At 49.9% G+C, this 71,615-nt stretch overlaps 1 long non-coding RNA gene across 1 annotated transcript; it reads left to right on the top strand.

Moving 5' to 3' along the window:
* Positions 1–29,587: 29,587 nt before the first annotated feature.
* LOC311593413 lies at positions 29,588–49,271 on the top strand. Its single transcript, XR_014777697.1, has 3 exons — positions 29,588–30,158; positions 37,057–37,170; positions 48,784–49,271. It is a non-coding gene; the product is annotated as an uncharacterized lncRNA (long non-coding RNA).
* The last annotated feature ends 22,344 nt before the right edge of the window (positions 49,272–71,615 follow it).

Raw genomic sequence — 71,615 nt, 5'->3', positions numbered from 1 at the left:
ACAGCAGCCCTACCAGCTGGGGACCAAGTGGTCAAAGGCATAATCTGTGGGGGACATTTAACATACGAACCACCTAACATTTGAGTTAGTGAGCCAAAATAAATCTAGCTTAAACTCTTTATTGCGAGTGTTTGTCATGCTATAAAAAAGCTGACTATACATCCCCATATATCTTCACACACACACACACACACACACACACACACACGCGCGCGCGCACACGCACATGCACACGCACACGCACACGCACACACATGCACACGCACACACATACACACACACACACACGCACACGTGCAAGCACAATCTGTAGGCTAAAGGTCATAAAACACTGCTTAAAATAATTTAAGAAGACAAATAAGTGGGGAGGACTATTTATTATACTGTAAACGAGGACACAATTTCTCTGACGGGAAAATTTTTAAGATGGCAAACACGCCAGCTCACTCCACTTAACCTTCCTATTTGATGCAGTTCCAGTTGAAATTCCTGTTAGACTTTTGCGTATATAGCTGACTCAAAAATGGTCAAAACTACTTTGAGAAGACTAAAATAATAATTTAAAAAATCATTCAATTTCAAAAGCCATGGTAATTAAAAATTCTGATACTGTCATAGGCGGCTACGTAAGTCAGTGGGACAGAACAGACAGCCCAGGACTGACCCAGCATTTCGCAGGCCCTTTGGTAAAAAATAAGAGATGTAGTTTTTAGAAATGCTTTTGGAGCAGTGAGCTATTCATTTGGAAAAAATAAAAACAGAGTGTTGATATAAACCTTGAGTTTATAAAATGCAATATTAAATGTAAACTGTAAAATGTTCATGAGGAAAACAGGAAGAAAAATCTTCGATATTATGTTAGCCGCAGAAGACTTAAAATGCAACCCGGGGGTGGGGGGGGGGAGGGGGAGAAACAGCAGCTCAAATGTCATTAGAATAAAAACCTTTTATTCTGTCACAAATACTACCTTAAAAAGGGAAATTCAAGTAGATTAGAAACTGGAAGAAAACACTTGCACATCACACACACCAAAGGGGTTGTATCCAAGACAGAAATAACAATTAAAAGGGAGTGGAAAGGGAAGAAGCAACTCGGAGGAAAATGGGCAGTGTAGTTGGGTAGACAGTGAGTGCCAGGCACAGGCTGACTCCTTACCTGTCATGTGGATAAAATAAGGTTGAATAGTCGAGACCTTGCCAGTTACACGCAAAGCCCTACGTACAATCCCAAGACCTGAACATCTAAAATAGTAAATATCCCAGATAACTGGGATATGCAAACATCAGTGGTGGGCACGTAAAATGGCCCAATGTTGTGGAAAACAGCTTGACAATTTCTTATCACTACTTAGATATCTATGGTTCTGCTCCCCAGGTTAGCCAAACCAGGTTAGCTCCATCCCATCCTGTTTATAAGCCACCAGGAGAGAGAAGTAAGGGGCAAACAACTGCCCTCAAGGCTGTGCAGAGAGATGGCAGAATGCCGGGGGACTCTGTCCCTAGCTCGCTGCAGTTACTTAGTAGACAGCTATTAAGATTTCAGACCTTCGGACCTAGAAAAGTCATTGCTCGTCAACACCACCAACCCATGTCTGCAGTTGTTTCTACTCTGCTGTCAAAGCAGGAAGCAACGAGGGGCTTGAAGGAGGCTTTGGCAGAACCAGGAAGCACTATAAAGGGTGTGTGCAGGGTCATCATGTTTAGCGACAGTGGTGGGCAAGGGCTGTGTGCGCTACCCTCCTTGCCCTGGGCTGGCTCTCAAGGCTCAAGGCACAGGGTCCTCTACCTCCCTGATGGAGATGAGGCCCCTGAAACCTATAGGAGGGCAGAAGGCCACTGGGCACTGCTTAGAAGCAAACACTTACCCCTGGCTTGTTGGCCTGTTCATTCCAGTATGGGTCTGGGCTCTGGAAAGCCCCAAGCTGGGGAGTTAGAACTCCCACAAGGGAGAAGGCAGTTCTCTATGGCTGTCACATGGAGGAAATAGTAAGTTAATTTGACAAAAACATGCTTTGAACGGGAGTGAGTTTGGAAAATACTTTAAACTTTTTAGTCAAATACAGGCTGTGGCCAACAAGAGAAACGTCTCTCTTTAACCCCCAGGTCCAGTCTTGCAGGGTCTCTGGAGAAGACAAGAGCCCTTTAGAGGCAGCGTGCTCCAAGCTGCCGTTCAGCAGGAACAGCACCTGGGTGGCTGAGCTGTGCACTCCTTCACCGTCACTTGTTAAAAGCCTGGCTGGAAATCCCCCCTTGCTGCTCTGGTTCCTTTGATTTCCTGTTCTCTTCTCTGTAACGCTGTCCCTGCTGCCTGGGTCCTGTGACCTGAGCGCAGGCCTGGAAGCCCTTCCTTAAAACATGGGAGTGGTCACTCCACCAACAATCCTGGTGTGCTTCCTAGGAAAAAGCAGTGCAGTAGGGCGTAGGAGAGAAACAGCCCGCTGCTGGCCACCTTCCCCACATGGCCTCAGTTTCCCCAGGTCTGTACAAATCAAATCGGAAAAGCAGTATGAAGCATTCGTTGCTTATCTAGGAGTGACTTTAAGAAAAGTGCACAGGTTTGTAGGGCTGCAGAACTCACAAGTTCATGAACGTCTTTACCCAGTTACACGGATGCTAAAAGGGATCCTGTGCTGTGAACGGGGCATCTTGTTAGTGCCTGAGTCACACTGGCTGCTGCTGCTTTGCATGTTCTTCCAGGATAACCCTGGTTCTTCCAGGTGGAGATCTTTGAAGAGAGTGTTAATTAAGAGCCACAGTAGCTCTGTAGCCTGGATGTCTTCACGTATTGCCTTGCCTCAGAAACGCAGGTCTGGTTCTGTCTCCTGGACGTGGGCAGAGGCGGCACTCTGCGCTCCTCAGAAAGACTGTGGTCTGGCATATGTTCCTTGGGTTGAATTCATCCTGCTTAAAACCAAGTGTTGTGTTTACAAAACAGAAGATTTTCTCCTCCATTTCCTGTTCCTACAGTTCACGGCCTCTTCAAGAGGCCCCCGAAGCTTGGGGCAGGCTGGCACACAGCCAGGGCCTAATAGCATCTGGGTGCTCTGATGCCCCGCTGGCTTGAGACCAGGGACACTGCCAGGTGGACATCCAGGATGCCAGCCACTCCCTGGGCAGGGACCTTGCTGGCTTTCCTCTCCCTCCCCTCCACCCCTTTTCTCCTCACCAGCACCCAAGGCCCGAAGTGCTGCAGACCTGGGAGAACCCTGGGCCAAGGTAGAGCTGGTAGCCACGGCCTTTGCTACGCCTGGCAATCCTGTCCTTGACATATTTTATCACAAATCAGATGCTGCAATGCAATTCTGAGTAAGGATTTTATCCCTCGGATCGTGACCCAGGGTGTGGAAAAATGTGCCCAAAGTCACTCAAGGAGTAAAGTCGGGGGCTGGAGAGATGGCTCAGAGGTTAAGAGCACTTGCTGTTCTTCCAGAGGTCCTGAGTTCAATTCCCAGCAACCACATGGTGGCTCACAGCCATGTAATATGATCAATGCCCTCTTCTGGTGTACATGAAGACAGTGTCCTCATATACATTCATGAAATAAATAAATCTTTTAAAAAAGGAATAAAGTGGGAACTGGAATAAACTGTGTTGGCCTCCAACACAAATGTCACTATGACTTATTTTTTCTGTCCTGGAAAACTATTTTTAGACAATTGGACAACACCTGGCTCCTCACTGCCCCGGTTATAGTCTCTGGGTCTGCAGTTCTGGAGCTCCCTGGGCCCTTGTCAGGAGGTCACGGCGTACACCTAGAGAGACGTAGCCCCACATAAGAACCTCTGCTGAGGAGAGCGGAGAGAGGACAGGCTGCGGGGAGGAATGCATGACTTGGAGAACGTGGGAGGATGGACAAGGAGCCTCCGAGCTTGGCCGTATGGAAGCCAGGAAGGACTTGGGGTGGGGGGAGGTCAGAGGCTGGCAGCTTGGAAAGAGCTAGGGCAAGGGCACACCTGGGCATCTGCGCTTCCCTCTGCACCTGTGTCGATGTCGCCAACTCTGTCACACCTGGGCATCTGCGCTTCCCTCAGCACCTGTGTCGATGTCTCCAACCCTGTCACACCTGGGCATCTGCGCTTCCCTCTGCACCTGTGTCGATGTCTCCAACTCTGTCACAGCTGTATGTGTGCCTGCGTCTCCAGCTGTGCCTTTTCCTTCACCTGCCCCTCTGTCTGTACCTGACCTTGCTCTCCCCGGGGGTTCTTGTCTGAGAACCCGATTTGATTCGGGCTGCTGACCCTGACTTAGAGCAGGCATTGGCACCTAGAGTCGCTGAGCCCTGCAGGTATCCTGGAGAAGTTAACCTTAACTGTGATAAAATAACTGACAGAAGACACTTGCAGGAAGATTCATTCCAGTGAGCTCAGTTTTAAAAGTGTTAGCCTGCCGGGCTAGGGAAGGTAGAGTTCACGGTGTTTCAGTCAGGCCCCTGCAGCATGGTCTGCTCATATCTTGGTGGGTCAGGAAGCTGAGAACTTGTTTAGAAACAGGGGAGAGGGGTGGGGGTGGAGTTAGGGTGGCTAACACCCCAAAGATGTGCAGTGGGGGCTATGGCTAGTATACCAAGATGTCTCTCATCCCACAGTTTTCACCACCTCCAAAAACAGTGCCATCAGCCCGGAAAGTGGGTGATAAGCACACGAGCCTGCAGTGAGTATTTCAAACCCAGATAGCAGCGCCTCTCATGAGCGAGCTGTGGTCACTCAGCATCAGACCTGAGGATCCTGCCAAGAATCATCTCCACGACTTTCGTCCACCGATATAAACCCGAAGAGCTTGTGCCGTCTGACAGTGTCTCAGCCGGCTCCCATTTAGTGCTCGGTGCTGAAGGGCAGGGCACAGGCCTGGTCTCGGGAAGTGACCCCTCCTCCATACAGGCTTCTTGAAATTATGCATGTGATGTTTGGTCTTCATCAATGACCTGACAGGGTCCAAAGCCACCCAGGAGGATATCTGTAAGGAAGTCTCAGGATCGATTAGAGGAGGCGGAAATGCTAGCACATCACCCTGCTGCTGGCTGGAGTTCCGTCCTGAGTAAAACAGAGAGGGTGAGCTTAGCACCAGCACACACCTTGTTTTCCTTTCTGACGGTGGATACAGATGCGGCCTCCAACGGTGGTGGATACAGTGTAACCAGACGCTGCCTTGGCTTTTGCTATGCTACCTCTCCTTCCCACCTGGCAGGCGACTGCATCCCTTTAAACTGTGAGTCAAAATAAGTCTTTCTTCCTTAAATTGCGCATATACGCATTTTGTCACAGTAAAGAGAAAAGCAGTTGTGCTGGGCCAGAAAGAACCCTCTGGTTTGAACTCTGAGCAGATTCTTCTACATGTCACCCACTGTACCCATAAGCCTGGAGGTTAAGATGACGGAAATGGGCCAAACTAAGTATGGCTTTTTGTTTGATGTGGAAAAGAAAAAATTTTTTTTGTCAGAGTTACATTTCATAAAATGATATTATTTTAGAAATGTCATTTACTGGTAATATTTAAACTGACCATTAGGCACGTGTGTTGTACTAGCAGCAAGCCCCATGGCACACCTTTGGAATGAGGCTCCCGGTCACTGGGCGTCCTACAGTGTCACTTCTTCCAAATCATCTCTCTGTGTTGCAAGGCGTTGCCCCAGCTCCCTGTAGGCCAGGTATCTGCTTGTTGCTCAGACAGCTGCCCATGTCTGCAGAGGCAGGAAGTGGCTCACTGGCCACCGGAATGTGTTGGTGTTTTCCAAATACCAAGGAGGGTAAAAATCTGCCTCTGAGTTAGCTTGGTTCATGATGCCCTTATAATGCACGCAACAAGGCCAGTTTTCGCTTCTAACACATCTGTAGACCTGAGGGGCTGCGCCTATCTCCAACCTCACCCTCTCCAGGGCCAGCACAGTAGTGCTCTTCTCTCCCATGTGTGGCTCAGAAATGTGGCTCCTGTAGAGGCTGGCTTGAAGGTCTAGCCTCGGGTGATAAGCAACTGTCATTACAACCGCCCTTTGCTGCGGCTGCGGAGCGTGTGGGGGTGTTCGAGTAAAACAGTTGAAGAGTTAAAGCCAAATCTTGCATACTCTCTAATTAGTAGTGACCTGGGAGCCTCGGAGGGTTCTTAGCATCAACAGTTTGCGTTGGCAAGGCCGTAAGAAGTCTGTTGTTGAAGAAAATAGTGCATGAAGTCTGCGGTGGCTGATCTGCGAATGTCTTCCGCCAAGACTCAGTTTAGATTACGGCTTTCACATCTGCGTGCTCATTGTTCGATCAAGCAGAGACGGCTGTTGGAACACTTGGCTGTCTCCCTTCCTTACAGCTTCCTACTGTTTCCAGGCCCTTCTGGAGACTTCAGCATGCTTGCACTCTGGCAGACCCCTCACCACTTCCCCTTGGAAGTTGCCTTTTGTTAGTAATTGGTAGTGTCATAGGAATGCTAGCCGGGCTTATTCCACATGCCCCACAGTGCAGGGAGCGTTCAGGTGACTTACGTGTGCTTGCTTCAGCATCCAGGTGGATTCGGGCTTTTGTGGCTCGGTGGCTCCCTGTGAACAAAATGTCTCAGTCATGTGTGATTGAAGTAAGTCTATTTTGTCATTTCTAATGAAGCCTAAGAAGAAAAAAAATCTGTTGGGCAGTTTGAATGCTTTATCTAATGAGCTAGTGAGAGGCAGGTGTAAGATTGAACCCTCGTTCTTAGGGGGGACACTAAAAGCACCTGATATGTTTTTATGTATGTCCAATATTTATTTCTTGAGTTCTAATGTGGGCTTGCAGCTTGCTATAAGTGACCTTGGGTTTTAAACTCACGGTTTCTAACAGGTAGGAGCATGAGACAGAACATTCGGCGGATTCTGTATCTGTTGGTTCTCCCGGGGCTGCTAACAAAAGAAAGAGAAGGCCTGTTTCCCACGTGGGCTGGGAACAGTCAGATGAGGTAGATGAATGCTCAGTTTACTGCTGGTTGTGGCACTGTAGTTTGACCAACACTAGGCAGAGGTCAAATTCAACCCATTTGGGCTCATGGCCTCAGAGTCCCGTATGCCTTAGAGCATAGAAAGGGGCATTTCGGACTTGTGCTGGAGGCAAAGAGGTGGCTTCTGGGCAGCTGCCATGTGACTTTAGGAAAATCATCCCAGGAATGCAGTTTCTGTGGTTGGAACTTCATGGTCGAACACTTGAGGAAATGGCCTCCAGATCCTCTCACGAGTACGGGAAATGCTGCTGTGAACCCGCAAACGCAGCAAAGGAGCGTGAGTTAGACCTGGTAAGGAGATGCCCCAGGCTTGATGGTACTGGGCTGCAGGTTATTGTCCCAGTTGTCCCAGTTGTGGCCCTGTCAGTTCAGATGCAGCAAGGATGTCAACCCACTCTGGAAATGTCCATACAGACAACCCAGAGGTGTGTTTTACACGGGTATGCACATGTATGCATCTCTTAAGCCAGTCAGATTGACAGCTTTGGCCAGTCAGGGCAGATAGACACTCTGAGAGAGAGATACGGGCTCCAGCACTGGCTGCAGATTCTGACTGGTCCTCTCTAGACAACCTTATACTTTATTTCCCTGGCCTGCTTTCAGGGCCCAGGGCTGAGAGGGCCACCATGAAGAGGCTCTGGGCCCTGTAGTCATCATGTGCAGATGTCCAGCAGGAGGGCCTGCGTCTGTGGGTGCCTCTCACTGGTGGCTTGGTGGCTCTGGCATTTTTCTTTCTTCTCACTGACCCTTTAGTTTGGACAGGTGCCACCTGCTCAAGAACAGTTTCAACTGCTGAAAATGCCAGTGATGTTTTTGAAAAAATATTTTTAAAGAAATTAAAAATTGGAAGCCAGGAATGGTAGTACACACCTTTAATTCCAGCACTTGGGAGGCAGAGGCAGGTGGATCTTTATAAGTTTGAGGCCAGCCTGGCCTATGAATAAGTTCCAGGACAGCCAGGGCTACGGAGAGAACCATGTCTTGAAACAAAACAAAACAAAACATGATCATGTGGTATAAAGCAATTAAAGAAATTAAAAACTAAAATTGTTATTAAAGAATAAAAATTTATTAAAAGCCATACCTAAATTTATTAAAAACAGAACCCATGATTAAGGCATGAAATAAGGAAATGTAAATTCCTTGGCATTATGGCATTTTCTCTTTTCTCAGTTTAAGATTATGACTCACTTTTTATCTATTCCTGTTTGTCTCCAGGGTCAGGATGTGCCTATGGGTCAGTGTTTACAGAGGACTTTCCCTTTTCTCTGGGGTCTAGGAAGTCCATTAACATATCCTTAGGGTAAAGAGAGAGTAAGGTTTTGGCTCTTGGTCTTTTTTCTACTTGGGGTGTGTGTGTGTGTGTGTGTGTGTGCGCGCCCGTGCATGTATGCATGTGTGTGAAAGGGGAGGCAGAGAGAGAGAGAGCCATTGTCCACTTATATGGAAAGTGAAAGGGGATCTTGGGCAAACAGCTAGATTATCATCTGAGCCAGAATTCCTGACTAAGTGGGAGACAAGAGGCAAGAGCCGCTGTCTGTTTACATGCCACATTTCTCTTTTTTTCTCTTCTTGATAGTTAGTTAGTTTATGTCCCTGTGACAAATGCCTCAGAAAACCTAAAAGAAGGAAAAATTTAAGCATTTATTTTGGGCCAGTGAAATGGGTAGCTGCCACCAAGCCTGATGGTCTGAGCTCAATCTCAGGGACCCATATGGTGGGAAGGAGAACCAACTTCTGTAAGTTGTTTTTTAATTACTGTATGTGGACTCGCTCTCTCTCTCTCTCTCTCTCTCTCTCTCTCTCTCTCTCTCTCTCTCACACACACACACACACCCCAAACAAACAAACAAACAAACAAATAAAAATTTAAAAATATTTCTTTTGGTTTCTGAAGGCTCAGTCCTTGATGGCCTGGCTTGGAGAGCCGCTTACTTCCTGACAGCTAGAAAGCAGAAAGAAGACGTCAAGAAGAGCAGGGGGCAAAGACACATCCTTCAGAGGCATGCCCCAGTGCCCGCCTCCTCTGCTTAGACACGTCCTTCAGAGGCATGCCCCAGTGCCCGCCTCCTCTGCTTAGACACATCCTTCAGAGGCATGCCCCAGTGCCCACCTCCTCTGCTTAGACACATCCTTCAGAGGCATGCCCCAGTGCCCACCTCCTCTGCTTAGACACATCCTTCAGAGGCATGCCCCAGTGCCCGCCTCCTCTGCTTAGACACATCCTTCAGAGGCATGCCCCAGTGCCCGCCTCCTCTGCTTAGACACATCCTTCAGAGGCATGCCCCAGTGCCCGCCTCCTCTGCTTAGACACATCCTTCAGAGGCATGCCCCAGTGCCCGCCTCCTCTGCTTAGACACATCCTTCAGAGGCATGCCCCAGTGCCCACCTCCTCTGCTTAGACACATCCTTCAGAGGCATGCCCCAGTGCCCACCTCCTCTGCTTAGACACATCCTTCAGAGGCATGCCCCAGTGCCCGCCTCCTCTGCTTAGACACATCCTTCAGAGGCATGCCCCAGTGCCCACCTCCTCTGCTTAGACACATCCTTCAGAGGCATGCCCCAGTGCCCGCCTCCTCTGCTTAGACACATCCTTCAGAGGCATGCCCCAGTGCCCGCCTCCTCTGCTTAGACACATCCTTCAGAGGCATGCCCCAGTGCCCACCTCCTCTGCTTAGACACATCCTTCAGAGGCATGCCCCAGTGCCCGCCTCCTCTGCTTAGACACATCCTTCAGAGGCATGCCCCAGTGCCCGCCTCCTCTGCTTAGACACATCCTTCAGAGGCATGCCCCAGTGCCCGCCTCCTCTGCTTAGACACATCCTTCAGAGGCATGCCCCAGTGCCCACCTCCTCTGCTTAGACACATCCTTCAGAGGCATGCCCCAGTGCCCGCCTCCTCTGCTTAGACCCCCACCTCTTTTCATCCCTCCCAGTACTGTCATTGGCTGGATTGTGAGCAGACCAGGCAGAGCATCCCTAATTCATTTGCCACCTCTGACCAATGGTGTTTGGGAACCAGACCTTGCACGTGAGATTTTTGGGGGTCACTTAATATCTAAGTCATACTAAAAATTGCCTCCTTAATTACTCAAAGCAAATTACAATGTGTGTTTCTGTGAATAAACCAGTCACAAAGCAGAAAGGGGAAACACTGTTCTTACCTCATACCCCTCTGTGGGTCAGACCCAGGCAGGCATTGATGCCACAGCCGGGTAAGTGGGACCCTGGAAACAACGCCTCGGACAAGAGTGAGCTGAAGAGCTGTCTCTGCTGCACAACCTTTGCAATGTGCACAGCATGTTTTCTAAGAGCACCAAACAACTGGCTCTATCACCACCAACACAACAGCCTGCAAAGAAAACATTAAAGAGTTAGCCATAAATAAGATATGCATTTGATAAAATGAGAGGGCATGGCTGAGGCTGAGGACCAGAACTCCGTCCTGAAGTGAACAGACCACCTCCTTCCATTCTTTAGACTCCTTCCTGGAGATTTGGTATGAGACTGGACACAGCTCTCCAACGAACAAGACAGTCCTGCAAGTTACAGATGGTTCCTTCGGGGAAACATGAGCCTGGGGCACAGAGTGAACCCAGATAAGCTCAGCCACCATAAAACTGCATCCAAACAATGAGGAAGCAATGTGGAAGCTTCTGAGATGGCCAGGCTGACTTAAGCAATGCTGGCTTCAGGGTAGGGGGAAGGCTTTTAGCATCTCCGTGAGGGAGGGGGATAGTAACAACAGACCGAGGTCCCCAAAATTATCAAAAAGAATAACTATCAGTAAAGCTGATAGTTAGGAAGGTGATGGTAATAAATGCAGGAACAGTACGTGGGTAGATTGAAGGAGGGCTGTTTGCCACCACAGCACAAATAGGTCAGACAAAAGAATGTGCATATGTGTACACATGAGATGTGTGTGTGTGTGTGTGTGTGTGTGTGTGTGTGTGTGTGTGTTGACTTTTAGTGGAATACAGCTAAAGCCATGTTTGGAAATATTTTTGAACATATTTTTCTGAAAATAAAAAATGGTAGAAAATATAGATTGAACTTTCAGGTCAAGAATTAAAAACAAACAAACAAACAAAAACCCAAAACCAAACCAATGGAGCAAGTCCCAAGGGCAAGAAGAAGTTATTAATAAAGATACAAGAGAGATCAATGAAACTGAGAACACAGTGCGGGGAGCCAACGAAACAATGGAAACGACCCACAAAATCAAGGCACGCTGTTTTGTAAGGCGTCTGGCAAGACTGACAAGGAACAAAACACTAGAAAACAATATAGAATCTAAACATGAGAAGGAGAAGGCAGAATAGCTTTAGTTACAGTTATAATAGTGATTTAGCTTCAATTAGCTACAATAGAAATAAGGAATTAATCAAAGACTATTATGAGCAACTGCACTAACAACTTTGTAAATGTAGACAAAGTGGATGCAGCTAATGAAAAAAACAAAAAACAAAAAGCTGAGCAGACAATGCGAGGACTGACAAACTATTCAAGAGGTTGCAATGGGAATTAAATATTATTGTTCTCACAAAACCCAACTCAGAGTTAATTCTAAGTTGTTCTGGAAAATACAACAACAACAACAACACCATCATCACCATCATCATCAAAAAGTCAGCCTTAGTTACCAAACCTATAATCTTTGTTCCAAAATGAATAAAGACAAAAATGTGAAAGGAAAACTATAGGTTCATTTCACTTGTGGATGTAGGTGCAAAAGTCGCTAAATAAAGTGTATCTCTGCTGAACCCAGCACCAAGTAATATGGCTCGGAAGGCTTTGGGAGGGCAAGGATGGCTCAATATCAGAGTTTGTAATTTACCATTAATGGACTTAGAAAAATTCACAATTCTCCTGACAGATGTACAAAACGGCAGTTTACAAAGACTTAAAAATATTCTTTACCTTTCTAAACATTAACGCGTAAGCCACTGCCAACCATACTTTGGAGAAAAAACTTCCTTCTAAGATTGGAAACAGTATTAGACTGTCTTTAAGGTGGTTTAAAGTAGTGCGAAGAAGGTGTCATGCAGACAGAGCAAAAAAAAAGTAGGAACTGGAAGTAAAGTGATGTGCAGGTTCATGAAATATGATGACTTAAGGGAAAAAAAGTAGAAAAATTAGATTGAACAAATTAGAATTATCAGAAACTCAATGAATTCCATAAATTTTTCCAGATTTACAGTAAGTGGGTGAACTCTGAAACCACCAGAAGAGTTAATGGAAGTCAGATGTAATTCACTATAGCAGCAGAGACTCTGCAACCACAGAGGGGCTCACGCTGTAGAATTCCATGAGAGATTATTAGAAAAGTTCTTTTTTTTTTTTGAGACAGAGTTTCTCTGTGTAGTCTTGGCTGTCCTGAAACTCCCTCTGTAGACCAGGCTGGCCTCGAACTCACAACAATCTGCTTGCCTCTGCCTCCCTGAAGGATTAAATGCATGCGCCATGCCACCACGCCAGCTATTAGAAAGTTTTGATGCAAAGTATTCTACGGAAAGATCTTACACAAGCTTAAGTTCTCACCAAAATACCTGTTAATTCATTCCAGGACCAAACTAAAAGTAAAATCCAAGTTGGGGCGCACGCCTATCTCTCCAGCTATGCTAAAGAGTAAAGTGTGAGTTCAAAGCCAAGCTGGTCGACACAGTGAGATCCTGTCTCAAAAGGAACAGAGGTGGACGTGTAGCTCAGTGATGGAGCCATGGCTCAATCTCCAGTCTTGTGAAAACCAAAAATATCTCAAGAATGTAATGGTTGGGTGGGATGCTCAATAGAAAACAAGAAAGAAAGAAAGAAAAAAAGAAAGAAAGAAAGAAAGAAAGAAAAGAAAGTAAAATAAAGAAAGATATGCAGACTGAGAATCTAGCATACAAACAAGTGTGTATTTTATGGACATGTTTAAGTTAAAGGTGGAGGAAGGGAAAAAAGAGAAAGAAAAATAAATAAATCACTAAGATAAGTGTCTTAAAAGTACTAAGTGGCTTCTGACCGCTGTCTGCTTTGTCTGAGGCCCAAACACCTCCGGGCTGTGAAGCCCAAGGTGGCCCTGAATTTACGACCCTTTTCCTGAATGCTGGGATTACAGGTGTGTGCTACCACACCTGGCCGAACATTTTTCTAAATGACATTTTTCGTACAAAAAATGTTGATTAAGTACAAGGCAACAACCTCACTCAGAGTTTAATCAAACAGCCTCGAACAGTGAATGAAAGGCCGGAAACACCTGCCGAACGGCATGTTGGTTCCCACAGACTGGTGTCACCCCACGATTCTAGAGAGAAAAATCTGACTTTACTTGGTTTTTACCTTGTCTGAAGGTGTCATATTTTAACTGCATTTATATATAACAGAAATAGACAAGAAAGGAAAAAATATGCAGCATACTTGTTGAATCACACTTGTTGAAAGAGAGGCAAGACCAAGACTCAGAACTAGGATAGGAGCTGTCTGCGTTTCTCAAGGAGCAAAGACAACGTTATTAAGAAACTCCCTAGCAGTTGGGAAGAGGCGGCACACACCTTGAATCCCAGCACTCTGGAGGCAGAGGCAGGTGGACCTCTGAGTTTGAGGCCAGCTTGATCTACAGAGTAAGTTCCAGGACAGCTAGGGTTACACAGACAAACTCTGTCTGGAAACCTCCCCCCCCCCAAAAAAAACCCCAAAAAACAAAAAACAAAAAAGAAGAGGAGGAGGAAGATGAAGGAGAAGTAGCAGCAGCAGCAGCAACAGCAGCAGCAGCAGCAGCAACAGCAACAGCAGCAGCAATAGCAGCAGCAGCAGCAGCTCCCTAGGGGCCTGACCTGCCCCAAAGAGCATCAACAACCAGAGAGTGACTCAGTGTTGGCTGCAAACACTGAAGAGGTGGACGGCATTGCTCTCTTCTCGCCTTCCTTCTGTTTATCCTCCTGTGTCCTCAGACATCCAGATTAACATGGTTGTGGTGGTAGGTACATTGTCAGGCATACCTCCTGGACTTTCCTGAGTAGAATTTCCAACTCATTATTTATAAAGTTCTTGTTTCCACGTTTTTAATTTCAGGACAGTTTCTTATGAGTCCTAATGTGATTCTGGGATCAACTAAAACTCTTATTGATCATGGATAAAGCAGACGGGGAGGGTGCCTTTTATGTTTCTGACCTGCTGAGCCTCCCCGGGCTCCCCCGGGCTCCCCGGGCTCCCCCAGTTTCCCCCAGAGTCGCCTAGTCTCTCCCAGGTCCCCCAGGCTCCCCCAGGCTCCTGCAGGCTCCCCCCAGGCATTGGTTTTACGTATAGGGTGTGTAGAGGCTCTGCCTCTTCCTTATGCTCTAGAACTTTCAGTTTGCTATGTCCCGATTCCAGTAAGGTGAAGGTCCCACCCGAGGACAGCGGAATCAAGTACGGGGGAGACACGGCAATCTCCTTGGGTATACCAAGAGATCGAGGCCACAAAGGTGCAGTGACCCCTGGAAGCCAGTCTGTCTGGTGTTGACTCCCAAGAGCAGCTTCCAAGCTTACAGACCTGTGGGCACAGGGCAGCCTTTGGGATGAAGATCGCTCATCCCTCTGGGTCTCTACACCAGGACAAACGAACCAACAGGCATAGCCAGGAAGGGGTGACAGATGCCCAGGCCCTGGGGAGGCCAGTGTTTTCTGTTCTAAATATGGACTGAGGGCGACAGTTATTTTTAGGAAGTAAATGGTAATGATTAGACTTTTAAGATTTAAGTATTCATTTAGTCATAAAAGCTGAAGTCACATGATATGAAAAAAAACCAGTCTTCCTCCCAGTGATGACAGGGTCCTTTCAAAAGTGCTGATTGTCCTTTATGAATGCCATCAGACCTCCACCCCAGGTCCCAGAGAGAAAGGGAGGCAGCTGACATCACTGGCCTGCTTGAAGGAGGCTACTGATGTGTGACTTAGGGCAGGGCGGCCACTCCCAAGGCTCTCCTCACTGTGACCCAGTGCCCCCCGGACTCCCTCTTACTTTGCTCCCCCTGACTGTGATAAAAAGATGAGGGTGCTGTGCAGAGAGCAGATCTGCGGTGTCAGGGAATCCCGTGTGCGGCAACGCCATGACATCAGCTGTGTGTCTATGGTTCTCAGAGACCCAAAGCCCTGCCGGGGCAACAGAATCATCTCAAGAGCATCACCAGTTCCAGTCGGCTGAAATAATTAGTCTAAAAAGGGAGCCACGATGTGGAGGATAAAAACAAAAACAAACAGTTTAATTTGAGGAATCTGCCTTGGGGTGTACAAAAGCCCCATAATTACATGTCGTCAGCCCTGTTTGGAAGCACTTCTAGGCGTGGGTGTGAGGACATGGCGTGATGGGGGCTCTGAGAGGAGGAGGTTTCTGCAGAGGTATGCAGGCACTGCGGACTTCCTGAGGAGAGGCGAGGTGGTCCAGCTCAGGCCTCTTGGCCCATCTCTCACTGGGTAAGATTCTCTTTGCACTTGGGCATCACTGCCCAGACTGGTTGGAAAACACGTTTCTCATCAATATGAGGCAAGATTGCTGTGATGACGTGCCAAGAGTCATAAATAATCCACAGGGAGCAGCATACAGCTTCATCCCAAGTGTAGACATCCAAAGTAAGACGTGAACCTGCAGAGAAAATATGTTTACGGGCATCTTGGGATCAGCAGATAGGTGGAGCCCTGAAGGCAAGTAGGCTACGGCAGAACCTATGTGGGCTAGAGATGTTTGGTGGTGTGGGGCCCTATGTGAGTGAAGACATGCATGCACCGTCAGAGGTGTCTGAGGGGAAGTGTGGGGCATTGTGGGGGAATATGCCTGCAGAAGGAAGCTGGCCATACTCGGTGAGCTTGCTAGTTTTTATTATCAGCTTGACACAGGCTGGAGTCACCGGGGAAGAAGAGGGAATGGCAACTGAAGAATTGCCTCAGTCAGCCTCGTCTGCGGCCATGTCTGAGAGAAGTCTGTTTCTTTTCCTTTTATTTATCTTAATGCATTTTGTAATCAATTCTTTGAGAATTATGAGAGTGACCGTGGTTGACGATTGACACGGGACTGGCCAGCCCACTGTTGGCAGCAGCGTTCCTGGGCATGTGTGCCTGGGTTGTGTAAGAGAGCCAGGTGACCGTGAGTCGGGGAGCTAGCCAGGACACAGCTCTCCTCCATGGACGCCTCCTCTGATCCTGCTTGAGGTCCCGTCCTGCCTACCTCAGGGATGAACTGCTGCCTGAAGCGTAAGCTGAAATAAACCCTTCCTCCTCAAGCTTCTTCTGGTCGTGGTATTTATCACAGCAAGAGGAAGAGAATTAGGACCTAAGACCGAACAGGGTTATGGAGGAAGACGTGTGGAGACAGGACAGGGAGTGAAGGAAGACAAGGGAAGGACAGAAGGAGGAAGTCACTTGGAGGGAACAGGACAAGGCCCAGAAAATGGCATAGGGGCCTTTCCCACTGGGCAGAGCCACCATCCTGGATATCTGAAAGGCCCTCCTCAGTGAGAAACACCTCACAATCCCTTAGCTCCACAGTAAGAAGTTATCTGAGTCTCTCCGCTGATCGAAACAGGAGAGGACATCTGAGAACTCCCAGAAGAGCCTCAGTGTGGCACATTTGGGCATTCCTCTGTAGTCAGAGTCACAGTAAAGGGACCACTCTAAGATACATCTGGACGTGACACATCAGCCACAGCCACAGCACCTCACTGAGGGACATTTGGACATTCCTCTCCAGTCACAGACATCCTGAGGGATGTCCGAGTGTCTGTGTGTCTGTCTGACCTCGGAATTCATCCAATAAGCAGGCAACCTGACACAGCTTTCTTTGTGTTTCCTGGTGGGTTGGTGACTCGGTGTATTTGTGTGTGGCTACTGGGCAGTGTCCAGCTTTTCGGGTATCGTCAGTGGAAATCTTCAGACCTTTGTAGGAATATTGAGAAAAACTGGGTACCCCAACTGGGGCGTTATTGTCTCCATTTGCCTTCCCTGCCACGGGGTTTTCTAATATCAGTATTTCCTGTTCACCTGGAGATGAGCTTAGGTGTACTTCTCAGTTTAGCGTCTGGAATTTTCTAGAATTATGCAGACCAGATGGCAGATGTGAACCACCAGTGAGCCTCCAGGAGGCCACACACTTTCCAGAGGGTAGTATGGCCGGACAGGAAGTGAGAAAAGGCGACATTCCCCTACAACTAGTCTCCCAAAGCCAATCTGGCCAAGGCTGAGCGATAATGCAGCGTTAATGCTAAGTGGGTGCTCTGGTCTCCCAGGATACCACTGACAAGGTGCCGTGTGCTAGGATTCCTGAGGGAGGTTGCTTATATCGTCTAGATGGTGCATTACAGACCTAAAAGTACAGCATGAGTTCCAGCGCACTGTATGGAAGCTGAGATGAGGCTGCTCGCCTTCAGCGGTGTAGCAGGAGCTTGGCAGGAATGCTTTCTCCTTCTTTCCTTCATATGACAACAGATATCTAAGATACTCAGTCAATCAAGAGTAAGCCTCAGGTCTATAATCTGTCTATAACCCCCTCAGGCTATAAGACAGGAATATACACAATACATTCAGATTTCTCTTCCTTGGGGTAGCCAGGAACTGTGGGCGCCACTGCCAATGGCAGAATCAACAATGTGGCTCTCAGCTAGTGGCAGGTTGCACAGCTATACCTTATGTGAACTGTAGTGGACTCAGGCTCCCATGGCTGAGTCATAACCAGGAGGTATGTGATCTTGCAGCCTTAGAAGCAGTGATGTACTGAGAAGCTCAAGGTCTTCCCCATGAGGCTTGAGACACACCACAAAAGTTCTATCCACGAGCTCTTGGGTGCTGTGAGTTCAGGACTCCAGACCCTGTCCCTCCAAGGACACATGGGCCACACAGCTCGAGAGGAATGTGGGTTTTGGCGCTGTGGTGCTGACATTTGCCGGTGGTAGAATCTGGATCACCACAGAACTACCTTAAGCTACAGAATCCAGATCTGCTAAGGGCCACACCAAAGAACCATGGAAAAGGCAGTTTTAACAGGCTTAGTCCCAAGAGCTGAAGTTGTGTCAGGAACAAATGGTGGCCATTTTCCGACCTGTGCTGCTGTGAGTTGATACCGATGGGCAAAACAGGCTCCCGCAGCCATCGCTTTAATCTCCTTTCCCACTTTGTGTTCCCAACTTGGTGTCACATTGAGTTCTTTTCATTTTCCAATGTCTTGTTTGTCCTACTTAGCCTTTACTGTCAACCTGACACAGCCTGGAGTCATAAAAAATAGAGTCTAAATTGAGGGACTGTCCAGATCAGATTGGCCCACGGGCATGTATCAAAGTGGTATTTTGATAATTTTGACAATTGATGCAAGAGGGCCCAACCCACTGTGGGCAGTGCCAGCCCCTGCACCAGTGGTTTTGAACTTATGAGACAGCTAGCTGGCTGGGCACGAGCTCACGAAGCCAGCTACTTTGTGGTTCCTGGGCACAAGCTCATGTAGGCAGCGGGAAGCAGCCTCCTCCACGCTTCCCAATACACTTCTTCTGTGTGAAACGAGTTCCTTGGGCAGAGGTGATGCACCGTGGAACAGCAAGAAGGCCTGACGTCAGCTTTCTTGTGATGTGTAAGCTGAAACAAACGCTTTGTTCCCCTAAGACAGTTTTGGTCACAGTGTTTTATCATGGTATTATGAATGAAACCAGGATGCTCTTTAAGAGACATTAATACCGCGCGGAGAGATGGCTCAGCAGTGAAGAGCACCTGCTACTTACTCTTCCAGAGGACCCAGGTTTCCCAGCATCTACACAGACATCTCACAACTGCCTGTGACTCCAGCTCCAAACAACACAACACCCTCTGCTCCTCTCTCTGGGTACCTGCATGCATATATAATACACCCACACAGACATATCTTTTTAAAAAAGAGACATCAATGTGACTTTTCATAATCCATCCGCATTAAGGTGCGGAGCAGGCAGAGGTGAACTTTCTGGGGGAGATGTGAAATGACACTGGCAACATCAACATGCCCTTGAGGATCCCATGGTTCCTTTGTGCAATCCACTAAGACTCACTCCTTTCGAGGCCTACACGCCAATCACCCTTTGGCTGTGGAAGGAGGAGGAGTTTAGGGCAAGAGTGAACAACCCAGCTGGTGGAAAATTAACCCTAAGGTCCCCTTCCCCAACTCAGGAAGAACTTGACAGATTGTTGCAACCACCTGTGGAGAACGCTCAACACTTGCCATGAATACCAACCACGAAGACTACAAGGCTTGTCTTAACCACTGTGACGGTGACACGGAACTACAGTGTTGCCACTTCCTCTGTCTACTCAGAGGACACTTGTCGTTGGGTTTAGGACCTTCAGGCAATATGTGCTAGGATGGTAAGCTTCAGTGATGAGTCACAGATTCTAGTCAGCCACGCCACCAGACAGGAATTCTTGTCTTTCGAGGCTGTAGGTTTCATCTGCTGGGACTGGCACAGCTTGGATCTTGAAGGGAGGACCACGCATGGCAGGCAATCTGCTCTGGAGCTATCGGTAGCAGCGGCTCAGAAGCATGTTGCTACCTCCCCAAACTCAGGTATCTGGACTCAAACCTTGTGTCACGTCCTATTAACAGACCTATCTGTGGGTAAAAAGACAATCTTCAGGTTGGAGCAAACAGAGGGGCTCTGGATATGGGAGGGATCTCCAGGCCACAGTCAATCAGGGTCTCTGCCACTGTGGCAACGGTGAGGCTGGGTACTAACCATCAGCCTCAGAAGACTCAAACCTGAGCAAAAATGTTGCCTACAGCAGATGCGGGGAAGCGTCCCACGGAGAAACAGGCTTTACTTGATAGAAAGGGACTCACACAGAAAAGCAAGCAAGCAAACAAACCCTTGAGTGTCATGAATATGGAAAAGCATATCGCAGCAAACCAAACCACACTGAATATCCGAGGAAACGCTCAGGGAGAGCCCATGTGCCAGTGGTCTTACCTTACTGCTCGTCAGGAAGCTCACATGGTAGGGAGAACCTTCAAATCTCATGAAGGTTGAAAATCTTTTGGCAGGAAGCCACAACTCATTTTACATCACAGAAAACAGAGGGGAGACTGTGCAAGTATACTCAATTTGGGGAAAAATAAGAAAGCAATCCTTGCAGTTTACCAGAGAACCCACAAAGGGAAAAATCTTTATGAAGATTAGGACTGTGGAAAAACTTCCCTAAATCAACATAAAAGAATTGGCATGGGGCAGAAGCCCTAAGAGCACATGTGAAGGTGACACTCAGAAGTCATCAGAGAACCCACAGAGTAGTGAATGTGGGCAAGCTCTCATGGTCTCCAGGTCAGGGTCCATCAGAGACCCCACTCAAGAGAAAAAAGCACACAAATGTGTCATTTGTAGGAACACCTGCTATGTGATGAGGTGTTTTATTCAACACAAGCTCTTTCGCCTGGGAAAGAAACCCTGTAAATATAGTGAGTGGGGAAATCTTCCACATGAAGTTCCTTAAACACCCGAGAACTCACACAGTGGAGGGACTTGTGAGAAAGCCTTGTTTTTGAGCGTGTACCTCACTGAGCACCAGCCATTTTATACAGAACAGAGGCCCTTGGCATGCCAACAGCATCCAGTTCACACGCCAGAGAACTCACACAGCTGGTCCCCGTCTCCCACGGCAGAGCAAACATGTGCAGGGCCTGACTAGAGCGCCACAGAGAACACAGTGCCCCCCCAGTGTAGCTCTTAGAGTCGTATTCAGACCCAGACAGTCTTATTCGGAAGTTCATTGTTTTCCTTTCTCTCCTCTTTCCCTTTGTTTTTCCATTGAGTTTCCCTTTCTTTTTCCTCTATCAGAGTGTCCAGCCAGCTCAGTCGGTAGGAACATGAGACTCTATTTTCTCTTTCTTTTTAAGACAATGTCTTGCTGTAGGTCTCAGGCTGACTTTATTTTATTTTATTTCTGAGACACGGTCCCACTATGTAGCCTTGACAGTCCTGAACCTATGTAGAACAGGCTGGCTCTGAACTCACAGTGATCCACCTGCCTCTGCCTCCTGAGTGCTAGGGTTAAAGGTGAGTGCCACCTCCGGGCTTTCAGGTTAGCCTTAAGCCTCAGTGGCACTGCTCTTCAGCCACCCGAGTGCTAGGGTTACAGTTTTGCATCACAATTCCCACCTGTTGTTTTCATTTTTATTTTCCCAACTATTAGTGATATTCCACATCTTATCTAATGGTTGACTGTTTTTGCTTCTTTCTTCTCTTCGTTAACTGTTTACATCTTCTTCCCACTGTTTGCAAAAGTAGTTTGTCTTTTATTTCCAAATTGAATATAAAAATTGATGGGGCTGGGGGGAATACTTGCCTAAGTGGCTTTAGCACTAAAACCACTTTCTGTTTGGCGTCTGGTGGAAGACCATTAGTAAGATACGGGGAACCAAGCCAACGTAGGGAGGGGCTGGCCTCAGTGCGGAGACAACACTCAGGAGATATCAGCCATCTGAGCGTAGTGAGATTGCAAACTCCGAACATTTTAAAAAGTAGAAAAATGTAAACTCTGTCAAGTGAATAGGAGTGAAAGTGTGGTCAGGAGAAGACTGAGGTGAGGCATCTGCGGCTAAATCCCAGCGGGTGGCAACCTGGGCAGCGACCTTGAGGCTGCGCACCAGGTCACGTGTGCTGATAGCCCCTCCCCTCCCAAACTCCCGTAGAAACAGTGAAGAGGGTGGGATATCTAACCTGTAGTAAGTTCCTTGCTCTCCAGATGCTCTGGGGTCCCACAAACTCCAGGAGAGAACAAACATGGCACCCTCCCCTCTGTACTCTTTCACTGGGCTGGCACCTTGTGAGCAGAAGAGGACATGAGGAAAGTAGGGGGCTCTTGCCAGGATCTGAGGGGCAGCCACGTTAGAGACGGGGCGTGGCTGTGGCGCCCTCCGCATTGCTGGACCTTGATTCACACGAGAAGACGGAAATCCTGGCTGCCTACAGGAGAGCTTCTAGGAGCCATAGCCTTGAGGTTCTGGAACTCTTCGGGGTGCCAGGAGAGTTGGCCTACGAGGTAGCAGCCATGGGGTGTGTGGCTCAGCTTGGCTGGGACATGGGGCCCAGACACTGCACTGTGGGGCTTTCTAGACACAAGCGAGTCTAGAGAGGTGTGTTCTACAGGGTCAGCACTGGCCATAACTGAGCAAGGCGGAACATACGGCCAGATAAATGGCTCTTTTGTCCCACTCTACTTGTGAGGGGCGAGAACTGAAAGACTAGGCCAGGCTCAGCATTGTGGTCTCAGGGAATTGGGTAGTCATGTGGAAGTGGCTTCCCAGGAGCCTGGAGATCATGGCAGACACAGAGCTGCGCCAAAGCAGCTGCCCCAGACCCTCCAGATGCTGCCCCAGAAGCTGGGATGGATTTGCCAAAATGCTGCAAGAACTTCAGAGCCCTGAGCCCTAATCTATATTGTTTGTGGAATTAAATTCCCAAGAAAGAGCAAAAGACCCAGGGATGGTGGTGGAGGTGGAGGAACAAGAACTCATAATGAATTCCTTTATAATCCTGAAAGCGGGAGGGCACCTTAGACGGCACAGAAAGACGTGAGAGAGCGAAGATTAGTAATCGCGGCATGTCAGTGTTGCAGATCTGCGCGGGTAATCTGGCCGGCAAAGTGTGGACCTGGAAGGGTTGTATTGAGGACAAGAGCATGCCCTTCTTAGGATCAGCGAAGACGCCTTGCTACACAACAGGAAGGGAAGGAAGTGATCAGAAACACGAAGCACGGCACAAAAGCAGAAAGGTAAGTAGACGCCATGTGATCTTACAGAGGTCAGAGTTTGCAGTGGGAAAGCCTTCACCTGTTTGACCCTGAAGAAATGGTAATGCTCCGCCCTGAGCAAAGCATCACTGGCGCATGAACTGTTTCTTTCAAGTACTTTTGGAGGGTGTGTGAATTGGACTTGTAGCTTGGAGGGAAATGTATCAGTATTAATTACATTTAAATGATATAGGTCCTACTATGATCCATCAGTTTCTTTCTTCAGCATTTACCTTGTGGACATTTGGACAACAAACAGAGTAAGTAAGGAAAGGGGCAAGTCACGCGGCATAGCAACAGCACAGGACTGAGGGCACCGGGAAGATGGGCCTGCGGGAGCCCCAGAGTTGGTAACGTCCAGAGTGTGTGCACGGTGGTATGGGAACTGCTTGGCCAGGAAACATCTTACAAGTTATTTCTTTTTTATTTGTTTTTGGTTTTTCGAGACAGGGTTTCTCTGTGTAGTCTTGGCTGTCCTGGACTCACTGTGTAGACCAGGCTGGCCTTGAACTCACAGCGATCCACCAGCCTCTGCCTCCCAAGTGCTGGGATTAAAGGCGTGCGTCACCACGCCCAGCTTACAAGTTATGTTTGGTAGTTTTGTGACAACTTAACTCACGCTGGAGTCTTTTCAGGAAGGGAATTCCGGATTAAGAAAAGGCTTCCATACGATTTTCCTGAGGGCAAATGGTTGATGTGGGGGGCCCAGATCAACGTGGGATTGTCCCTCCTGGGCAGCCAGGCCTGGGTAATATAAGAAAGCAGGCTGACTGATTTTGGATCACTTACCCCGGGTGGGGCTGCCTCACCAGGCCTCAGTGGAAGAGGGTGTGCTCAGTCCTGATGCTGGGGTACGTCGGGAGGGGGTGGTGTCCCCTTTTTCTGAGGGCTAGGGAAGGGGGATGGGGGGAGAGGGAGGGAAGGTGGGACCAGGAGGTGAGGAGGGATGTGGATACAATCAGGATGTAAAGTGAATAAATAAAGTTAAAAAAAAATGAAATCAGGCGGAGCAAGCCATGAGCAAGCCAGCAAGCTGCAGACCTCCATGGCCTCTGTTTCAGCTCTGCCTTGAGCTCCTGCCCTGACGTCTCTCGGGGGTGAGCTGTAATCTGTGAGATGACAGAAACTCTTCCCTTCCTTTGCTTCTTTTTGTCATGATGCCTATCACAGCAACAGGAACCAAATTTAGACACCAGTGCTGGTGAAAATTATTCCAATGAACAAAGACCATGGAACAGACTGGATAAAAGAGGCCGGTAACGGATGCCGGAGAGTGAAGTCTCTGACTGTGCAGGTGGTTGGCTCCAAAGCGCATTTTAAGCAATATTCTTCATGGGGTCCCAAGTCATTATTCAGGGTCATTTAAGTGACAAGAGGGTTTGTTTTTAAATTGCTGTTGTTTTTTTAATATCAATTTGAAGAAGGCATCCAAACCATTAACAGAGAAAGATGTACACTAATGTTTTTTAAAAGAAGGGGGAGGAGCCTATTTTTGCAGCTGATTTTCAGTTTTTAAATGCTCCCGAAGACAGGACCTAGAAATGGGAATGTCTGGTGTGTGAACGAGGCCACGACACGGGCGTTCCTGGGGTCAAGATACTGGTATGTTCCAACTGGGGCTGTGTGATGAGACACCTGACTGGGTAATCTGCAAGAAAGACCAGCTCAGGGCCTGTGCAAAGGCATCTCCTGTGGGGTTACTCAAGGCTCTTCTGCTCAGGGCCTGTGCAAAGGCATCTCCTGTGGGGGTACTCAAGGCTCTTCTGCTCCAGCTGTGGGAAGTGGATCTCAGTTCCCTGGAGGAGCTCAGGAAAAGTCCCACCTTGTCTGCAGTTCCTGAGGACAGCCACTGGCAAACCTCCATCAAGACCAGAAGCCCATGGCTTCCTCTTATCAGACCAGGCCATGCATAGGGTTGAGATGTTTGCTACAAACAGAGGCACCATGAGAGTGACTCCTGTCCTGGTATAATTTCTCTCATGTGACAGGCGTATGCTGAAAGCAAAGGCCAAGTAACTCCCACCTGTCAGCGGTCCGCATGAGGACTATTGTGTGGCTGGACACAAAAGAGGGAATGGAGCCTGCCAGTCACCCTGCGCCTCTCAGGGTTATCTCAGGCTTCTGGGTGAGCACGGAGCGCAGCCCTAGCGTATAGCTCCTGTCACAGGGTGAAGTTCCTGTTAGCATGGCCGCGTGCGCAGCCATGACACACGCCGTTGGTAAGAGTCTGCGGATTGCTGGTTCTCAGATCCTAGCCTAAGCATGGAGCCTGGGGAACCGCCATACCCTGTTTGTAATCTCCCGTTCTGTAGATGCTTGCCACAGTGAGGTCCCTCCTCTTCGTCCCCCATCTCCTTGGCTCACACATTCGGCCTAGAGTTTCCTGCAGTTGGCCACTCACCCCAGGTTCACCCCATCTCTCATGCTGTTCCCCGCCCCACCCCCACCCCCCAGGCTCACGATCTCTCTACCTACACTCATGGCTCCCTCCCTGCCGCTGCCGGCAGCTCACCTGCAGCATTCACATCTCATCTCCAGCCCCAGTGCCATGCCAACCTGCCAAGCTACGAAGACCCCATGCATGCCCAACACACCAGCTTCTTGCCGGTCTTCCTTGGCTGTCTCACACCCCTTTCCTCAAAAATGTCTAATCTGGTCTCTCTGCTTCTCCCGGGTCCCCTCATTCCGTGGTTTCTGTCATGGGTCTGTCTCATGAACCTCCCTCATGGCTGACCACCTACTGAGCGCCTCTAGTGTAAGTCTTGGGTCATGTTGCTCTCAACGCCTGGCTTCAGCCCCCACCCACCTGTCCCTACAGATCTTCCTCAGGACTGGAGATGCCTGCCCAGTGGGGCAGGTAGCAGTGGTCTCATTTGTCCTTTCCTGTTTCTTGTTTTTAATCTCACCTTTCCACTCCATGGGTGCATGCTATGGATTTCCTGGAGATACCACCTGGAGTTCTGAGTGCAGCAGGGCTCTGTGTGACCTTGAAGGTAGAGATGGAGGTGTGTGTGTGTGTGTGTGTGTGTGTGTGTGTGTGTGTGTGTGAGAGAGAGAGAGAGAGAGAGAGAGAGAGAGAGAGAGAGAGAGAGAGAGAGAGAGAGAGAGAGATGTTGGCGTATAAAGCCAATTTCTTCCAAAAAGCTTAAACTTCTGTTGGTGATGGCACAGGTCCCACTTCTCAGATACATGGAATTTGGTTGTTTTTTTGGGGGGGGTCTCTGGTTGTGCAGATGTGGCTTAGGGAGGCCACATGCTCCAAGCACCTTCATTCTCCCTACATCCTCCTTGCTCTAAGAACCCCTCAAGAGTCCTCTATGTTGAGTTTTCATCTTGTCCCTTCCAGTCTCTTTTAACTGGCTGGTCTTTTGCCTCCAGATGTAACCACCTTGGCATGATCTCCCATGGCACAGGGGCTGTACCTTGTGGTTTTGTTTGGTTTTTGGCTTTTTTTGGGTGTGTGTGTGTGTGTGTGTGTGTGTGTGTGTGTGTGTGTGTAGCAGAACCATTCTTCTAGTCTTTCATAATCCATCATCATCAAGACAATTGGAGACAATTGATTGAAAAATGCAAATGAGATTAATGACAGTGTCCTGGTCACCAGCAATTTTTCTAACGTTTTGTTGAAGCAGTGTTCTATTTTCAGAAATGAGAAGATGCCTCCCTGGCTGTGCACCACAGCAGCCTCTTGAAGCCTCAGGCCTGAGCAGGAAAGTAGGTCATTTAGCCTCACACAATGAGCTCGCTAGAGACCAGGAATGGAAAATTCAAGAAACATGTTCATCCAAATGCCTTTTATTCTTGTACTTTTAAAAATGGTTTCATTAAAGAGGCAAGGAGAACTGTTGGAGATTACTTAATTATGTTGTTCAGCACATAATTATTGGATGTGTTGACTGTGGCTTATACCGAGTCCTGGGAAAGTTGCACTGTAGTTGGGGACAGACAGAAGGACAAAGCCAACCATGCTAAACGGAAATGGCCAAATAAGGTGGGAATATAAACTCAAGAGAAGTGGGGGACAGAACCAGGGTCCTCTTGTGCCTTAGGAGGCTGAAACCTGCTGGATAAGAAAGTCTCTAGAAAGAAAATGGGGCCACAGACATCAGGCTTGCAGCTGAGAGGTGCCAAGTTCCCACGAGTCGGCTGTGGGCGCCTGTCAGCCCCCCTCCCCGCCCCAGTGGTCTGTAGAGGTCTGTCCCAGAGACTAGGAGCCGAGCAAACAGGGTCCAGCCATCTCCAGACAGCCCACATTCCAGCAGCAGTTAACACGGCAGTCTGATGTGAGCTTCAGACTGCTCAGGGGAGCACAGACATGTGTCACTTCCCCCAAGACCAGCTGGGATACAGGGATGTTGAGTTACACCACACCTTGCCCTTGGAACAGAGTTAGGTAAAGTGTCCCTAAATGTATGTGGACCAGGCCCTCCGCTGACCGCAGAGTCAATGGAATGGACCGGTGTCTGGGAGTTTCAGCCCCTTCAGCCTTTGCCACCAACTGCAGCCATGATGTTAATTGGTGCAAAGTCTTTCCCCAGGATTTAGGGGAATATCAGATGGAACTCTTACTATGCAGTTATTTTAAAACATATAATTAGCTGAAAGTACGACACAGCACACATAAACATTTAAATCTCGGGACTTCCTTTCAACACTGAGAATTCTGAGTTTTTCACTGTCAGGCTGTTTATAGCCCTAGAGATAAGCTATGCCCATCTTGTTTTTTGAGGAGACATGAGGGAACTCGGGGGATGTCCTTCCAGACAGACCTTCTTATTCTCAAGGGTCCACTGTATGCTAAAACTGTTAGGGGATTCATAGATGATCATAAATGAATGGTCTCCTTTTTCTCACTACAATCCCACAGAGTGTTCTTTCCTACTTGCCTATGACTGGGGCCACCTTGTACCCCTTAGATCTATCTATCTATCTATCTATCTATCTATCTATCTATCTATCTATTATCTATTATCTATCATCTATCTATCTTCTTTTGTTTGCTTAGTTTTAGGACAGTCTTATGTGGTATCCATGGAACAGTCCCTGATGTTAACTACTCTTGAGACTCAAAGGAAGAACACTTATAAAAACCAAGTTCTACCAAATGTCCCACCCCAGAGTCCCCACCAAGAACCCACATGTCTCCCTTATCTGATGTCCAAGCCAAACCTCCTGACTTCACAGTGACGTTCTTGTGCCTGGATAGAGGGCTGATGTGGTGGTGTGAAGCCACAGTAAGGAGGGGTCAGTGGCCCACTCAGAGGGGGTAGAGTGCTGTCCACGGGTGGCATGAAGGAGGAACACTACAGTTCTATAAACATGACAGGAAGCATGGAGCTTGGTTACAAATCAAACTGTCAGCCTAGTGGCTGTACAGTGGAGGAAGGAACGTGTCGGGGACAAGGCCAGAGGAAAGGCTGCTCACATCTCTGGGGCCTGGCTCCAGGACGCGATGGAAAACCCTAACTGAGGATGTGGGCTGCACCAGTTATTCCCTCATGTGGGAGGTGATAGCTTTATCTCACAGGATCACCAGGAGACGGGCACGCCATCATCCTGTCCACAGTCTTCGAGGGGCGTGGTGTGACAGGGACTAGCCACCCTCGCTGCAAGTCTGAGCATGCAGGTGACCTCATGGCGCTCCACACGCTGTTCCTTCTCCTTCAAGATATTGGGAGTCCTCTCGTCAGTAGCCCCTTTCCCCACAGCCCCCAGAGTTTACTCTCTGTTTAGAGGAAGACAGAGTCAGGGCTGGCTGCTCAGATGCGCTGAAGAGGATGGCTTGGGGTTGGAGGCCGTGTCCTTTCTCTGTCACATTTATGGAGTTATCTCTGACCCTCAGAATCTTTGTCAAGCACCTGTTATTTCTTTGGGAGAACTAAGCTGGAGGCCATCTCTGAGGCCAGGCCTTCACACCAGAGGAGACGAGGAAGTGGCCTCAAGTGGTTTTTTTAGTAGTAGAAATGCATGCAGCTCGTTGGTTCCCATGAAGTTCTGGCAGAACATTGTCTTTCTGAGCTGATCAGCACCATTTAATTAGCCTCATGAACCCGGAGCTTTGCAGACAGACCTCAAAGAGCTCATACGGACTCTGGGGGTCCATGTTTGCCACACTGCCTCCTCCTCGTTTGGCCAGGGCCACATCACTGGCCCCTTTAAGGATTAACTAGACTATGCCAGAAGCTCGGGGTGAGCCTGCCATCGTCACAGCACTTTCGGGACTGTTCTAGTTGGTAGGTTTGTGTCCTACAACTTGAAAAGTGAACTTTTCCCTTTGGACGTAACTGACTTGAGGCAAGAAGAACCGTGAGCTGGCTCATGCGGCTGCTGTTGTCTGGTCCGAGGCGAGTCATCCCGTCTTGCCTCTTTTATGTGACATTCTCTTTGTGAACAGGTGTGAGGGCCCAGCTTTGAAACTTGAGCTTCCAGCCTGGCCTGGAGCAGGGGAGCCAGGGGCCTGGGGCAGCTGCTGTGCCTCCCCTTCAACCTCTTCCTCTACCTCCTTCTCCCCTTCTTTTTCTTCCTCTCATCCTCCCGTTCTCTCCCGCCCTCCCTCTTTGTCTTCCTGTTCCTCCTTGCCTTTGTCCTTCTCTGCTCTCCTTCTTGATCCTCCTCCCTCCTCCTCCCCTTTTCTCTGCTCTCTCACCTCCCCCTGCTCCTCTCCCTGACCCCCCCACCCCACCTCCCCCCTGCCTTCCCTGCCCCTGCCTCTGGAGCACCAGCCTGGCAGAGGCTGGGAGCATGGGCAGGCCAGGCTCGCTGCACTGCAAGAGCAACTCTGTGGACCTGTCTGGCCCAGGGTCAGGAGGTCATAGAGGTGGGCGGGGCCCGGGCAGCAGATTGGGAGCCCCCTGCCCCAGCAGCGTCATTTAGACAAACAAGCAGATGGCAGGTGTCAATGGGGACAAAGAGCCATCTGCTCAGTGAGGCTGCCCCACTGTCTCTCACAGGGACTTCATTAAGATAGCTGTGCTTCAGTCAAAACCAGCAGGGCCCTCGCAGGCTGGAGGAGAGGTTGTAGCTCTGAGCAGCTCTGCCCAGCGCTGTGCCTGCCAGGCCAGACACAGGCCACCAGGGGCGGGGCCTGTGTGTTCACAGTAGGGCTCCTGTCTGCTTTCAAAGGACCAGCCTTGCAGACTGTGGTAACCTCATGGCTGCCAAGGAGGCAGGTCTGGTGATGGAATTTAGCATCTCAGTGGCTCCCCCTCTAGCATGCACTGCTGTTTTCCGGTGCAGGTCCTTGCCTCTGGGCTCCCAGATAGCAGCGCAGTAAAGCCAGTGCACTGCTGCCCAAGAGAGTGGGGTCAGAGGCCGCAGCTCCCACAGCACCCACAGAGGTGCCCTTCCTAGCTGGTACCAGGCACCTAGGAGAGGTTCTGGATTTGGGCACAGGTGAGAAAAGGCCCCGACCCAGCTCTCACCTTGGCCAGTATCTCTGCCTTCAGGATGAAAAAGGTAAGTACCTCTGCTGGTTGGTTTTTATCAACCTGACAAAACCCTGGACATATCTAGGAATAGAATCTTAAGTGAGAAAATGGCCCTGTTAAGGTTGGCCTGTAGGTAAGTCTCTAAGGTGTTACCTTGATTCATGATTGACGTGGGAGGGCCCAGCTCACTGTGGGCAGCACCGCTCCTGGGCAGGTGGCCCTGGGTAGTGTAAGAAAGCAGGCTGAAGAAGCTTCCCGTACAACCACAATCATGTCTGGGCAAGGGCATCCAGTCAGGTGGACAGGGAAGAGTGTGATCCCAACAGTATCCCTCCCACTAGATGGCCTGTCCACGCACATTTCTGTGTGCTGTTATAACCACCAGCAGCCGGCCTCTCACTGTGAGGAAGATGGCAAGACACCCTCACACAGGCTGTGCCTGTGCTGTAAAGGAAGGCAGCACAGCACACGGTCCTGCTGTCTTCTAATGTGTTCTGGGAAGTGTGGGGTGAGCAAGGTGAGACCTGAGCCTGGCACAGGTCTGAGTAAATTCTGGAAAACTGTGAGCAGAGCAGAGAGTCATGTGGAGCCCCTAGGGTGGGCGGGCGGGGGGTGATCCTTAGACTTTGGGCCTAGAGACGCGAGTGGCTCATGAAGAAGAGGAAGAAGAGGTGACATAAGGGGCAGAGGGTACAATTGTGCAGAGCTGTTAAGCCATGGGAAAGGTTGCGTTTCATGTCAAGTGTTGTATAGATCAGTGACAAGGCCTTTTAGAAGAACTTCTTCAGACTATAGCTTGGTCGGCCATGGAAAGGACTTTCAGGGCCACAGCAGAGGCACTGCTGCGCTCAGTCAGCACCCAGCAGAAAGCCTCTGCCCATTACCTATCTCTCTCCAGTCTTCTCAAACCGCGCCCTGCAAAATGAGCACTGTGCTTTCTGCCTGGGCCTTTCACGCCAATGAGGTCCCAAGACCTGTGGCACTGAGGTCTGTGTCTTCCACACAGCAGTGTGTTGAAGAAGCACATGCAGGCCTATCATGCCCTTTCCTGCTACGTAGTGTCTCATGGGTTGGGGATAACACGTTTCCTTTGCTCATCAGTTTGCTGGATAATGGAGTAATTGGAGCCGTTGGTTATAAATAGTGATGCTATTATGTGCATTTATGTGGTCATCCATCTCTGTTTCCCTCTCTGTTTTTGTTTTGTTTGTTCTTGTTTTCTGAGACAAGGTCTCACTCCATACCCCAGGCTAGCCTCAAACTCACAGAGCTATTCCTGCTTCTGTCTCACGAGCTTCCAGTCCCAGCTGTGTTTTTATCTCTCCTTCATACCAAGGACCCGGGTTTCTGGTTCCTATGGTAGCTCTACATTTAGCCTTTGAGGATCTGTCAGACTATGACAGGTCCAAGCAGGGCTGTAGGGTGTACTGACCACAGGTCCAAGCAGGGCTGTAGGATGCACTGACCACAGGTCCACGCAGCACTGTAGGATGCACTGACCACAGGTCCAAGCAGGGCTGTAGGGTGCACTGACCACAGGTCCAAGCAGGGCTGTAGGGTGTACTGACCACAGGTCCAAGCAGGGCTGTAGGATGCACTGACCACAGGTCCAAGCAGGGCTGTAGGATGCACTGACCACAGGTCCAAGCAGCGCTGTAGGACGCACTGACCACAGGTCCAAGCAGGGCTGTAGGGTCCATTGATCACAGGTCCAAGCAGCACTGTAGGATGCACTGACCACAGGTCCAAGCAGGGCTGTAGGGTGTACTGACCACAGGTCCAAGCAGGGCTGCAGGGTGTACTGACCACAGGTCCAAGCAGGGCTGTAGGGTGTACTGACCACAGGTCCAAGCAGCACTGTAGGATGCACTGACCACAGGTCCAAGCAGGGCTGTAGGATGCACTGACCACAGGTCCAAGCAGGGCTGTAGGGTGTACTGACCACAGGTCCAAGCAGGGCTGTAGGGTGTACTGACCACAGGTCCAAGCAGGGCTGTAGGATGCACTGACCACAGGTCCAAGCAGGGCTGTAGGATGCACTGACCACAGGTCCAAGCAGGGCTGTAGGGTGTACTGACCACAGGCCCAAGCAGGGCTGTAGGATGCACTGACCACATGTCCAAGCAGGGCTGTAGGATGTACTGACCACAGGTCCAAGCAGCACTGTAGCTTGTACTGACCACAGGTCCAAGCAGGGCTGTAGGGTGCATTGTGATTCTTAGTATAAATATACTTTTTTATTTTGCACACACTGTGATTGTGTGACATTGGGAATTCTGGGGACTTTTCAGAGGGTATATAAACCCTAGGGCCCCCGAGAGGCTGGGTGGGTTGTTGGCCGGTTGTTGGCTGGTTGTTGGTTGGTTGTTGGCTGGTTGTTGGCTGCTATTGCTCCAGGTTTGTTAAGTAGTCATGCGCAAAGAAGAAGAAACAACAGCAACAAGAAGTGAGGTGTCCTGACGTTGGACATCAAGCGTGTCCCAAGGAGCTCGACGCCCCTAATCAGCAGGAAGTTGTCTAATGATAATGTCACCCCCTTTTCCAGCCCCTGACTTTACTCAGGGATCTCTTTCCTTTCTTCTCTATCCTTTTTTTATCTCTCAAATCCGGTGTTAGGAGATCGAAAGAGAAGAATAAAAGGAGTGGGGAGGGGTGAGAGAAAGAGCGACCCACAACGCCGCTGATGCCGGCTGCAGGCGTCTTCCTGTTTCCCTCCTCGATACAGGGTCTCAGTGAGCCTGGAGCCTCAGTTTTTAGCTGGCCATATTGGTCAATAAACTTCAGTTCTATCTCTCTGACATCCCCTAGTGCTGGGCGTCGGTGCATACAGGCATGCCTGGCTTTATGCAGGTGCTGAGATCTGAACTCAGGCCTTCACACTTGTGCTGTAAGCTCTTATCCATAGAGTCATTCCCCACCACAAGAAAATCAAACACGTGTGTGTGTGTGTGTGTGTGTGTGTGTATGTATGTATGTGTGTATGTGTGTATGTGTGTGTATGTGTGTGTGTGTATGTGTGTGTGTGTGTGTGTATGTGTGTGTGTGTGTGTGTGTGTGTGTGCATGTGCTTGGGTGCCTGGGTGCATATGCATGTGCACATGCCTGTGTGTATGTGGGTCCAGAGATTGGATTCAGATCACCAGACATGGTAGCAAGTACATTTGCCCACTGTGCTCTCACTTGCCTGAAAAAAACTCATCATTTAAACATTCCCACAAGAAACCTCCAAGCACACACACGGCTTCACTGTGAATTCGTCTAAATATTTAATGAAACAACACAACTTTTTTCTTTATTAATTAATTTATTTGTTCATTTTACATCCCAGTTGTAACCCCACTCTTTCCTCTCCTCCCAGTCCCATCTTCCCACCCGCTTCCCCCACATCCACGCTGACACATAAGTCACATCAGGACTGAGTGCCTCCTCTTTCACTGAGGGAAGACAAGGCAGCCCTGCTAGGGAAATGGGATCCAGAGAGAGGCCACAGAGTCCATGTCAGAGACAGACACCGCTCCAGTTGTCACGGGACCCGCTTGAGGACCAGGCAGCCTAATCGGCTTCATATGTGTGGGAGCCTAGGACCAGTCCATGCATGCTCCTTTGGCCGGTGGTTCAGTCTCTGTGAGCCCGCATGGGCCCAGCTCAGTTGGCCATGTGGGTCTTCTTGTGGTGCCCTTGACCCCTCCCGCTCCTTCAGTCCTTCCCCTAACTCTTCCACAAGACTCCCTGAGCTCGGCCTAATGTTTGGCTGTGGGTCTCCGCATGTTTCCATCAGCTTCTGGATGAAGCCTCTCAGAGGACAGCTATGCATTTGCCATATAGTGCAGGGTAACCATGCTACAACTCACAGACCCAAAGAAAACTAAGTAACAAGGAAGACCCAAGGGAGGCTGCTTGAACCTCACTAAGAAGGGGGAAATAAAATAGACATTGAAAATGGAGGGAGAGGGGAGACTGGGTGAGAGAGGGGGTGGAGAGGGGAGGGGATCAGATGTGGGGAGGGGGAGAGACGGAGGTGAGAGTGCTGGGGGAGAGAAGGGAAATTGGAGTTGGGGCACCCTGGGACAAGCCGGAGACCTGGGATGGGGAGGCTCCTGGGAAGATGTGGGGGTGACCCCGGCTGAGACTGAGGCTGAGGAGACCACACCCTGTAGCCGGGCAGCACGTCCAGTGGAGGGAGGGCGACACCAACCCACCCACAAGACACTGGACCCAGGATTTGTCCTGCTTACAAGATGTGCAGGGATAAAGGATGGAACAGGGATTCGGGGAGTGGCCAACCAATGACTGGCCCAACTAGAGACCCACCCCATGGGAGAGGCCCAACCCCTGACACTATTATTGATACTCTGCTATCCTTGCAAATCACACAACTTTTACACAAAGTCTTCTAGAAATTGGAGAGAAAGAAATGCTTCCATAGTCTCTAGAGCAGAGCGGCTTGGATGCTGGGACCAGGTGAGGGAATAGACCACGCACCAGCTGGTTATAAGCACAGTTACAGTGCTTAGCAGCTTCCTAGAGCCCGGTGCAGTCATGTGAAAGTGCTAAAACAAAAGAGTCAATGTAACAAAAATTAAGGAAAGAAAACCACATTCATCTCATTACATGTGGAAGTAGCATTGATAATATCCAACATTCATTTCCAATTAAAAGAAAATATTCAAGTCTTGAAAAACATATCTGAAGAACCTAAAACTAGTAGAGTGTGAGTCTGGGTGTTTTCCTTCCAGCAGCAAAGCGTGGCGAGGGTGCCCAGAACTACATGGAAGCTCCCTCTGGCTGCAAAAGACACCAGTGAAAATAGGAAGTAACCTGGCTCTATCCAGCAAACATGACCACCTTTGTAGATCTGATGGGATCTGCAGAGGGTACTCTAATCAGTAAATGTGCTTATCAGATTCTCATCATAAAAAGTCAGTGTCTAAAAAAATATATAATGCAGTTTTCAATAGCATAAAACACAATTTTCATAAGGACCAATCTGATAAAACATGTGAAAGACTGAAAATTATAAAACATTATGGAGAGAAGTTAAATGACGTATGCTAAATAAATGGATAGTTACAGTCAAGTTCATAGAGCCAAAAACAAAAACAGAAAACCAGTTTCTCCTGACTCAGGTGCCCAATCTACCTCTGCCAAGATCCCAGGTGTGTGTGTGTGTGTCTGTGTGTGTGTGTGTGTGTGTGTGTGTGTGTGTGTATGTGTATGTGTGTATGTGTGTGTGTATGTGTGTATGTGTGTGTGTGTGTATGTGTGTGTGTGTGTATGTGTGTGTGTATGTGTGTGTGTGTATGTGTGTGTGTGTGTATGTGTGTGTGTGTATGTGTGTGTGTATGTGTGTGTGTGTATGTGTGTGTGTGTATGTGTGTGTATGTGTGTGTGTGTGTGTATGTGTGTGTGTATGTGTGTGTGTGTGTATGTGTGTGTGTGTGTATGTGTGTGTGTGTATGTGTGTGTGTGTATGTGTGTGTGTATGTGTGTGTGTATGTGTGTGTGTGTGTGTGTGTGTGTATGTGTGTGTGTGTATGTGTGTGTGTGTATGTGTGTGTGTGTGTGTGTGTGTGTGTGTGTGTGCGCGCGCGCTAGAGGAGTGAAGAGAGGGAGGGGGTAAGGGAGAGAGACAGGGAGAGTGATGATAGAATTCATGTGGAAGTGACAAGGACCCAGGTCACTCAAAATGACCTTCAAAAAGGGAGCAGAGCTGGAGGACGCACATAGCCAGATTAAAGACCCGCCATGAAGTTCCATCATCAAGGCCGAGTGGCCTGACATCTTAATAGACACACAAGTCAACAGAACGGGACCCAGAAACAAACAGCTAAGACACAGACTCCAAACACAGCAAATGAGAGCGTGTAGACAATTTGGAACTACCCTGCCTGTTAATGAAGTGAGAAAATGCCACAATCATCTTGGAAAAAAATGTTTTTTCAGAGCCTTAAGCAAATAAAACATACAGCAATGACAGGATCCGGAAGTCCCACTCAGAAGTGTTTACTCAAGGGGAAGTGCGTGGAGCCTATGAACGCACGTGCACATTCATGTGACCTTATTTGAAAAAGCTTGAAACGAGTCGAATGTTTGTGACCAGGTGAACACTCAAATCCTGGCACTTCTGTGGTTTTATACATGAAGGAGCCAACTCTTGAGGTATCTAACATTGACGAGCCTAATTCATTACATTTCCTGAAAGCACCTAGATTTTTAAAAGAATATAAACTGTACCACCCACTTACGTAAACATCTAGGAAGTTTAAAACGATTTACCAGACAAAAAGCACATGGGTTTGTAAGTACATAAGGACTTCAAATCTCACTGAAATTCATACTTCAAATATGTGTTGCCTGTTGCATATCAATTAATGACAGGCAGCCCAATAAAGCTACTTTAAGAAGTAAAGGCCATGAGGGGTTTTATCAGAGTTCCAACCGGTTTCCAAAAGTCTCCTGCCAAGCACAAGCTGCTTAGCCATAGATGTGAAAGCTAAGTCCAGATTGAGTCCCCTTTCCCAGGCTGTGCTGCTGCCCCAGCCAGGCCGCCTGAGTTTCTAGACACCCAAAACCTCAGGAATTAACTGAGCTCCAGAAGATGCTCCTCGTGTCTCCTTGGGTCTAGTGTGACAGCTCATCTGGATAATAGTTGCAATGGGTCAGTCTTCAGCAGGGAAGCAGGCTGGTGGGAGAGAACATGGCCGCAGAGGCCACTCTGTTGGCATTATTAGATCCTTCTGGTTGGAGGCTTGACTTGCCACTCCTGGATTCAGTCCCTAGTGTCCCTTGGCCTGTGTTGCCTTGCTCGGCTGCACCCTGTATGTCCTCCATCCACGTCTGTTGCACCTTGTAAGAACTCCACGCCAGTCTCCTTAAGGCATGACCAACTCCGTCACAGACCTATTAACCGATCTTATCTATTACAGGTGTTTCCAAACGAGCGCCAGGTGATGTTGGAGAAGGGTGGAATTTTGGTCAAGACTCAACCTATCTGGCTGATTCCTGGCGGAGGGACCCTACTGATCACAGATCAATGGCAGGTCTGATTTTCTTAGAGTCCCCACCTGGCATTACCTGACTCATTTTTTTTTAGGGCAGTGCCACCAGGATGTCCCCACACTGAGAGGTGACCCCAGCAGCCCATACATAGGATGTTGGATAGTTGAGGCTGTGTAGGCAGAGGATATGGGGACAAGTAGGGACTTGAGGTGGTCTAGGAAACAAAAGTCACCAAGGAGCACAGCCCTCTGCCTGCAAGGTGACTGCAGACAGCTAACTAGGCCACCATGCCCGATCTGCGGAGCTGGAGCGGTGGGAGGTACAAGCCAGACCATACTCTTATTGACGCAGACAGTGTCTGAAGCTGCAGCACAGCCCTCCCAGGCTGGAGGCTGACCTGTTTTGCCATAGTTAAGTGGGACCAGCTGCACGAGATTTGTACTTTAGGGAAGTAAATGTGTCCAGGCCAGGAAAGAGCTTCACACTAGGCAGGAGAATAGATGGACCGGGCCACTTGTGTTAAAGAGCTTCCGCAGTGCCCTTTATAGAAAGTACACCTGAAGGGCACCCCCATCTCCTTGCTGGCACAGAGATGACTTTTTCAGGCAGAATAGATTGCTTTTCTGGAGCACAGTTTTTGAAAGCACTCGAGGGGAGTCGGGCATCGCAGGTATAGGCTTAAAGGTGGCATTAATAGAGGTGCGGTCCTATATCGCCCCTTATGTGGCAGTAGGCGTTGAGGGGAGGGAATAGGGGAGCATAGATAGGAGCTTTCTGCCTGTGGGTTTGCCCCGCAGTGTAAGCACAGTTTTAGCTTAGCTGCAATTACAGGCCATGAGGACTCAGCCTTGAAGGGAGACCTAGCTATTAAAAACAGCCCTGCCTTGTGCACCCCAGAGTCCAGGATCCGCTGTGAATGTAAGTTTAAGAATAAGCAGGTTGCCCAGACAAGTGGAGGACTTCGCATGCATTGATGAAGGCCTTTTCAGTTGCTCTCCAAGGGGCTAAATGACTCACTGAGGCACACAAAATAGAAAAATGGTAACTGAATCAGTCGCCCGCCTCTCTGAGCAGGAAAGTCCTCACAGAATAAGTCCATCGCGCAGTCCAAAGTCACTCATGACACTGTATGCCCACAGTGGCTTTATCATGCCCTGTGAGGAAGCAGATGTAGGCCTGGGGAAAACAAGAACCCACTGGGCCAGAGGGTCGAGGAGCTGGGGTGAGCGGCAAAGGGATGGGGCTAGAAGGGTCTTTTTGTCATCTAAAGATCAAAACCAAGAGGCAAGCGGTAGGGACAGGGTTTGACGGAGGAAGGGGATAGGGAGGAAGAGGCAGGGATAGATGAAGGGAGAAGGAACTGGGGTAGACGGAGGGATGGAGGGGACGAGGAAGAGGGGTAGGGATGGGCTGGCTGCAGAGCCTAAGGGAAAGCGATCAGCCAACCCCCTGCAGCCCCACTGAGGACTTATTTGCAAGAGCTGAAACAAGTCAGTCTTTGGTGAATTGTGAAGGCCTAAGTTAGCCGTGCTGCGGTCTGCAGGTCCTTCCTCTTCTGTGAGTGGGTCTCCTCCCTAGCACAGACACAATGGCTGATTCCCACCAATCCTCACCATAAGGCACTCACAGTATGGTGACCATAGGGTCACGGTTAATCATAATCTTTTTCTGAGGCTTTGAAATAACCCTGGTCACGGCTGTACTCTACCGGGTGTGGACTTCCAGCATGCTTCCTCACACTGGCTCTGGCTAGAGCCCTCCAGTGTGCCTTTCCAAGGCACGGCCAAGGAGGGTCTTATATGTCACAGCCCAGCCTGACCTTCTGACTCCACACAGGTGCTTCCACACACACCACGGAGAAGCATGGTTACTCCCACCTGACTGCTCCATCAGTTGGTGTTGTCACCTGTGAGATGTCACAGGGCGTCACAGGTACAGGCCTGTGGACACTGAGCTGTAGTTTCCCTTCAACACTGTAGCTAGGGCAGACCCAGCCTCGCAGAAGCACAGCCTGCCCAACACTGGGTCCTCAGACTGAGACGGGGTCCTGATCACCTACCTCTGGCCCCAAGTGGGTATCTGGAGGGATCAAAATGCTGGGGACTTCGCCACAACTAAACCACCTAATATCCAGATGGCGACTCGTGTCTTATTGTGACCATGGCCTGTTCATGCCTCCCTGCAAACAGCAGCTCCCTGTCCCATTCAGACAGTGCAGGAGTCAGCACTGGTCACCCCGGGCATCACTTTCCACTCATTGGTCTGAGGTGTGGCCGTTAAGTGTGCCCACCACTGGTCTAAACGAGACTGAAAAAGTCCTTGCCTCCTGACCTACATGGCCCCATGGCTCCCCAGGGCACTCGCCCTGTGAGAGGCATAGGCCTTCAAGAGTTAACAGACCACGGCGTGGGAAAACACAGGTGACCTGAATGCCAGTCCGGGGCCCAGGGCTGAACCAACATCAGCAGCTGTCGGGGCCGGACGTTTTTCTCATTAGAAGTGACAATGGTCTCCGACTTAGTTATTGCTTACAACCCATCCAGCCACCACAGCCGTCCTTATGTGGAACTGCTGCCTCTCTCAGAGCAACCGAGGGGTGGGTCTTGCCATTGGTGGCCGGTCAACGCTTGGCTGAGATGCAAGACATGGGGGATGTGCCAACCGGTGAGCTCCGTTCCCCGTCCCACACACCTAACATTGTCCCTTAGCACAGACTTGGGTGAGCTTGGGGCACTGCATGAGAGCAAATGGGAGGTGCTGGGCATGGTGGCTTCTGACTCAAGGATTTAACTCTTAAGGAGCCGGGGGCTGGCTATTCCCCCCTCTCTGCCTTCAGCCTGATTCCCAGAACCAAGGACACCTGAGAGTTGCCCAGGCAGCCTATCCCCAGTTTTCATCACTAGCATCCTTACATACTCACTAGGGGATGGCAACAGAGTGTCTGGCTGAGGACAGTGGCTTGATAGGAGGGGTCGTGCACTCCATAGGTCCTATTGGTCATGGATGGGAGAATAGAAGAACCCTCAAAAAGCATGCGTTCTGCGTGTTGCTATATTAATCTCTCTGGAAACAGAGCCACACAAGGCATCTCAGGGATAGACTCATCGTGGACTTCCACCCGAGGCTCCCTCTTACCTGTGCACTGAAGGCACTGGCCTCGCCTCACTGCCTACTCACATTCACACATGCCTCAGCAAGTGGCTCTGGGCTACACGCTTTCTGTCACCTGCTCCCGGGCTTTGTGGAGAAATAGCTTCCTCATTCCTTTCCAGAGGCAGGTTTTTCACTTCTGTAGGTGGGGCTCATGTGAGGGGGGAATGGCGGTCTGCACACTGGTGCTCAAGACAATGACGAGTGCTCCGTGGCAGCAGCATCCAGCCTGCCGTGTCTACGCACTGATGCTCTGGGGATGGCAGTGGAGTTTTCTGGGACAGTCCCTGGCACTGCCTGCCTGCAGTGGTGCTCAGGGTAGGTGGTGTTGGCACTTTCTCCACAGGGGCCCTAGTCTCAGGCTCCTCAGGGCCAGACCAGCTATGTCAGCATTTAGGAAGAGAGAGAGAGGGAGAGAGAGAGAGAGAGAGAGAGAGAGAGAGAGAGAGAGAGAGAGAGAGAGAGAGGAAGAGAAGAGAAGAGAAGAGAAGAGAAGAGAGAAAGGAGAGAGGGGAGAGAGAGGGGGGAGGGAGGAGAGAGGAGAGGTGGGTTTACACAGTGGCAGGTAGCAGAGGTAGGAAAGGCTTGCTTGTTGTCAAGGCTCAGACATGGATGCGCTGCCTTACCTAATTGGTAGGTGAGTCTCCCTGCTGTCCTTTCTAGTAAGAGTGGGTGTCCCATTACAAGAAAGGAGGAAAAGGAGAACAGAGTATTTGGAAGGAAGGAGAAAAAAAAAACCCTATGTGGGCAGGCAAGACAGCCGGGTGCTGGGAAATGCCCTGAGGTGATTCAGGGTCACAGCTGAACCTGATTGGAGATGCCCGTTCAGACTCCTGGCTGGCTGGCTCGGCCTGCAAGTGGTGGGTAGACAAGCCTTCAGAAGAGCCTAGCCTAGCTCCCATGCTCCCTGTAAACACGCACACAGGCCCCACAGGAACTCCTATAAGCTGTGGAGCCTGAGCCCCACGTGCTACAGTGAGATGTGACGGGGCCACCTGAGGGCCCCAGGATGCCACTGGGCAGGAAGAGGAAGATTGCCGCTTCTCGGTGGGTCAAAGCTAGTCTGAGGACTCTGGGACTCTGGCTGGACCCTGGGAGGTACTGTGGCTGAGGGAACAGGATGACACAATCAAGTTTCACTTTCCATATCTGCTAATGGCAACGCTGGGGCTATGATCCCGGCGAGAAGATGTGCCAGGGAGTGGCTTGGCAGGGCTCATGAATGGTGCAGCCAGGGTAAGAAATAGGAAGGCACTCACGGCATGGGGACGCCTGTGGTGGAGGAAGGCAGTCATGGACACATATGCTGGTTGATTTTGTCAAACTTGATTAGATTTTAGTGCAACTAAGAGATGGTATACTAAGGGGGAAAGAATTGCTCTGAATGTGGTCACACTGTCTCCAAAGAGGGAAGTGTCTTCCCAGATTCATTAGGGCAGGTGTTCTGAGGCCATTTGTAGCTGTTGTAAAACGGGGCCCAGAAACATCCACATGAAGCTGGTTTTGCAGGCATGCCGAGTGTAAGAGTCATGAAATCACAGAGGGGTGGCTTGCACCAAAGTTCCAGAAAAAGCTGACGAGGCCCAGGAATGTGTAGCAGGGTTGAAGTGCCTGTAGGGAGACCCTAAGGAGACAAGGAATGAAGCTGGGAAGGCCAAGTCCGAGTTTCAGCGGTCACCCCAGGATGCTGCCAAGAGCGGACATCTGCTGAGAGGGGAAGCTGCGGACACCAAGTGGAGCGAGACAGACTCCGAGTGTGCTGCAGCCCCGGCCCATATGACGTCACCGTGGGCCCTGGATGCCGGAGATGATGCTTCAGGATGCAGCCTTTGCTCTGGTAGGGTTTCTCTCTTGCTTTGGTCTAGTCTTTTCTTGCTCTCTGTTCCTCCATTTTGGAATGGGGATGTTTACCCTGCGTTACTGTGCAACAGATAACATGTATGTTGCCCTTGATTGTACAGGGCTTCCACGCTAAGGCCTTGCCTTGAGTAGAAGAGGCTTCAGACTTTTTTTTAAACATTGGATTTCAGAGCCGAGGACCTGTCTCGCACCGTGTCGATGTACACAGGGCCTGAACCTCGTGTTTTGTTTGGAAAGTGTTCTTTCTCTCTGCTTCGGAAACACTCACAGCTATATTTCAATCCATTACTTGTCCTTTATCTGTGGGGACAATGTGAGGGACAATGTCCATAATCAGAACGAGAGGGAAATATTCCTAACGCCCCACTATACACGTACAGACTCGTGCTGTCTGGTCACAAGTGAACAAGCTGAGTCCCTGCATATGGGCTCTTTTGTCCTTCGCTCTCCCTGCACTTCCTCCAGTCCTTTGGCCTTGCACTCTGTGGTCTGTACTGACCAGCAGCTGGGATAGGAAGAGAGAAAATCCATATGGTTGGGCACCGTCTGCCAGTGGTGATGATGCAAAAGTGTGGATTCTGCGCAGGGTAGGGAACGGGCCCAGTGCAGCCCCAAACTTTCCAGCAGAGCTGAGGCCAGTGGGGCAGCTCAGATCGGTGCTGTGCTGCTTGCTCGCTCTGTAGGCCCTAGCGAACATCTGTTTCCACTCCTTATTTTCATAATCATAACTGTATTCATCATCATCTTAGTTGAAATACAGGAAAGAAAAAATAATCCTCTTTAAAGTTCCTCCTCAATAGGTTGCCAGTGTTTTAAATTTTTATTTAATCGTTTTGATCATAACGATTCTGTCAAATGAACACAGCACAAAACAGTGCTGTAACCTTGATGTCCAGTGCTCATCCTCCTGTTAAAGTCGAGGCATTCCACTGTATGAGTACCCTGTGCAGTAGTTCATGCAGAAGGGGAACGCCCAGTTTTCATGAGCGAAACAAACGCATAGGAAGAAGTGGATCCTCCATAGCTTGGGGACAAGAGGCCTCCTCTGCGGGAATAGACACGGAGGGACCGGGGTGCTGCCTGTTCTCAAGGAGGCCCAGAGACCTCAGGAAAGAGGGAGGCAGAACACTGCTACCCAGCAAACCCCAAGAGCGGCAACACCCTTCTCTCAGGGAGCTAGAGATCCTTGACAGGCAGTAGGAGGTGTGGCCCAGCAGAGGGTGTGGCCCAGCAGGGGTGTGGCCCAGCAGAGGGTGTGGCCCAGCATTACCATTCTGATCTATTTATAGCGCATCACCCTTGAGAAGAGCAGCCAGTGCACACATTGTGCACTTGAGAAAGGAAAAGACCAAGCTGGACTGAGGGTGACTCACCTCCTGCTGGCCTGCGCCCCCATCTGGACTCTGTCATAGCAGTATCTAGATGGGTCAATACTAGAGATTCATAGTGGAGGGACGGGGGCCACTGCACTACCTCTCCTGTTCCTTACCCTCTGTAGACTCGCATTCCTTGTCCCAGGCTTGCCTGTCAGTCTTCCATGAGGCAGTGTGCCCACTGAGAGTTTAGAGATATTGTGGTTGAAAGCTGCCTGGGACTTTCATAGGACATGAAGAATTCCTGTGGTCATCCTGGGACTCTTACTGTGTGTGTAGAAAGCTCTGGCACCAGGCATTGCTCCTTTCTGAGTACATCCCGCCGTGCAGGCCCCGGGTGAGCACTCAGCTCTTTTCTCCCAGCCACCCCTGTATGGTGCCCTGAGGGTAAAGGGAGCAGGGCCTGGATTGGTTGCTACATGGGGCTATTTGCTCCACAGTGGCTCATACGCCTGCTGAGTTGGGCTCTGCTGAAGGGCTGGACTTTCTCTGGGTGCAAAGAATAAATAGTCTTTGACTCTTTCTCAGGCTGACCAATATTAAGAAGAGCAACATGCATCACTAGGCGAGACCCATACACCACATGCCTACTCCCATCCCCAGTGGATCCGTCATATAGAGACCTAGAAGGGGACGTGGCCTCTCAGCCTGTGGACCAGGGAAACAAACCGAGAGAACCCACAATGGTCACCCTTCGAGAGGGTCGTTGTGTCCCTGTTGATGCCTCATCTCCTTTTAGTGGCTGAGAACTCGCTGGTGGCTCCTCGGCCCAGTGTCTGCCACGCACCGAATGCTGGAGATGGTCCCAGGTTCTTGGCCTGCCGGTTCTGGGATGGGAGCCTGCAGGCTAGGGATGGGGCACTTCAGTTCCCGGCCGCTCCCAGCTGGCTCGAGTAAGCTGGCACGTTAGTGGAACATTTCATGTGTGCAGAAGCACCTTGACTTAATTAGGCAAAGAGGAATTAGCCAGTAGGGTAAGCCCTGAGCTTCTGTTGCCTGTGAGGACACTGGTCCGGCCGAGGCTGACGTAGGCTGCATCAGGAGCTTAGATGAGATATCGTCTGTGTACAAACACAAAGTCTGGCCAACGCCCTGAACTCTTAAGATGTTCCAGATGCCTGGAAGACTCTCTGTCTCTCATCAGATGCTCAGCCAGTCCAGGCCAGCCACCCTTCTCAGGGTCTGGAACTTCCCTTCTCAACGGTTTTCCTCAAGTAGGGATTAGGGGCAGGACACTTTTGGGAAGCCCTGGGAACTCCCCAGCAGACTTCCGCTCTTGGATTCCAAGAAAGTTCAATGTGGAACCACCAATCCCTGAGCATCAAGGGAACACTCACCTTCACGCGCCAGCACGGCTTTCCGGCTGAGGGCTGCCTAGCTTGGTGACCGCATAGGCCAGAACCTGGTAGGTTTGTCCTTTCCAGGTCAACCTGTGCCTGTTTAGGAAGTCACAACCCACCAGAGAGTTCTGGGAAGCTGACTCTCCGGAGACACTTATGAGGCCTCTGAGATCCGAGCTCTTGTAGGAGTGTGAGCATGGTGTGGTTAGCCGGCCTGACAAGCTTCAAGGCCCAAGTGGGGTGGGGAGGGAGAACGCCATGCTGGCCAAGAGCTCTCTGCCCATGAAGGGCGGCACAGCGCATTCTGATACGTGCCTCTATTTTGAATTCAGGAAGAGAGCAGCCCTTTGAGATCACCATGGTGACTATCATTTTACCCCACGCACTAGGAGCTAGATGCTGAGTTAGGCTTGCTTTGAGCATTATCCTCATGAGGGCCCAATAAAACAGATCCTCTTTCACAAGGAAACTAAGGTATTGAGGGGATGTGCTCCACTGCACCCCCTTCCCCCACTTCCCTGGTTTCACTTTGTAGCTCAGGCTGACCTAGAACTCTCCATTTTTTCTGCCCCAGCTATGGCTCAGCCATTTTGATGCCTGCATTGCTCACAGGAGCCTCCGGCCCGAGCTTCATCTGGCCAGGACAGGGCGCTGTAGGGGCTCCCACAGTGTCCCAGCTTCAGTGGTGGCTCTGGTGAACCACACTGGTGGAAACATGGAAGATCAACTTGTAAGATCCTGCCAGGGCTTGGTCACCAGGACAACCAAGGCCTGCGAACCTGCGAACCCACAAGCCTCCCATGTGCTTGTGGGTAGCCTGCTGAAGGACACTCACTAGGAATTGCCCACAGGGATGTTCTTCCAGGGCATTAAGGGCTGTGGCAGGTGTGCTGCATGAGTGTCACATGGCCCAGCCTCAAGGCGGCCTCTTTGCCTCTTCCCGTCTCCTGGAGAACTCGCTGGTGTGTGAGAGCATTCTTAGTGGCATCCTGTGCATCTCGGAAAAGCGTCTGGAGAAGCCACTGGCCTGTGTCACCACAAGGTGACAATCTTTATAACCTTGCCGCCGGGCTGCAAGCAAAGGCTGCCGATTTAGGGCTGTTTCTTCTCATGTGGTCCTGGGGAAAAACTCAGAGAGCAGAGGCCAAAAGCTCCACCAACAATCAAGTTTTGGCACATTGAGATCTGTGCCTGTCCTGTGCCTCTGCAGTCAGTGCCACGAGGCCTACTTGCACGCTGCTGTCTTTCAAACAGAAGGAAAGACGGGATATCACCAAGACAGAGACACCAGGAAACAGAGTCCCCTAATACAACCTCAGCACCAGGTGGCTACATGTATAGATATCAGAAAGAAATGGCAGAGGAGGTATGGGCGGCAGGCTCCATGTGGCAAGCTGTTGGAAACTCAGGACTCCTGGAACTCACACTTGGTGAGGTGCAGGGCTCTGTGATACACAGGCCCCCATGAATGTGGAGGCCACACAGGGGCCACAGGTCCCATGGCTGTGGCACAGGCCTCTTTCCTAGCCACATGTTCCTTAGGACCAGCATCTGCCAGCATCCCTGACCCACCTGTGGTGGTTGTTGCTGCCTCTGGTCCCACAGGTTCTCCTCTAAGCCAGTAGGCAGGTGTTCTGTTTGTGACGCCCTGGCAAGCGTTCTTTGACTTTCCTTAAACTTTCCCACACCCTAAGGGCTTGACTGCACCGCATGTAAGTTGAGGCTCAAGGCTTTGGTCCCACCAAGGCTGGACTGTGTGACTCTTTAATCTGGAAGGAAGGGCACCCACCTTTTTGTAACTCCTCTTTGTGACTAAGGTTATTTAAAATGTAAAAATAGAGGGCTGGAGAGATTCAGAGGTTAAGAGCACTGGCTGCTCTTCCAGAGGTCCTGAGCTCAATTCCCAGCAACCACATGGTGGCTCACAACCATCTATAATGAGATCTGGTGCCCTCTTCTGGCATGCAGGGATACAAGCAGGCAGAACACTGTATACATAATCTTTTTTTAAGTGTAAAAAAAATAAAGATTAGCAACATATCTGACATAATTAAAAATAGTTTGAGTGTGGGTACCGGAAAGTGAGGCTCTGCTGTCTAGGAATTAACATGATCTGCGCCAAGCTGATGCAGAACACAGACTAGCGTTTGCTTCCACCTTTAACTCCGCTCACATGAGGGAGCTGAGGAAATTCTTGCATGTGCTGTTATGTGATGCCTCAAGCCTCCCTTGGGCTTGCCATGAACCTCCTGGCGGGGGGGGGGGGGGGTTGGGCAGACGGGGCATGACAAACTCTCGAGGGGCTCCAGGTGGCCATGTTTTATGAAGTATGCCTTTAGTCTTCAAGAAAATCTGCTAGGGGGTGAGTTGTCCACTTCCTTAAAGCATTTAAAATGGGACATGAGGGCTAAGACTTCCTACTGAGGAGGTGGGACCTAAGGACTGTAGGTGTCGGTACTCACATGTTTTCTTTAACTTTATCCCTATGCCAGGTGGCACTTGCCCCGAGAACACCTTTCCTTCATAGAGTGGCGGCCAGCTATGCTGACTGTCCAGACAGCTTCTCTCCGGCCTGACCATTTTCTGATGTTGAGGGCTCCTAGGCACATCAGAGAGACCTCAGACAGGCTCCTTTCCTCTGACTTCTGGAAGCCTGCTTCCTCTATGCCTCTCCCCTAAGACCTTCTGTGGATGCCACCTGACACCGGAGTCATGTTCTCAGCGTAGTCAGTCCTGAGCCCAACAAGGCTGTATTCCTGTCTCCGGGGTTACCTCCTTCCACATTACTCTGCATGTTCATCAACAGGATCCAGGAAAAGGGGTCTGGCACCTTCCATGTCATTGCCAGGCAGAGCTTTGTTTGCAGTTGGAGGCTTGGGTCTCATGTTCTGTGCTGGGCGTACGCAGCAGCCTTAGGTAGTGTTTTCTAGTCTGTGCTGTCTCGGTGTTATAGAGAGCATGTTTGGAGTGGGCCCCCATTAAGAGCCTTAGTCAGGTTGAGAACCCATTTGCTCCTTAAGTCCTTGGTCTGGACACCTGCTTCCCAGGCAGCTGTGGCAGTGGACAGTCTTGATGGACATGGAGCCTCGTTCTGAGATCCTTCCATAGGATCTCAGCGGAGTCAGATCTGGGAGCAATGTGGCCGCATCCCCCCCCCAACCCCCCATGGAAGCACTGCCTCCAGTCACAAAGGGACAGTTTCCCTCCTCTGGGTCTGGAACCAGGAACCTGAAGCCGTTGCCTATGTCAGTGCTGCCCCAACAGGCAGGCCAGCTGCTTTGCACAGGCTGAAAGGTGCCAACTTTTGTGTCGCGCCATCAGAATGGAATGTTTTAATTGAGATATTTAGCTAAGATAAACAAGACTTTTCATAATGTATCTCTTTTTCTGGAAAGTTAGAAGACAGGCTTGGAGGATGGGGACACGGGAGAAATTGCAAAACTGAACAGAACCCTAGGCGGAAAACTGAGGAGGGCGGATGTGACCAAATGCTTGTGGGAAACCACGCTGCAGGGCAGGCGGAAATTCCTGGCCCTTTGTCAGGAACTAGGACTGTCCTGGGTGGCTGGCTCCCGGCCTCTCTGCAGAGGGGGTGGTAGACATACTGGAAAGGGTGAAAGCTGGAGACACTCTGGGGGCCCCACGAGGCACGGACTTCCAGCGGGGGGGTGGGGGGGGTTGCCTAGGGAGTCCTCAGGCCATCTTCTCAACGCACACTTGTCACCGGTTACTTTCATTACAAGTTGAGTCCACATGTCTCTCTGGGGTGTCTGTATGTGTGTGATGCTAGGAGTTGGGGGAAGGGACCAAAGAGGTCCCCTGCATGTCTCAACAAGGGACTTTGGGAGGGACAGAGACGATTACTCTAACCTCTACCTACCGAAAATATACTTACTAAGCACTGCATTTTAATACTGTTGCTTTTATAAAGGGCCGAGTCTCTCCATGTGAATGCCAAGACATCACCAAAGAGCTATCGGGGCAGATAAGGGCGTGGAGATGACCCAGGCTCATCTTCATCCAATGCAGCTTTAGCGCTGATTGCACAGGGACGTGAGGACCAAGAGGACGGTTCACACCAACTCGCTTGTGAGCCTCTGGATGCCTGAGGATGCCTGAAGCTGCACCCGACTTGGGAGAAGTCTCTCACTCACTACCCTCTGAAGGAGAGCCTCAGTCACCAAGGGCTGTGTTAACAGAGGCTGGTGCAGGAGATGCGGTTTGCAGATGGTTTCACAGGCTATCCAAGGAGACTTTGCAACCTGAAAGAGTAAGCTGAGTGCACAGCGGCTGTGTGCTTTAATACTCACAGAAATCAGATGAAGTAGAGTAATTTGTGGTCTTGTGTTGGGAAGCCATGGGGTTTTCTTATATTAACATTGAAAGCTAAGGAAATGGAATACAACGTGGCTAGGTGAGGAAGTGATAAGAATATTGGTGAGATTGTGTTTAAATAAATTAATAGCGATGTAATAACTGATCAATTTAAATGTGCTTCTTATGATGGAAGATGTGTTTTCATTTCCCTAGGACTCTATGGAGTGTGGTATTAGCTACTTTTGCTGGTTTTTTTATTTTTTGTTTTAATCACAGGAATGAGAGAAGCAACTTAAGGAAGGACTGGTTTATCTGTGCTCCCAGCTTGAAGGTACAAGTCTGTCCTAGTGGTTGAACCATGGCAACAGAAGTGTAAGAAAACAGCTGGTCACATGGCATCTGCAGTCAGTCAGGAAGCAAAGAGAGCAACAGTGCTGGTGCTCAACCCGCTTTCTCCTAAGGGGCCTGAGAGACGCTGTTGCCTGCTAACGAACGTCCTGAGGGGGTCACCACTGTGAGAAGACCCCCCCAGTGAATGGGACAGGTATGGCTGGGGCCAGACGGAGGACGCGTGGGGCACAGCGTTGGGATCTGACTGGGGACCTGTCTGAGCAGCTCCAACCTCTGCCCTATCAGTCCATTCCTAGTGCATGTGGGGTATGGCCCGGGAACGCGGTTCCTTCTGCAGATACGGGCTAACCCAGTTCTCCTCCAGGTTTAAATGTGGGCTGCTCAGAATATTAATTCACTGTGCAGCGGCCACAGTCCTGCCAGCGGAAGCAAGTGGGTCTGTCTCCAGGTGGCAGAGGGTGAGCGCCACCGAGGCTGGGAGTTTGGAAGCGAGAAGCCGGCGTCCATCTTCTAGGCTGCATCTGTCCTGAATTTGGTTTTATGTCCTTAAACTGAGGACATACCTCGTGATCTCTGCCTGTGAGGTGGGGTTGCGATGGCTGCCATCTGATCTTATCCTTCAGGAGGTAGATGTGGCCTCCTTTTCCAAGGTGCCAGTTATACTCTATGTTACACTAGCTCCGCGATGCACACCCAACCCCACTTCCTGTTTCCGCTGCAAGGTCCAATCAGCAGGTTTCCCTCTGAGTAGTGGGTGGAGCTCACTTCAGTCCAGCCCAAGTCTGTCCTTGGAGGGTATTGGCCTGAAGGGCAGGAAAGCACTTTCAGGTATGAACCTGCAGCTTTTCGGTGGAGGCAGGCAAAAAACTGAGCGCAGCTTCCTTCTGTGAATGATGACATTGCAATGGCGGGTAATTTTCACATGGTCCCATTAATACATTTTGTTCTCTCCTCGCTTTTTAGCATTTAAAGTTGTAAAAGACTGCTCACGGGCCGCATCAGAACAGGTACCTGGATATATCTGGCTTGACTTCACTGTCTAAGGTCCACAGGAGAGCTCAGTGCCAGCCCATCGGCCAAGGCTCACTCTGGGTCAGATGCTTCTCCTAAGTAGGAATAGCATCCCAGCGTTGGGCCCCAGAAGAAGGCATCATGGCATGTTCTAGGTGCAGTGAGAGCGCCCTAGGGATCCACGCCAGCCTTGAAGATGGGGGTTCTTACCCCAGATTGTACAAATCCACAATTGTAACGGGAAGCAACAGGCCGAGGAGGCTGCTCCTGTAGTCCTAGGCATGGGGGGGTCGTAGTGCCTGACCCTTTTCTATAGATGGACATGCTCCCAGTAGCCTGAGGGGTGGGCACAGCCTCCATGTTTATTTCAAAAATAATATTGATTGGACAGTTCATCTGGGCTGGACAGAACCGTGCACCTGACAGGAAGGGGCTCTTGTCAAACATGGGCAGCCGGATGCCTCATCTTACTGGCCTGTCTGAAGTTCGCTGGAGCCCTAAAATCCAGAAACTGCACGTCCTTTTGTGACCGGAGTCCACATACAGGTCGGCACTATTGAAGAGCAGGGAAAGGCTGGGCACCTGGGTGCAAGGAGGATCATCAACTCACAGGCCCGGAGCTGGCAGCAGGCTGGCCCCGTGCCGTCAGCAAACCTGGCACGAGTCTCTGCTGGAGAACATTCCTGAAGGGGGTGGTTCCCTGGCAGGAGCATGCTGCCTGAACCCCCAGGGTACACTTTCTAAATCAGGATAGAGAGGAGAAGAGTAAATAAAAGAGGTGGCCAGAGCCCTCGGAGCAGCCAGGCACTTGGTAGAGTTTGCCGCTGCCAACTTTTGTTCTAGCTCGCTGCCCGCCTGACTCACTTCTGTTTTCTAGGAGGCTGCAAAGACCAGGAATCTTCTGGGCCCCCAAACCACATGCTATGAACCTGTGCTAGCCTATCCGTGCTCGCATCCATGCCCGGCATTGTGTATGCAGGTACACAGCCACACTAGGACAGCCTCCTCCTCTCCTCCTCCCCTCACATGGCTTTGTTTAAGGCTTTTGCCAACCTCCCGCTAATAGGGGCCTCGTTTCAGGTCACCAGTCTAAATGGTACCTTATGGGCTGAGTCCTTGCCAGGGAATCTGACTCAGTAGAGCGGGAACTCTACCATCAGGAAATGGGTCTACTCCTTTTGTTAAACATCTAGGCTCTGTTCAGCCGCAGCACCTAGAGCCTGATGTCCCTGTTGAATTGGGCGGTGCCTGACGCCAAGAGCTATGTCTGTTGAGGTGCATGGGAGAGATGCATTACCCAGCTTACCTTTGACTGCTGACTACATCGACCTTAGAGCGCAGGTTGTTTGACAAGTACACACGGGCCTCATACAGACTGTGGGTGATGCCCGCCTCTCAGGTGCCAGGTCTGAGTACACTGTGATACACTGAGTACGCTGCCCATGAGGAGAAGGGGTGTGTGTTCACCCGAGCAGCTGCAGACAGGTCCAGCTTGCCTGACCAACCATCCTTGTTCTTGGGCCCCATGCAGTAGGACATGGGCAGTGTGAGGAGCTGACTAGGTTTGCTGTCATCTCCAGGGACATGGGGTACCCTGTTGTGTGCTTCTGTGCTGCGACCTTCCCACTAAACCTGAGGAAAGACTAGGTGGGCATCCAAGGAAAGGGTGTGCCATGGGGGTGGTAGTGCTTCCTGGCTGCAGCTGGTAGCCTTGGGGGCCTCGTCAGCAAGGAATGCAGAAGCGCCTACTGTAAGCTGGTCTCAAGAAGCGCCTAACACTCTCATCCCTTGGACACTGCTGGAGGCTGGGTACAGTAATGCTGGACCACATGCACATACATGCGCCATGTGTGATAATGGGCCCTTGTGTTTACGTGGGTACAGGAAGGCATTGTGTCTGTGCATATACTTGTATACACAGTGTGGTCCTATGCCCGTGTATGTGTGTGTATACATAAACATATGTATAAGTTGAGCACACACACACACACACACACACACACACACACACGGTTATCACAGTTATGTGTATACATGTGAGACTATGTACTTGTATATGTATGTGACTGTGAACTGTGCAGATACATCTGTGTGTGTGTGTGTGTGTGTGTGTGTGTGTGTGTGTGTGTGTGTGTGTTGGGCATGCTAGCACTCTTTATGGGACTTGCCTTTACTGGGTCTTAGAGGAGCAGTGCAAGGGCAGCTGTCAGGGAAAGGCTCTCAGAGCGACTTCTAAGACAGAGATCCATGCAACAAGCACACAGTCAACCTAAGACACAGAGATCCGTGGAACCTGTTGCTTTCCTTGTAAGCTCTGGGAAGCCGATCTGGCTAACCAACTCAAGGTGCCTCTGGGTAGGGAGTTCAGAGTCCCCAGGACAGGTGTGAACCAGCCAGTGGTCTGTGGGCCATGGGATATTTTGTTATGGTCACTACTGCTTCAAGGATGCAGCTTAGGGTATTGCCTGGGAGGTCATGGAGCATGGACCATTCCTCCGGCCCCAAGCTGAAGCCCTGGGCTCCTGTCACTGTGCGCTGACAAAGGAACAGCTCTGCAAAAGGTCCCTATAACAGCTCAGGCCGCAGGCCTCTCCCCTCCTCGCCTCTTTGTGTCTCCTTTCGTCTCCCTGCCTTTCTCTCTTCCCTACCCTGTGGAGTCTGAAGAAGTCGCTGTCACACCATGGTAGCCTGCTGCACTTGTCTCCTAGTCGCTGACCCTAAGGACAGTGGTGGCTCTGCGACAACAGAGGAACGAAGAGGTTTGAGGCTCATGTTTTCTGCACTGGGTCAGACGGGGAACGGCAGCCCAGTCTCCTTTCCCTCTGTCTGTCTCTCTGTCTTTGCCTCCTTCTGTCTGTCTCTGATTGTTCCTCCATCTCTTTCTGCCTTGCCCTCTCCTTGCCTGTCTCTCTCTTCCTGCTTCTGTCTCTCTCCTTGTCTCTCTGTCTGTCTGCCTGTCTTTCTTTTCTCTCTCTCTCTCTCTCTCTCTCTCTCTCTCTCTCTCTCTCTCCCTCCCTCCCTACTTCTCTTTCCTCTCCTACTTTCCCCATCTCTGCCCTGTGTGTGTCTCTTCCTGCTTCTCTCTCTTTCTACTTTGTTTCTGTCTCTCTGTCTCTGCCTCTTGTCTGTGTTTGGCTCTGGCTCACTTCCTGTCTCTGCCCTTCCATCTGCTCCCCGTTCCTGACTCAGCCTGGGAGTCTTTGGGCTCTGGACTGGCAGCTGCCTTTGGGCTGTACATAGCGTCTCCTCCCTTCACCTGCCCTTCTGTTTAACAAGCCTACACTTTACTTGCATGTGACTGATTGCTTAACCTGGTAACAACCTGTAACCATCTTCTCACCTGGAAGAGGACAGACTTGCCGGCTTTACCTTTGTGGGATCAGTTTCTGCTTCCGCCTGGGTCTGCTGCGGTGTCATCTAGGGGACACCTGGGTAGACACCAGCTCCACGAAGAGCAGAATTCCCGGCTCCTTCAAGCCCATCTGCACACTGTAGACAGGCTCTCGGAGCTCACACACAGCAGAGATGAAACCGGATGGAGTAATGAGCTGCTAGTTGTCTCCACAGGAAGACACTGACCCTACACTTGTTCCAGGGGCCACGGGCAGGGGCTGCTGCTGAAGTGTAGCTACCTAAACTATGATATGTTTGCTAATCCAGATATCTTTCCACGTACCTGCTGGCAGAGGCCGGACCGTCTGTGGACAGGCTCCCGCAGTTCTGTCTACTCAGCTCTGAAGATCCTTAGAAGGAAGGCTATGATTGGAGCAGGCACTAGATGCTGTGAATTTCAGAGATGGCTGGGGACATGAGCTGTGAGCTGTGCCACACAGGTAACATCCACGTGGCACATACAGCTATACGGCCTTGAGGTGACAGAGCAACTCCCTGTGTCAGACAGTGGAGGTGGGCCACAGCAGGTCACTGAAGCACTTTGAAGTGCCCCAGGCCACATGGGCTTCAGGCTGTGACCCATCTGCCCTGTGTCTACCAGGCACATGAACACACCTGACAAGCCCCTGTCCCTTCATGTACGTACCAGAGCTCTTCACCTGAGCAGGCAGGCCCAGGGGCAGGTGTTTGGCACTCTGTGCCACTGTGGAATTTGCTCAGCAGAGGTGACTCAGCATCCAGGCATGTGTAGCCCAGGGCTGAGGGCGAGTGGCAGGGATGTGGGCTGCCTGGGCAGGTTCCTCTGGTTAAAGGAACACTCCTGAGGTTCTCTGAAGGTGCCTTGGCACTAGAGCTGGTCTCCAAGTGAACAGCTCCCAAACTCACTCCACAGCTGCATCCAAGCTGCGCTCTCCCCATAGGCCAGGTTATCCCTGTGCCTGCTGGCTCTGTGTTCCCATCACCCATCACTGCCTGGCTTGGGATACCCCAAGGTCTCAAAGTCAAAGAAGCAATTTCCCCACACCACAAAGGAAACACGGATCTGTCACCACCGCTGAGCACCAGGTGTGAGTGTCCCTGAGGCCGCCGCTCTTGGACCCAGGGGATGCCTTGTTCCAGGCCACTCTGCTCCGTCCATGGTGAGAACCTGCAGCTCAGACACATGCCTGGTCAGGACTGCGCAGTGCTGGGCTCTGCTGCTGCAGCCTTCGTTTGCTGACATCACTATCAGTGATTGACATGTGAATCAGGACGCACCACTACATTTACATGTCTCAATGGGTACGTGGCCTTCAAAGGCTGGGCCTTCATTCTGCAGCTGTAGGGACATGGCGGGTGGTATTTACCTCTTGGGGAAAGGAGATGGAAAGGCTCACAGTGGTTGCCTCTGTCCAAGTCTTCCTGAGTTAGGTCCTCAGGGCACTTCCCAGAGGTCTTGCCGGACCAGGCCAAGCATCACTATCTCCCCCCTGTCCGCCCCCTCCCACCCCTCCCCCCACCTAGCTGGAGGCCCACGGCTTTGTGCTGAGACAGGACTTGTGGCGATGTGATTATATTAGCTACTTACAGAAGAAAGTGTTTAATTGGGTTTATGAGTCCAGACAGACGGACACACCCAGAGGTTTGTCTCTCCGGTGGTTCTGGGTCACCTCAAGCTGACGCTCAATGTGAGAGTGCATTGCAGCAAGGGACTGAACTGAGCCCGGGCTTCATATCAGTGTGCACTGCAGGGGAAAGGCTGTGAACAAACCCCGGGTCCCACATCACAGCAGAGAGGAATGCCTGTGGGGAGCCTGGATCTCAGGAGTCCATGTGTGGACTGTTCTCTGCAGCAGCGCCGGGGCACAGACCACTGCCCCATGCACCCCAAGCTTCAGTCCCTTTAGTGTCCTTAGACGCCCGTCCTCTGACCTTCTCAGCGACAAGCAGTGGTCTGATGCAGGATGCGGGCTGGGCCCTGGGGCAGAGAGAGATGGGGAGGGAGGTTACCTGGCTCTGTCCTTTTGAGGATGGAGCTGGTTGCTTCCCCTGACTCAGGATCCCGGAAGAAACAGCAGAACTCTTTCCCACAGTCTGTAACTATGAAGCGTCTCGCATATTTTCAGTAGCTCCATCTCCCACTATAGCTTAACCTATCTCAAGACACACTGGCACGACAAAGACTTTCTTTTCTCCATACTTTAACAACAATAATAAAACAGCACATTTATGTTTCTGAGCTTGACCATCTTCCTCACTGTTATCATCAAATATCATCATTGGATATAAAAACATTAACATTAAGCCAGGTGTGGTGGCACACACCTTTAATCCCAGTGCTCAGGAGGCAGAGGCAGGCAGATCTCTGTGAGTTCGAGGCCAGCCTGGTACAAAGCAAGTTCCAGGATGCCAGGGCTACATTGAGAAACTCTGTCTCAACCAATCAACAACCAACCAACAACAAAACAAAGCAAAAAATCCTTACTACTAATATAGTCAGGACAAATATTTAAAGTATGTGACAATTTAAAAAACATGTTCAGGTGTCTCTTTTTTTTTTTTTTACACTGGAGAGATACAAACAGAAACACATACCTGCATGCTCTATACTCACATACTTATACAAACATACACACACTCATATACACAATGTGCTCACACTGACATTCATGCTCTACACACACTTGCGTGTACCTACTCAGGCACACCTCTCATTCTCACACACACACTTCTGTTCACCACGCTCACAAGCCATTTGAACACATTTTCACACGTACACCTTTCCATTCACTCGCACTCACTGTCTCACATATTTATTCAACATGTTCACCGAGTACCGCGACATTGCACACAGCCCCAGAGCTGTAGCTGATAGATCACTCCTGACTTCTCCACAGTGGTCATCTCCCTCACAGGCAGACACTTCACAGAGCAGATTTTAAATAATAAATCCTTCATCGACAACTTGACGAAGGGGGAAAAAAGAGAGAAGGAGGGAAGGCGGAAGATCAGGAGAGATCACATCACAGCATAAGCTCTGGCTTCATGCTTGTGGTGCACTTTGAGGCTGGCGTGTCTCACGTCCCTCATCCATAAATGGGGCACACACGATCATGATCACAACACTGTTGCTGCCAGGGCTGTAAGCACAGAGGGTGGAGTTAAGGTCATAATTCATCTTGGCTGGCGGTTTTTTGGAGGGTAATATCACACTGTGATTTAAAGCAAGGAGGCTGGGGTCAGTGGACCTGAAATAACTGGCCTGGACCAACACATTTGACCTGGCTGACCCTTGACCTCTTCATCTGTACATGGAGAACGCCACCACTGCACCCAGCAGGGGCAGATAAGTCCACCGTGTAGTGCAAAAGGCACAAAGGGCGAGTCATAGCGTGACATGTTTTGACAGCGCACAGTGGGTGAATCACACCATTACATAGCAAAATGCGCTAGGATAGGCCTTTATCACACAAAACCCTGTCTTGTCACAGACACCTTGTCCCACTAACGTTCGCTCCCATTGCAACATCTGTTCTCAGTGGGCTTCACAGGGCTGCAGCTAGCGTGAGGACGGTAAGACTTCTGCCCTGATGCCCATGCAGGTCCCTTTGGCTGCAGCCTCCATACACGCAGTGGGGACTAGGGTCTGTGGGCCTTGGCCCAAGGCCTAAGGGACCGCAAAAAGTCTCAGGGACAGGAGTGAAGTGATGGTGTAGGGTCCTGAGGAAAAGCTAAAGAGCTAGAGGCCACGGGAGGACGGACACAGTCTGAGGAGACAGGCTTCTGGCCTTTCCGAGGAGCGTGGCTTACCCGAAACCTGTCTCTGCCTTGTGTGACTCTGGCTGCCCATTATGCCCGAAAGGAAGGCCATCATTCCTGTCCTCTTGAAGGTGCCTCTTCACAGAATGCCCGTAGGTGGCCTGCGGGAGGTTGTAGTGGCATCCACCTAGGGTTGGCAAAAGCCCCTCATCTGTTCAGAATGCAGGACAAAAACATCCCAGACACTTGGGACCGTCTGCCAGCTGACTTGTGAGATGGACACTAACCATCTGCTTTGCAAAGGAAAACAGTCCTCCTTGCTGGGCTCCTACCTGCCTTCCCATTGGGCATTCAAGGTGGTCACCGCCTGCTCACTCAGCGGCCTCTGGGATCTCAGGAGATGGTGTATTTTTTTTCCACTATGCTCAATGTCACTCCTAAAGAAAGATAAATCTGAAAAAAAAAGGGGGGGGAACCCATTTAAGATTAAAAAGGCTGGCTCAGCAGTTATGAGCAGCTGGCTGCTCTTCCAAAGGACCTGGGTCCAGTTCTCGGCACCCACGTGGTTGCTCACAACTGTCTGTAACTCCAGTTCCAGGGGTGCTGACACCCTCACACAAACACACATGCAGGCAAAACACCAGTGCACATAAATCATATCTAAAAGGGTAAAAAGATATCTTTTTGCTCCTTTCTAATCCCTCTCTCCTTGAGGGAACAAGGACGTGTCTGTGGGCTACAGGGTCCTGTATGAGCAATGCCACTTGCATGGTGTAGAATGACAGTGACTAATTGGAGGCACTACGGGGAAATGGGACTCTGGGTCTCTGAGGGAATTTCCTAAAATCCCCAAATTCTAAGTGGGGACCGGTTGTCATGTGAAGGGTCAATGACACTTATTTCTGGCAAAGCTACTCTTTCAAACTTCCATAGTCAGCAATAAACCTTGTGTGTACCAACGGCGGTCAGACTTCAACCGAGCTCGCCTGGATACATGCTGACTAGAATCCAAGGCCAGACCTCCAGTGTTGCTTCTAGGAGAAAAGGTTTTTACATCTAGGCCCCCCATCTAATCAATAAAAATTCTTGGTTAATGTCACTGTATGGTTAATAGTGGCTTTGAATTTCCCACTGGCCCAACTGTTTTGATATAATATCTTATGTATTCTTCATAATAATCTTTCTTTACAAAACTTTCCCAAGCTCAAATAGCTGGAAAGTACAGAGTTCAACTTGCACTGTGGTGGTCGTAGCTGGGATTGTCTGTGGGGAAGTTTACCATGGAGGTCACCGGAAAGGGAAACCCCACCATAACTAGGGGCAGTGCAGCTCCATAGACTCCAGCAACTGGATTGTATGAAAAATACAAAGCCGACTCAACTTTCATTTTGCTTTCTGCTTCCTGATTCCAGACGCACTGTGACCAGCTGCCTCACTTTCCTGGTGCCTATCACGCTAGGCTGTATCCTTAAACTGTAAATGCCACAGCAAACCCTTCCCTCCCTAAGTCACTTTTGTTATGTATCTTGTCAAAGCAGTGAACAAAGTGACTGGCTCAGAAAATTGGAAACGACAAAGAAGGGTCACAGCTGTTGTTAACCTGATCGTGTGCTTCTCAAGTCTTTGGAACTGGTTTGCTAGAGGGATGGAGAATTTGGAAAGGCTATGAAAAGCCCTAGAAAGCCCCAGACAACCTAAAAGAGCATTCTCGTGGGAGTTTGGAAGACCAGCTTGTCAAGAGAAGTGTGGACAGGAGAGGCCTAGTTCAAGAGGCTTCACAGGGGAACAAAGGCCTGGGATGCTGAGCTAGTGGTGCAACAGGTGGCATCCCAAGAGTCTGGCTGCCTTTTCCTCGTGCCCTGAGAACTTGAATAAGACCAAGTTCAAAAGTAATGAACTAATTTGGTGGAGGAAAGGCTTGTGACAGAGGAGAGGGAGACAGACAGACAGACAGACAGACAGACAGACAGACAGACAGAGGCAAAGAGAGACAGAGATAGAAAGGAGAGAGACAGAGACAGAGCAACAGTGACACAGACAGAACAGCAGGAACAGAAAGATTTTTTTTAAAATGTGCACTTTGATGGGGGAAAAGGACAAGTTTAAAGTTACAGAAAAGGAAATTATGAATGCATATGTATTTGTTAAAGAGTTTAGTGCCATTAGAGAGAAACCTGGAACTTTCCACTGGGCAACAGGAAAGATTCCCCCAGGGAAAGACCAGATCAAAACCTGCATTTGTGAGAACGTAAATTCACTTGAAAAGAGTCTTTTCATGTAAGATGCCGCTGAACGTGGTCAATGCTTGGGAATAACAGCCCAGAGTGTTCACCCAAGGGGGTAGCTTACCCTGACAGCAGAGCTGGGCAGTGTCCCCCACGTGGTGCTGGTTTTGAAAACATGAACTGTGAGAGACTGAAGGAATCATCAAGTTGTGGCAGCACAGTTCCAGAGAGTTGCCGAGACCAGGCACTGTGTGGCAGTGTCAGAGTGACTATAGAAAGTCCCTGAGGAGCCATGGCATGAAGCCTTGGTTAGGGCCAAGCTGCAGTGGAGGCCCCAAGATGGTGAAAAATATCAGGACTGAGGAAATCTGCTGAGAGACCTTCATGTACGGAATGGAACTAAGGCACATGCATGCTCCAGGAAGTGGAGCTAGGGAGGTAGGGCTGCCTGCGCCCTTTAGAGCCCAGATGACTCCATCATAAGCTCCATGTGTCAGACAGAGCTGCAGGGGTTGGTGCTTTCTTTATTGGGTTTAGGCCTTGCTTTGGTCCATACCTCATAATGACCCAGTTCTGTCCTTTTGGAATGGTAATGTTTATTCTCTGCCATTGTATGTTGGAAATACGTGATCTGCTTTTGACATTATAGGACCTCAGAGTTAAGAGACTTGCTGAGTCTCAGAAGAGCCTCTGCACTCATATTTTTCAAGAGTGCTGAAATGTCAAAAACCTGTGGAAACTCTTGTAGTTGGATTAAATTCATTTTGCATCGAAATGGCCATGGACCATTCAAGGGGGTGGGGTGGGTGGCGGCTTCAACCTTGAGCCTACAAGAAAGAACCCCCAGGCCTCTTCTTAAATGGAAAGTACAAGTTACAGCTGTGAACCTTCTCGCCAGGTGCTGTCTTTTCCTTTGGGGAGGTTACTCGGCCTCTTTTTCTTCCCAGCTGGGATAGCCACTGTGTTGCTTCCCTGTCAGCAGTAGACAGGGCTGTGCCCTGTAGAACAATAGCCTCCAGTCCCTGCTTCCCTATAGACTAGTATCCTACCCTGCTACCTTCAACCTCTCTCCCCGGCCATGATCTTCTTGGCATGCTCTGTCCTGTCCTTCAGAATCCTAGCTAGCCATAGTGTAGGGGTGAAGGTGATCACACAGCAGCGAACCTCTCCAGATGTCCTCGTGGGCAAGGCTGTGGGAGTTCTCAGAGCAGATTGAGAACATCTTTGTCTGATAAGCAATGGGTCAACCGGAGACATTTAGAGAGTCGTCTTTGTCTTCAAGGCCCTACACCCTGTCAGCCTGCTATGGTGCTTCATTACAACCTACGTGGGTGGCTAACATCTGCTCTTTCTTTGAACAGGCAGGGACTATTTTCCACAGCGGCATCCGCAGGGCCAGGCACATAAAGATGAGCCATGACATGGGTGGTGGCTTCAACTCCCTCTCTCTCTGTCTCTCTTCCTCCCTCCTTGATTTCTTACTTAGTGGAAATGGAATGGTGACCAGCCAACAGATTTGAGCTAATAGTGAGACACTGGCAGTGAAAGCCCAGAGTCTAAGGCCCACACCAGGCATGTCTGAGGTTGCTGAGGGTCAGAAGAGACCCAGAGGAGCTGACCTTCCACACGATGAGTGGACGTCCTCCCTTGGACTGCCCATTGTCTGCTCTCCCCAGTGTCTTAACTCCACTTGACATCACACTGTGCGCCATCCTGGACTGGAGCCCAGACCTTCACTTCAGCCTGGCCAAGATAAAAATAGGATTTTCATCTTCATCTTCACCTTTAAATCACAAAGGTCAGAGTTTCTGAGGAGGCCAGGTCTGCACTGGAGGCTTGCCCAGCATTGTGGCTGGAAAACACTCTGACGAGCACCCTCAGGAGCTGAGACCCGTGCTGAGTCCCCGGCTGGGAGGAGAGGGGCCGGGTGTCTGAGAAGTAATGGCTCAGCCCTTGGGCCGGACATACATCCACTAAAAGCATGACCTCCTACTAAGTGCTTCCTATGTTTACTCTGTATGCCACCCTAGCAGTATACGCAACAGAGACAAATGGTAGCACGGGTCATGTCATACATGTGCTGCGCACATGTGCACACAGGCATGATGCACATGTGTGGTGCTCACATGGCCATGTGCTGCGTGCGTCTCAGGTACACTCGCGCAGCCAGTGGTACTTCCTAGTCATTTCTGGGCACCGAACAGCATGGCAGGAGCAGAGAACACGGGTGCACAACACGTGATGTGCTAACTCTCCTGGGTGTGCGTTCTAGGCGAGGGTATTTAGGTATCTTTTGGGGGCAACAAATACAGATTGTAAGAAAAAAAGAGAAAGGTGTTAGATACCCAAACACTTTTGCTTACAGGCAGCCTCTTTTTTGATACAGGAGCTCACTGTGGCACCTGGTCTTGTCCTGAGCTGATTCTATAGCCCAGGGTGTCTGATTCTTTCTGCCTCAGCCTCTCAAGTTCTCTGATTACAGCAACACGCCATCACACCAGGCTGAATGGATACTTTACCTTTTGAAACATTAATAGAAAACCTTGTGCCCTATTCTTCTTGCAAGTGTACAAAATTGAACTTAGGGCTTTGCACATGTCTGGGAATCCCTGGACCACTGGGTCATAGCCCAATCATAAAATCAATACCTTCTATTACAACCAAAAGTTCAGGAGCCATAAGATCTGGTCACTCATGTGTCTGAGAATTCACGCAAGCTCCCTCAAATCACTACTCTGAAGAAAGTGTTATATTGATCCAGTTTAATAAGCAGTGAGTGGTGTGTGTGTGTGTGTGTGTGTGTGTATGTGTGTATGTGTGTGTATGTGTATGTGTGTGTATGTGTGTGTATGTGTGTGTATGTATGGTGTATGAAGTGTGTGTGTGGTGTGTGTATGTGTGTTATGTGGAGTATGTGTATATGTGTGTGTGGTATGTGTGGTGTGTGTGTGTGGTGTGTGTGTAGTGTGTGTGGTGTGTGTGTGTGGTGTGTGTGTAGTGTGTGTGGTGTGTGTGTGTGGTGTGTGTGTGTAGTGTGTGTGGTATGTGGAGTGTGTGTATATGTGTGGTGTGTGGTGTGTGTGGTGTGTGTATGTGGTGTATGTGTAGTGTGTGTGGTGTGTATGTGGTGTGTGGTGTATGTGTGTGGCGTATGTATGTGTGTGTGTGGTGTGTGTGTGGTATGTATGGTGTGTGTGTATGTATGTGGTATGTGTATGTGGTGTGTGTATGTGGTATGTGTATGTGGTGTGTGTATGTGGTGTATGTATGTATGTGGTGTGTGTATGTGGTGTGTGTGTGGTGTGTGTGTGTGGTGTGTGTGTAGTGTGTGTGGTATGTGGAGTGTGTGTATATGTGTGGTGTGTGGTGTGTGTGGTGTGTGTATGTGGTGTGTGTGTAGTGAGTGTGGTGTGTGTGTGGTATGTGGTGTGTGGTGTATGTGTGTGGCGTATGTATGTGTGTGTGTGGTGTGTGTGGTGTGTGTGTATGTATGTGGTATGTGTATTTGGTGTGTGTATGTGGTATGTGTATGTGGTGTGTGTATGTGGTGTATGTATGTATGTGGTGTGTGTATGTGGTGTGTGTGTGGTGTGTGTGTGTGGTGTGTGTGTAGTGTGTGTGGTGTGTGTGTGGTATGTGGTGTGTGGTGTATGTGTGTGGCGTATGTATGTGTGTGTGTGGTGTGTGTGGTGTGTGTGTGTGGTGTGTGTGAGTGTGTGTGTGTGTGTGTGTGTGTGTGTATGTGTTCTGAATTCAAAGCATTGAGGCAGGTTGGAGTGAGTAAATCTTAGTTCTGATTGAGAAAAGCTGAGCTCTGTATTCCTCCATGCTGTGTGGAATAGCAGCCCTTGCTCTGGGCATTGCCTGGAATGACTTCATCCTGTAAAGTAACAACCTTGACATGAGTTCTTCTATTCTGAGACATGTGTGACAAGAAAGAGTGACTTCACATCTTGTCTATACAAGTAGCTACCGTCTGCCAGCACACCAGGAGGCACAAGCTGATAAGGAATGACACTTGAAAACATATGAAATCACAGTCAGACCCAGAGGCACACAGTGTATCAGTCACACCAGAGGGGAGACTGCAGTGTGGCCTGTGGCAGCCATCCTCCCTCACCACCTGGTCCTCCGGCTTCTGTCCCCAGAGTCCAGCAGCTTCTTCTGCCCATGTCCCTCAGCCCACTCCAAAGCAGCCTGCCTCCTGGACCTGCATAGATATAATCCCCACATACACACACTCACACACACACTCGTGTGTGTGATGCATATTATATATGTCACATATATGTTGTTATATATAATATACATACATATGCATGTGCGTTATATATAATTATTATGTACACATGTAATTGTATATATATTATATATGCACACAAATTTAGCCTCCTCAGTGTACATAACATAGCTCGTGTATGTATTTGAGGGTGACCATTTGGTACTGGATGGCCAATTGATGTGCTGTCCCCGGGAAGAAGAACGTTTTTTCCACCTGAGCATCTTTCAGTTGCCTGTGGTTCTCGTGTGGAGTTGAGGCCTCCTGAACTACCTGCCGTCCACATTAGCATGGCTACTGTTAGTGCCCTTGCTCAGCTCATGTTTACGCAGTTACACGGGCGAGATGTTATGGATGGAGCTTCTGACATCCCAGGAGGCACAATCTCACTGCAAATTCCCTGTTCCTCTGACTTTTACGATCTTTCCCCACCCTTTTCACCAATGACCTCTGAGCCTCAGGTGCAGAAATTGTACTGATCTGTTGGGTTGGGGCTCCACAATTCCACATTTTGATTGCTTCTAGTTTTCTGTGATGGTCTCCATCTGTTGAAGAGAAATTCACTAGATAAAGGGTGAGAACTACACGTATCTGTGGGTAGAAAGAAAAATACTTAGAATGTATTAGGAACTATGCTGGTTTAGTAGTGTAGTGGATGTAGTTTTCTTCCATGACCTGTGACTTCATTAGCTGTGGGTAGTGAGGTTGGCTACATTCCCAGGACGAGGCTTGATTTCCTTTTGGTGAGGGGCTGTAAGTCCAAATAGAGAGCTGTTGGTTACTGCTAAGGTGTGCATGCCACTACTGCACCTTAGGGCTATTGTGCCCTGCTGGCCACTGTTGCGGGCCATGGGCATCACAGCTGGGCAGGACTGTCAGTTGCTTCCCTTATTTGGAAGTTTGCATGGTGCCTTCTGGTTCCATGAGAGCTGGTCCTCAGGGAGGGGCACTTGGGTCAGTTCCATCTCAGGGGCCTCTGGGTCCTGTGTCTGAAGTGTGGTATCTTCCATCTTCAGGGGGCAACCAAGGGCAATGTAGTGAGTGGTTTTGGAGTCTCTTGGAAAACTTTGACCAACAACTCAAAAGAGGGCTTCTCATGCCTGGTGCTGGGGCTTTTGTTCGATGATCTTTGGGTCTTGGAGGGAGCACGCTGGCACAGATGGGGGATCCTCATTCACTCTATACACACTTATTTACATATGGACTTGCATGTACTATAGGCCTTCTTGGTGGTGTGCCTCCTTATGACCCTTCCTGAGTCCCTTACTCTTTCTTTTGGCTTTATCTCCCTCCCTGCTTGCTAAATAGAGCTTCTTTCTAAGATGCCTTATCTAGCCCTATACAGAATGCTTTCTGCACCTTTATCAGCGTTCTCTCTCTCTGAGCTCTACAGCCTCATGAACCTTCTCTTCGCCATTCTGTGACCTGCATATTTGTATATTATTCTGTGAAGTGTAACGTATGGCCTGACAGTTGATATTCGTAGCTACAATTAGAATTCGGGAATACTGTTCACCAACAACCAACTATGAAAAGAAATCATGATTATCTGGCAAAGTGCGACCAGTAGAGCTGACCTGGCTCATGTGTTTATATTGTTTTCCAGTATTCTGATATCGTGGAAAGGCGGAACAATGTCTGTCTATGTTTTTGACACAGTCAACTCACAACTCCCTGTCAGGGGCGAACGCAATTAGGCCGAGGGTTAAAGGAATGTGAACATGGCTCCATCTGAGCTCAGCCTCTCCCTTTGTGGTAGCTGCCCCCTTTGAGCTGGGCATGACTTTTACCCTGTAGAAGCAGAGCTTTGGTCACCCTCAGACTAAGGCTGTGAGGCCAGCCTATTCATGCTCCCTTGTAGGGGGAGAGAGCTCGCTAGAGGCTCCAGAGACCCTCGCCAGCTCCCTCCTTGCCTAAGGTTAGATAATCAGCAAGCAGCTAACTAGATGGGATTTAGGGATGGTGTCCTTAAGTTCCCTGGGGACTTCCCCGCAGCGTAGGTGCCCGAGTCAACCCTGTTCCTCAGCTAACCCCAGAAAACTCATTGGTCTACAGATTAGTGGAATTATTTCTTTGATTTGCCAGCCACCCCAACCTGCTAGCGAACAGATGTTTCTATCTATCTCCTCAGCATAAGCCACTGGGGGAGGGGCCACTCCTTGACGTGGGGGAGGGGCCACTCCTTGACGTGGGGGAGGGGTTACAATACTACAAAGGGAATAAGAAATAGTTTGTTCTGAGACAACTACGAATAACTGTGGCTTGAAATCACTACTTTGGTGATTTCACTTTGGTGAGCACTACTTTTGCCTCAACGGCGTGTTCTACGGTGGAAGAAGTCACGCGTGTTTGTTAGTCACAAAATAGGAAGTTATGTATTTATTTACCTTCTAATACATGGGGGGCACTAGGAAATCTCCATTAAAAAGTTTCAGACGCGTCTGGTTATAGGCTGAGCTTTGTGTTGATGGAAGCTAATGGGTTTCTAGGTTAATGCACTCCCTGGTGGTCTAAGGAGTAGTAGGCCAGGTACAGGTAGGAAAATGGTTACTACAGGGACTAAAGATAGCCCAAGATAATTCTGGCTCTGGCTCTGGCTCTGCAACATTCCAACTCTACCCAAATCATGAAGTTCTTATTAGCCTGCAGAATCCTAAACAAAGTTGTGGCTTTTTCAGGAATTTTAGTTCACTGTGGTGGGGGGTCAGCTGCTTCCTGACTCAGATTTCCAGGCAGGAGGAAAGCTGTAATAAGCTAAGTCCTTCCAATTGAATGTCTCACAAACACCTCAGCTGCATTTCATGGCTGAAACAGAGGGTTGGTTTTGACTAAGGAGTTACTTGGGATGCACGCTTTAAGGGTCCAAACACTTCGGTGCTAATGGCGTGGGGCTTCCTCACCACACCATGCCCTGCACCTGAGCCTCAGTGAACAAGTTGGCAGACCTGAGGGAAATGCCCTTGGGGACACATATTTCATTCTTTCTTTCCTTCCTCCTTCCTTCCTTCCTTAGGTGTTTGTTTTGAGACAGGGTTTCTCTGTGAAACAGAGCCCTTGATTTGTAGACCAGGCTGGCCTTGAACTCACAGAGATCCCCCTGCCTCTCCCTCCAGAGTGCACCACCACACCCAGCTAGGGGACACACACTTCTAAGAAATGACTTGTGTGCTGAGCTGCGGTGTTTGAGAAGCCCCACTGGCATGATACAGAAAGATGTGTGTGTGTATGTGCGCGTGCACTCACACACACACACACACACACACACACGCACGCACGCGCACAGGCACGCACACATGCACACACACGCACATGCACACACACTCACACACACACACGCACGCGCACGCACGCACACATACACACACACACACACGCACACACACGCACACACACGCGCGCGCGCACGCGCACACGCACGTCAGGCTTACAAGGGACCAAAAGTCCTGGATTAGCTCTCTTGTGTCTTATACTCACAAACAATATTTCTGGCATTACCCTTGACAGGCTGCAAACGTGGCTGTCTCCTCCTCTGATTCTCTGGTAGCTCTCTCCACTCTACTCACGGGAGTCTCCCTGCGGGCCTGTGGTAGCATTTCCATATCATAGTCTGCACGGCACACAGACACATTAGGAGATAAAAGGGGAGCGTCTCTGCTGTGCAATGGGGCTTAATAAGCAGCAACCAGGGAAGCTGGCCGATCCTGGCTCATTATCCCGAGGACCGGGCCAGTGGGTGGTGCTGACAGAGTGAGATGGCTGCTTATATAAAGAAGTCATTTGAGAGATTTCTAGGGTAACTGGGGTGAAAAATTACAAACAGCGTCTATTTAGAGTATAAACCCCTGCTGCTTAGTTACAGGCAGAGAGCGGGTCTCCAAGACACTCTGTGAGGGGAACAAAAAGAAAAAAAAACCACAAAACAAAACAAACAAGGGCTTCGTGTGTCCAGCAGAGGGGGGCGGGGGTGGGGAGGTGGAGCCTGGCACAGTCCCAGGTGTTGGCCTTTTGTCATGCAAATGTGAGGCGGGCGCTTCCAGGTTTTCACCTGAGGCCCCTGCCCTGGAGTATCGGAGTATCCTTGGTAACTCCGGGAATGCCGCTGGCTCGCTCATTAATACACCTGGCACAGCAGTCTGCCGTGACCATCTGCTCAGAATTCTCTAAATTTCATTTTTAAAAATCGGAGCAGAGGGCCCCAAACGCGGTGCTTCCTTGCTGTCAGCCCTCACCCATGGCCCGTGTCTGCAGGGCTCTCTGGTGCTGCCTCTCCCCCCCCACTGCCATTCTAGCCTTGCTGTGTGCTCGAGTCACTGGCCAATCTTCTGCAGAATTTAAGTCTTGTTTTGCTGTGCACTCTTGTGGAGGGAGACAAAGATGCTCACTCCGTGTCACAATGGGACACCCCCAGCCCCGACTTTGGCAAAATGACAGCCTCTGCTTATGTTGGGAACTCCTTAGGACAAAGCTGGCTCATCTTGCCACCTCACAGAAGTTTCTGTGGCTTCTCTCTGAGCACTGGGCTGGTGGTGGTGCCTGCCCTGGACCTTGGACATCTGCAGCATCCCTGGCCTGTCAGCACTATGCCACAGTGGCAGCCAGTTGATCTCAGGTCCATTCCACTACCACCAAGTGCAGTGATTCCAAATACCTTTTAACATAGGGACACAAACCCACCCACTTCCAGGCTGTAGAGGTCTATAAACATCCAGGCCCTCTTAACCTCTTCAGAACAAGAGATGGTTTTTTATAAGATGTCGGTAGAACACACAAACTAAAGGAAAACAAACTAAAACAACTCTAGAGACAGGTGTGGCTTTGCCTTTTAAGGAAATTAAAGAATTTTAGGTAGGTACTAGAGGATGATGGGTAGACAACACACACACGCACACACACACACACACACACACATACACACACGGTGGGGGGTGCGGGGGTGCTCAGCAGATATAGGTGATTGCCATGAAACCTGATAACCCAAGTTTGAGTCCCAGCATCCACATAGTAAAAGAGAACCAGCTTCCACAGCGCACCGCGGCACAGGTGTGGATGCACACACATAGGTGCAGCAAAAATAAAATAACATAATAAAAAATTAAAGGGCTATGCGCATTACCCCTTTAAATAAATTTTTTTTTTTTTTTTTTGGTTTTTGGAGACAGGGTTTCTCTGTGTAGCCTTGGCTGTCCTGGACTCGCTTTGTAGACCCAACAGGCCTCCAACTCACAGTGATCCACCTGCCCCTGCCTCCCAAGTGTTGGGATTAAAGGCATGCGCCACCATGCCCAGCTTTTTAAAATAATTTTAAAACACACAGTAAAGTTGTTGGTGAGGTCCCATTCCACATTATGAGTCACATGGTCCAAACACAGGGATGCCTGGCAGCCTGCTCAGCCTACAGTAGTTGCTCCAAGCAGCAGCTTCCACCAACCAATGAGCTCCTGGGCCTTCCCTTGGCGTGGTTTTCTTTTTCCAGATTTTAGTTTGGGTTTCCAGTTAAAGACTTTGAGAGGTCACAGTGCCTGCGTCTGTCTGTCATCAAGGAGCTCAGCGGAGGCTGCACAGCTGGTGACTTCTGTAGAAGGGGACGTGGGTTCGGCCTCTCCCGAAGACGGAGAGAGCCACACAAAGGCAAGCTGAGAGCACCTCAGCCCACTCTCATGGTCCATGCCAGACACAGCTGTTCTTCCCGGGACACTAAGTGCCACCTGCCACACAAATCCTTAGACTGCAGGCCTCTTCGATGTCAGGGTTTCAGCCTTATCTGTGGTCATCACACTCAAGGCTGGTGGCCCTGCAGCTGTGACCACCCTGTTCTGTGTCTTTCTTGGACCAGGGATAGAAATACTTCACCTTACTCATTGCTGTATGCCCCTAGGAGTGAAAGAAATAAGCTCTAAAGAGGTATTGGATTCCTAAACTCCTTTATAGAGGCAAGACACACTGTCTCTCCTCAGCTCACCTGCACTGGAATGTAGTCTCTGGCCGACGAGATCCCATATCCAAGTGGCACTCATGTTCCCGTCTGTCTTAAGCATCACAGAACGTCTCCTGAGCCCGTGGGACTGTACCCCACTTCCAGACAGAGAAGTGGCCAATTGGGCATCACGTCGTGACTCAGGGGCTGTTCAGATACAGTGATAGAAATGCTGCCTGAAAAAAAGGGACTCAGGCTGGGTGTGGTGGTGCACACCTTTAATCCTAGCACTCAGGAAGCAGAGTCAAAGGGATCTCTGTGAGTCTGAGGCCAACTTGGCCTACGTAGTGAATTCCAGGACAGCCAGGGCTACATAGTGAGATCTTGACTCAAAAAGCTAGAAAGGAAAAGAGAAGGAGGGAGGGAAGGAGGGAGGGCGAAGGAAGGAGGGAGGGAGAGAGAGAGGGAGGGAGGGAGGGAGAGAGAGAGGGAGGGAAGGAAAGAGAGAGGGAGGGGGAGAGGGAGGAGGAGAGGGAGGGAGGGGGAGAGGGAGGGAGAGAAGGAGGGAAGGAGGGAGGGGAAGGAAGGAAGAAGGAAGGAATGAAGAAAGAAAGAAAGAAAGAAAGAAAGAAAGAAAGAAAGAAAGAAAAGACTGCCTCTCACCCTAGGGTTTCCTGCAGGGGTTGTAAGAAGTCGGCCCTGGCCAAGGGCTAGCTGGGCTCTGTGACTCGCATGATGTTGTAAGGAAGGAGCAAAGTCTATGAGAACAACAGAACAGTGCCTGCTCTTCTGCGGCATGCCTGCGGAGGGCTCGTGTCTGTTGGGTTCCTGTGTCCACCTACTCAGGGTCTAGCCACAGAGAAGGTCACCTTCTCCGCCCAGTTATAATCTCTCCCGCCTGAGAAGTATCCATAAAGCAGAGATGAAGTCCCTAAAGTTCCTTTGAGTCTGGAGAAATGTGAAAGTTTAGGAGTCTGGGTCTGTGCCGTAACTGTAGCTCAGCAAGCTCGGAGTGCAGGGAGAAGGCTCCAGTCTTTAAGAAGCACTGGATCCAGAGGGAATTACCAAGGTAGCACTTGGAGGGGTCACTTCAAGATGGCTGCTTACTTGCCAAAGCTGAATCAGAGAGTTGACAGCGTAGTGTGACGAGTAGTGGACGCTCAGGGTCCACAGCGTCCACAGACACTGGCGTCAGAGGGTACCCGGCCCTTCGGTTTCTGCAGTCACACCTCTCTGTTCACCATGCTGAGTCCTTGAGAGGCAGAGGTGGCTACTCACCCTACACATACAAAGCCTATCGCTGGCACTCAGCGAGGTTTCCAGTGTGGTGAAAAGGCTATCCGTGACCCTGGAACAGTGAGTGTGTGGCTCTCACTGATCCCTATGGAGACTGAGGAAGGATTGCTACAGGTTTCAGGCCAGCCTGAGTTACTGAATGATTTATTTGTTTTCCCTTACCAAGTTGATTTTAAAAACAAGACCATGTTCTGGATAACGACTCCTGGTGAGATATGGCTTTCACACACTTTCTCGTA

Source organism: Acomys minous (assembly GCF_964271855.1).
Source record: "Acomys minous genome assembly, chromosome: 3".
NCBI lineage: Eukaryota > Metazoa > Chordata > Mammalia > Rodentia > Muridae > Acomys > Acomys minous.
Note: the sequence above shows the minus strand (reverse complement) of the source record. Positions and strands in the feature narration are given on the sequence as shown.